The sequence below is a fragment of the Eleginops maclovinus genome, chromosome 10, assembly GCF_036324505.1.
Source record: "Eleginops maclovinus isolate JMC-PN-2008 ecotype Puerto Natales chromosome 10, JC_Emac_rtc_rv5, whole genome shotgun sequence".
Lineage (NCBI taxonomy): Eukaryota > Metazoa > Chordata > Actinopteri > Perciformes > Eleginopidae > Eleginops > Eleginops maclovinus.
This window is the reverse complement of record NC_086358.1, coordinates 6,691,801-6,761,018: the sequence shown is the minus strand read 5'-3', so window position 1 is coordinate 6,761,018 and position 69,218 is coordinate 6,691,801. Positions and strand designations below refer to the sequence as shown.

General features: G+C 40.3%; 8 protein-coding genes across 14 annotated transcripts in view; 3 read left to right on the top strand and 5 right to left on the bottom strand.

Annotated features, from left to right (window-relative positions):
• The window catches only part of LOC134870732 (potassium voltage-gated channel subfamily C member 1-like), a 50,491-nt gene extending 46,042 nt beyond the window's left edge, over positions 1-4,449 (top strand). The window contains exon 5 of the mRNA XM_063893111.1: positions 1-4,449. This exon is cut by the window's left edge and continues 550 nt beyond it. The gene's annotated coding sequence lies outside the window, so the exon portion shown is untranslated.
• A 2,751-nt stretch (positions 4,450-7,200) lies between these two features.
• Positions 7,201-12,262, top strand: LOC134870733 (potassium voltage-gated channel subfamily A member 7-like). 3 transcript variants are annotated; one of them, XM_063893114.1, is made up of 3 exons: positions 7,201-7,456; positions 7,787-8,516; positions 10,652-12,262. In XM_063893114.1, exons 2-3 carry the CDS (start codon positions 7,830-7,832, stop codon positions 11,555-11,557), a joined length of 1,593 nt encoding a protein of 530 aa, XP_063749184.1. In that variant the 5' UTR covers positions 7,201-7,456; positions 7,787-7,829; the 3' UTR covers positions 11,558-12,262. The 3 variants fall into 3 exon arrangements, with proteins under 3 accessions (XP_063749184.1, XP_063749183.1, XP_063749182.1); XM_063893113.1 differs by having other exon boundaries at positions 7,745-8,516; XM_063893112.1 differs by having other exon boundaries at positions 7,666-8,516.
• Positions 12,263-13,108: 846 nt separating this feature from the next.
• fgf21 (fibroblast growth factor 21) lies at positions 13,109-14,360 on the bottom strand. Its single transcript, XM_063893711.1, has 4 exons — positions 14,118-14,360; positions 13,936-14,013; positions 13,717-13,820; positions 13,109-13,636 (listed from the first exon to the last, which is right to left on the bottom strand). Exons 1-4 carry the CDS (start codon positions 14,263-14,265, stop codon positions 13,349-13,351), a joined length of 618 nt encoding a protein of 205 aa, XP_063749781.1. The 5' UTR covers positions 14,266-14,360; the 3' UTR covers positions 13,109-13,348.
• Positions 14,361-16,627: 2,267 nt separating this feature from the next.
• Positions 16,628-36,722, bottom strand: LOC134871138 (liprin-alpha-3-like). 3 transcript variants are annotated; one of them, XM_063893752.1, is made up of 32 exons: positions 36,493-36,722; positions 31,757-32,527; positions 29,670-29,771; positions 29,074-29,238; positions 28,733-28,807; positions 28,562-28,621; positions 28,216-28,344; positions 27,220-27,312; positions 26,839-26,891; positions 25,696-25,789; positions 25,451-25,585; positions 24,848-24,931; positions 24,600-24,731; positions 24,436-24,498; positions 24,145-24,221; positions 23,632-23,815; positions 23,347-23,537; positions 22,969-23,212; positions 22,729-22,868; positions 22,470-22,618; positions 22,193-22,289; positions 21,813-21,894; positions 21,413-21,613; positions 21,267-21,329; positions 20,685-20,711; positions 20,101-20,276; positions 19,529-19,626; positions 19,247-19,422; positions 19,012-19,080; positions 18,503-18,665; positions 17,913-17,975; positions 16,628-17,800 (listed from the first exon to the last, which is right to left on the bottom strand). In XM_063893752.1, the coding sequence occupies exons 2-31, from the start codon at positions 32,090-32,092 to the stop codon at positions 17,929-17,931; spliced, it is 3,705 nt and encodes a 1,234-aa protein (XP_063749822.1). In that variant the 5' UTR covers positions 32,093-32,527; positions 36,493-36,722; the 3' UTR covers positions 16,628-17,800; positions 17,913-17,928. The 3 variants fall into 3 exon arrangements, with proteins under 3 accessions (XP_063749822.1, XP_063749823.1, XP_063749824.1); XM_063893753.1 differs by having other exon boundaries at positions 17,913-17,972; XM_063893754.1 differs by lacking the exon at positions 28,562-28,621.
• A 1,173-nt stretch (positions 36,723-37,895) lies between these two features.
• Positions 37,896-49,778, bottom strand: si:ch211-234p6.5 (uncharacterized). 2 transcript variants are annotated; one of them, XM_063893750.1, is made up of 24 exons: positions 49,552-49,778; positions 46,996-47,065; positions 46,787-46,885; positions 46,623-46,695; positions 46,413-46,513; positions 46,070-46,188; positions 45,765-45,977; positions 45,373-45,658; positions 45,221-45,280; positions 44,941-45,093; positions 44,295-44,345; positions 44,118-44,198; positions 43,865-44,017; positions 43,665-43,763; positions 43,176-43,284; positions 42,918-42,991; positions 42,325-42,429; positions 42,156-42,246; positions 41,769-41,818; positions 41,177-41,296; positions 40,721-41,086; positions 39,957-40,078; positions 39,637-39,737; positions 37,896-39,517 (listed from the first exon to the last, which is right to left on the bottom strand). In XM_063893750.1, the coding sequence occupies exons 1-24, from the start codon at positions 49,590-49,592 to the stop codon at positions 38,361-38,363; spliced, it is 3,894 nt and encodes a 1,297-aa protein (XP_063749820.1). In that variant the 5' UTR covers positions 49,593-49,778; the 3' UTR covers positions 37,896-38,360. The 2 variants fall into 2 exon arrangements, with proteins under 2 accessions (XP_063749820.1, XP_063749821.1); XM_063893751.1 differs by lacking the exon at positions 49,552-49,778 and adding an exon at positions 47,529-47,734.
• Positions 49,779-57,924: 8,146 nt separating this feature from the next.
• Positions 57,925-59,754, bottom strand: LOC134871022 (tripartite motif-containing protein 16-like protein). Its single transcript, XM_063893606.1, has 5 exons — positions 59,565-59,754; positions 59,055-59,095; positions 58,909-58,971; positions 58,671-58,810; positions 57,925-58,582 (listed from the first exon to the last, which is right to left on the bottom strand). Exons 2-5 carry the CDS (start codon positions 59,086-59,088, stop codon positions 58,172-58,174), a joined length of 648 nt encoding a protein of 215 aa, XP_063749676.1. The 5' UTR covers positions 59,089-59,095; positions 59,565-59,754; the 3' UTR covers positions 57,925-58,171.
• Positions 59,755-60,130: 376 nt separating this feature from the next.
• On the bottom strand, positions 60,131-64,388 carry LOC134870486 (stonustoxin subunit beta-like). Its single transcript, XM_063892670.1, has 5 exons — positions 64,214-64,388; positions 62,155-62,187; positions 61,560-61,622; positions 61,320-61,462; positions 60,131-60,999 (listed from the first exon to the last, which is right to left on the bottom strand). The coding sequence occupies exons 1-5, from the start codon at positions 64,260-64,262 to the stop codon at positions 60,571-60,573; spliced, it is 717 nt and encodes a 238-aa protein (XP_063748740.1). The 5' UTR covers positions 64,263-64,388; the 3' UTR covers positions 60,131-60,570.
• Positions 64,389-66,585: 2,197 nt separating this feature from the next.
• Positions 66,586-68,301, top strand: LOC134871355 (stonustoxin subunit beta-like). Of its 2 annotated transcripts, XM_063894105.1 has the most exons (5): positions 66,586-66,913; positions 67,103-67,144; positions 67,253-67,315; positions 67,413-67,555; positions 67,634-68,301. In XM_063894105.1, the coding sequence occupies exons 1-5, from the start codon at positions 66,862-66,864 to the stop codon at positions 68,048-68,050; spliced, it is 717 nt and encodes a 238-aa protein (XP_063750175.1). In that variant the 5' UTR covers positions 66,586-66,861; the 3' UTR covers positions 68,051-68,301. The 2 variants fall into 2 exon arrangements, with proteins under 2 accessions (XP_063750175.1, XP_063750174.1); XM_063894104.1 differs by having other exon boundaries at positions 67,413-68,301.
• The last annotated feature ends 917 nt before the right edge of the window (positions 68,302-69,218 follow it).

Genomic DNA, 69,218 nt, shown 5'->3' with positions numbered 1-69,218 from the left:
ATTCAAGGGATCTTATAGATGTCATTTTCCTCTTGGGTTCCTTTACAGTGAAGATAAAAAACACTATAGTACATGAGAGACAAAAGATTGGTCTTGCTATAACTTAACATTCCAAAAAAAAAAGCACTAAATACTGACAGTGCATACGAAAATCAGTACTAACCAACACTCATACTATAATCCCTCGTTGAAGTTTAGCACTTGTATAGCTTGTTTGCCACTGAACCTATGTCTTCCATTCACTTCTATCAGACTGAAACACTGCCCTCTTCACAAGTACTGAAACAAAACGATGAAGTTGATCAAATGAAGCACATGTAGCATTAGCTCAAACTGGCCGTGTATGGCATTTACCTGAAGGATTCTCTATAAGAAAGTGGTGGAAAACGACTTCTCTTTATCTCTCATGTACTCACACGAGATTGCCCGAACATCTATATGGGAGACCAAAGGTCCTGTAGCAAGCACTTGCTGAATGACCTTGTGTAATGTATAGTAGATTAGGAGGAATATTCCATTGAGGATGAGCTTGTACTCGCCCTCACACTGCCCATTGCCTCTATTTATTACAAAAACATTCCTCTAAAAGTAAGTAAACTGCCACTAGCATCCCATTCCTATATGCACATTTCACTATTACAAGTGTGTCCCCATGTCTGACTGACACAGTGAGACAGGAGGAGCAAAAAGACTGACTCAAGGAGCCAGAAGTCTAAGAGACGATGGTCAGTCTTTTTTTGAATATCGAGGGATATTGCCCTGCCTAAATTTAAACGAAAAGGACACCCTTGCCACAAGGACACTTTTCACGTCACATAAAGCTGGACATTAGCTGGAAATTCTAATGAAAGGGACCAATCAGATACTCGCTTTTCCTTAAACAAAGGCCGACACTGCCAATAAAGGCACAAGAATCTAGAGTTTAATACTGCCCCATCTCTCTCTTGTCCCTCTTGCTGCCAACGACTGCCAAGTCGATGTCAAGATAAGGATGGCCCATCAAGGGAGCCCTTAAGCAAAGGGGAAAATGAGACGAAATGGACCAATAGTAGAGCACGTGTGGAAGTGTACAAAGAGAACAAATCTATATTTTGATAAACAAATCAACTATCCGTGGCTTCGGAGGAAGTTTCGGAGCAGAAAAGGTCCAGAATGGAAAAAAAATAATCAGATGCAAGTGTTGATAGAAAGTTTGGCATCATGAAATGGAGTCAAAGGCCTGGAAAAAAAGATGGGAAGTTAATATTTTGTTATGATGAGCGGGCAAAGTTATTTTCCCCACAAGCACCTGGAAAATGATTTTTTTTTTGAAAGACAATGAGCAACGACAGACTCTCGCCTATGAAGACATTGGGACGACAAAGGACGGACGCTGAGACAAACAAATGGAAAAAAAAGATAATGCATTTTTGTAACTTTGTTTACCAGCATGACTAGTTTGCATGACTGTCTTTTCTGCAAGCCCTTAGTTCAAGACAAGGGTGCTAGAGATACAAAAAAAGTATACATAAAATGAATTAAAAAAATGTTATATGCAATTAATGTTTTAAAAAAGATTATAATGAAAGAGAAGAGCTATATTTTGTTTTGAAAAGTAAAAAAAATGTGAATATTGAAAAATGTATGTTTGCAAAGTACACCCTGAACTATGTTTTGTTTGATGAAATCTCTCTGCTACTACTGCCCTACATTCCCCATTCCAGTGTTTTTAACTATAGTTTTACTTTGTTATGCATCGAGCAGTATATTTTCTAGACCATTCACTCAACAGTGATCATTGCAGACCTTGCCAAACTACAGTACAGCATTTGCGCACAGGTTGTTTGTTGTTAGTCTATGTGTTCCTCCTTGAATCATTTGCACAACTACCGTAGCAGCAGCAGCAACAGCAGCAGCAGTTGTAAAACAACCGCTTCCCCATACCGCAACTTTGGCTGCTTTATTAGTACTCATAGTTTGCTTTTTTTCTTTGGCAATAATACAAGAGTTGTCACATGATTGTAGCAGGGCAAACGGAGAACCTCGAGAGTATCTTCAACGCCTCAGTGTTAAAGAGATTCGTAAAGGCCCATGGCAGGATTTTTCTGGGATAGGCAGTTCTGTTCCACTAGCCCTAAGTAAAAAAAAAAAGGGAATACAAGTGCAGGTTATCCAATAAAGACCAATAACAGACTATAAAAGATGCTATACTGGCGAACAATCAAGAGAGATTTCAGGTTTGCATGGAACCAACTGCCATTCCAAAGTTTGTGTGTGGTTTAAAGGACTCAGGTGTGTCGGTGGTGTGTGTGGATGTAGGTGTTTTCTTTCTAACATAATAAATTCTAGTATATAGACAACGATAATGTGAACACCTCACCGTGATGTGTAAAAAAACGCATGCATTATGACTTGATTATCTCTCAAGGGGGGAACAGAGTCTTGACATAAACCCCTTAGCCTCCTGTCATTGTTTGTCCTGAATCCAGTCCTGATAACTATGAACACTGTGCCGTGTCGTAGAGCAGAAACGTCTTCCTTCGAGAGGCAACTGAAAACTACTCGCACTCACAGTGTCAGCATGAGTGTGTAGAGGTAGCTCGTCGTTGTTTTTTTTTTTAGATGGTCAGGTCTTTGCATTCGTCATTACCCGCGGAGTAAGCGTCATCCAGCTGGCTAGTCGGCAGCTCGTTACAGCACACAACACAGTTACGTGAGCACCAATCAAAGAGACCCAGAGCTTCCAAACTGATGTCAGTGAAGTACTTTAAGTGTTGCGATAAATAGAGGATGAGAGATACCAGTGTCCACAGAGAGGAGATTGATGTAAAAAAACAAAAAAAAAGCATCTCATCGTTGGTTTGGTATTGAAGTGAGTTTCAGGCCCTGCTGGTCCGGGGCTCAGCTCAGGCAGCTGAATGGTCCTCAATCCATTCCCAGTACATTAGAGTTGGAGGCTCACCAGGATATCGTGTGATGTAGACTTCATAGAGAGTTCAAGGTTTTACAGGAGCTTCTGTTTATTTGCAAATACGGTCCGTGGGATTTTGTTTTGGTCCCTTACCTTTTTAAAGTTCCCTCCCAGCAACTACGGCTTCGATGGTCACGAAGATGTTTATAATATTTCAGAGGTAAACTTCTAGCATTGGTGTGCACACTTGCAAAAACTTTGTGCTCCACCCACATGTGTTTTCATGGCCGAGTCTTTTTTGTTTTCCTTGTGTTTCGCTGTTACTTTCGCCATGTTTCTTCATTCTCTTCATTGTGACTGCTCTGCCAATGCCAGGCTGAAAAAGATGTCTTTCCTTTTTCTATTGCATAATACTGCCGTTTGATTTAGTCATGTTGAACAGAATGAGTTACAATGTTGAGAGTGCTAAGTCTGTTTTATTTTCTAAAGTTTCTGCGATCAATGTTCAAGATTTCCTGTGTAAACACTAACATAAACCAAAAGATCAAACATGCTTTACATGGTAAGTAGGTGCCACTGTAAACTTAACGACTACTTTGTGTTGTGACGATATAATGACATGTCCTCTCCAGGTGTTTGGAAGGTGTTATGTGGTCTTTGGTTGACACATCCTCTACGAAATCCGTTGACATTATTTTATATGTGCCTGTTTTCTGTTGAATATGTTTTTTGTTTTTTTAAATTGAGGACACTGTATGCAATCTGCACCACGAATGCCACTGATCGACACTTACTGTATGCTCCCTGAGACACAGATGTTCTGTCATCAGTTCAGATGATTGCAACCACATGTGTAGTGGCTTTATGGCTGTCCATAAAGTGACTTAGCAATCACAATAATCGAAAAAAAAAAATTATTTTACAAAGTGATAAGACCAGAGTTGTTTTAAAAGGGATGTTATCATACTAAATAGATTTTTGTAATATATTTATAATTTTAATTAGGAATAATGCGACGAACACCACAAAAGTCATACAGACATGCATACATCTAATATTACAAGCTAGCATCATGCATTCACGTAAGCATTCCAAAGATAAAAGATGTATGTTCATTTTACATGCCATCAAATTGTATAAAACAGACTTAGGTACTAGTCCATTGTACTGCGGTCTAAGTAGGAGAGTGAATGGGGAGAAGAGGTGGTCACTGGAGTATCTGGATGTGACTTATGCCGGATTTTATTTTTGAAATGTTGGGACACAAAGAACAACTCATCAAGAAACTGTATAAAGTATATTTCAATGGAATGTTCATGATCTATCTTTTTATATTTTGAAGAAAAAATAGAAACATATCAATAAAGTGTCATAATTGAACTAATTTCTACTAATGAGACTTAACATGTATGAATGTCAATGCGATCTAATGTGAGCCAATCTCCATAGCAGCTTGAATGATCAACTGATTAACAGTCATGGGATGCTTTTTCAAAGACATTAACATTGCTTAAAAATCATTGAAATGAACTTAAAATAAATGAAAACATTAACATCAATGGCGTGTCAGATTCCTAACTGATGAAATGTGTGCTCCTGTGCATACGGACTTCTGTAGTGACTGTCACAGTTATCGCTTTTCATCAGCCTGTCAGGAACAGGAAGCCACAAAGCAGTGATTGATTTAATCTTGCTTGAAGTGTGGACACAAAGAAAAAACAAAGTCTTTCAAGAAACTGAAAGATGACACATTAAATTAGTGCTTAGATGTTTTGGGGTATTGTGTTGTTGGATGCAACCAGTCAAAGTAATCTATCATTTTAAGGTCAGCTATAATTATGATAATGATATTCGAGAACGATTATGTTATTTGAGTTGAGGTTTCCTGGCTTGCTTCCACATTTCTGTAACTTCTAAAACCCTTAGGAAGGGGAGATCAACATGGCAAAATCAAATGAAATGTAATACTTCTTAATGTAAAAGAGTAATCTATTCTAGGACATGATAACAGAGATTGCAGGACTTTGTGAAAATAAGCGTATTAGAAGGTTTGCACAGGGCTTAATTTAAAATGTTAGAGCTGTAATCTTTTCTAAGTCATTAAAAAAACATTAGGTACATTCTGTACATGTAGGAGAGTCATCAACTAAAATACAAGGTAGCAGTGTAAGAAGTTAAAGTGGTCCCACAAATTCTTTTTGACATACCACAGACCCATAAATCATTGCAAATAAAAAGGGTGTGGCAATGAGTTGTTTAGGTAAATCAAAGTTTAAGAAAAGCGAACAATTAATAGGCAACCTGCAGAGTGGAGAGTGATCACCAAATAATCGTATGACTGCTGTTTCCGAGACGGCTTAGTCCTTTATAAAAGAACAGAATAATAAACCGGTGTAAGGACCTCATGGTAAGATAAGGCAATGTGATCTGATGAGTCATCTATTTTCTACTCATGGATCTCCATAATCTGCTTCATACTGCTCTCCGTGGTGATAAATCTGTGCTGGTATGTGCAGCCATCTCACAGGAGTCACAGGGTCTCATGGTTTCTCTGCAGAGTTGCATGACAGCTACAGAATTAAATGCCATTTTACAGAACCAGAAGCACCTACTTCTCTGTCACAGTATTCCCTTACCCAAGATTATGATGCACTGCGCTAAAAATAACATTTCTATGGGGTGTCACTCTGTGGTTCAAACCCACATTCTCTGCACCTCTATAAAATCTAGAAGAATGTCATACTACATGTTATTCATATAGTGTTGATTTATTATGTCAACACGGTTCATGCAGACATTCTCATGGTTATTGCTTCATGAGCACATTCATACAAAAGGTTGTCAGATACATGATCTGCAGTCTGAGTTATATCATTTGATGCCATCGAATGGGGGAGAAATGTGGCAATGCAGAGAGCAGTGTATCTTTTCTGTGACTGAAGGGAGCAATGAGGAAATGTCGGCAGAGGCCTCCTTCAGTCTTTTCTCCTTTGTGCCAAAACATCACCTCCCTCTGGTGGTAATACACCGTTATGTCTTTGTTTGGACGATTCAGGAGGATGAGTAATAACAGTGAATCTAATTGGTTGGTTGATTTATTTTTAACATGCATGATTATTATGTGTTATTGTTTTTAGCTTAAATCAACTTAATACGAGCACAAGCCTTAAATTATTATTAAAATATTATCTGTTATTATTATTCCATGCAATATGAAACAACCCCATATTTCGACTATAATTATTCCACAATTTATAAATTGATATATTCACATCATTTTCAATAAACTAGTACAATATGTTTAAAAGTAACTGTGGGGCAAATGTAAACCTTAACAACAACAGCTCCAATCATACAACTAATACTTTCATACTGTAATATACCTTAGCTACTTATTAATAGGCTAGGATTATAATTTACTGCACATATATTGGCCAAACAGTTTTACCAATGCTAACATTACAGCTATACTTGTGCAGCCTCTAGAAAAACACACAGTTGTACGTCATAGTTACATGTGGAAATGGTCACTACCATAACACATTGTGTTTCTTTCCAACAATTAAAACACAAAGAACAAATGAGTACTAATTCCAAATGTCAACACTCCCAAGCTAGCAACAAGGCTCTGTTGCTCTCTAGTACGAACACATATCCTTTAAAAAGTACAGTAAGTACATGGTGTTTTTTGCCATGATATTTTTTTTAATGAAACTACCAAATGAAGTTCCAAGATGAACTAAAAAACGCAGTCAAAGTAACTTTTTGTTTTTAGCAGCAAGCTTGCGATGCTATCTACATCAAAAATTGCTGATCGACACGTTGATCAGAACGTACCAAGGATCCAAATGAGGGTAAAGTTGCAAATTGTTTGTTATATTTATTTATATTAGACATTTTAGTGGATTCGATGGTAATGGTAAATGGTACGTTGATCATAAATAATCAAAACAATCTAAATGCTATGCACATTGCTGTTTAATTTTGCCACTACGAATTGAACTGCCAACTTGACTGTGTATTTTTTAAGATTATAACTACGGCACAATTTATTTTTAAGTAATGCATATTCTAATGAAATGCTTTTGAGTTAATGAGCAGCAATGAGGGACCTCTGTCAGTCAGAGTACCATGCTTGTTAGAGGCGATAACACCATGCAGTGCCTGGCAGAGGTGACATTTGATAGGAAGGTTGAAGGTTGTCTTGCCTCATAGCTAAAATGGAGGGAAAGGACGGGGAGGGGTCGGAGGGCTCTAGCAGATATTGAATTTCAACAGGACAGCATTCCCAAAAAATTTCAAGACGGACAACGTGAGGCAGCAAGGGACAGGATAAGATCGTGGATGTTCCCTTAGCAAACAACTGGAAGCACAGTTTGAGTTCAACCTGGTCAGAGAGTTTAGCTGCCAGAGGACTGAAAGTGGAAAGCTGTACAAGGACTTTGTGTGTATGACAGACGGACATGATGACAGACAGGAAGACATACAACCTGATGAGCCACAGGAGACGAACAATGTGATTTTTCATCCTGCCATTAGTCTCTGTCATCAGCTGTTTTATACTTAGTGAGTAAATGCTTTCATCTCGCTAGCTGGGTGCTAACATTGCCTGTTTGTAATTGTATGAGTCCACAGTGTGATTGTACATTCAGTTTTGTGCTTAATTAACATTTAAAAGGAAGTTTTGCAACTTTTTGAGAAATGTGTGTCTGTAAATATGATCAAATCTGTCCTGGAGAAAGTTGACTATTTTTACTATACTATCTCTCTTACAGCAATTTGCTTCTCATGCCATCTGTAATGCTATTCAATTGAAAACAAAATCGACTGATGGAACTATCGCTCTGGTTTCAGACAGGGTTTGCTTTTAAGTCCAGTTGTTCTACAAATTCTCAGGAGAGTGGTTTGTACAGTTCCCTGGCCTGGGACACACAGAGGAATGGACAGCAGTGACCCACAGGATGACGAAAGAGGAGGCAGAGGGAAAGAAAGCGATGAAGACAACGATAAACAGCTGAAGAACCAGCTCAACTGTGAGGAAAAAGGAGTGCAGGAAATCAAAGGGAACGAAAAGGAGAAGAAGAAAGAGAGCAGGCGTTCTGGGTCTCTGTGGAGGAGTGGATGGGCGCTGGGTGAAAGACTGGCTATCAATGTCTCAGGGATGCGTTATGAAACTCAGCTTCGCACCTTAGCCCAATTCCCAGACACCTTGCTCGGTGACCCCAGGCGCAGGTCACGATACTTTGACCCGCTTCGAAACGAGCTTTTCCTGGACAGAAACCGCGCCTGCTTTGATGCCATTCTGTACTTTTACCAGTCAGGTGGAAGGCTTCGAAGGCCAGCGAACATACCCCTGGACATCTTTATGGATGAGCTGATGTTCTATGAGCTGGGAGACGACATCATGAACCGCTTCAAGGAGGACGAAGGTTTTCCAAAAGATGAAGCGACCCCATTGCCGACCAACGAAATCCAGAAAAGACTGTGGATGCTGTTTGAGCACCCCGAATCCTCATCGGGCGCACGTATCATAGCCATCATCAGTGTCATGGTCATCGTGGTGTCCATCCTCATCTTCTGTCTGGAGACACTGCCCGACTTCAGGAATGAGAAGGAGTCACGGGAGGTAGGTAGTGCGATCAGTGTGTATGTTTGGGAGGAAGGATGGTATAAAGCGGTGTCAAAGAGGGAAGGTTGGGAAGTTTTTAGGGTTTAGGAAATTACTTTGTTTGGTAATGGCTTAATGAGTACGGACGGTCGTAAGTATCTTTCATTGAATAAATGATTTAGTTACCCTGAGATCATTTAAGTAGGGGACAGCTGCAGTTTAAAAAGAAATAGGAGTGTGTATTAAGAGAGGACACGGCCAATTAAATCAAATTAAATTGTAACATCTGACCTTAGATTGGAGTTGTCAACAATAAAGAGTTAGACATGAGAGAATATATTGTTGGTAGTCATTTAAAAAGACGCTCTCTCTACCATTCAAACGTTTTTAAACTGTGTTCTCATGGTTTTATAATCACCAATTATTTCATTGACACCTCCCAAAGGTGTAAAAGAAGAAGCCCAAATCAAACCACCTGGGATTATGTCTTGAATGGGAAGTGTGAACAGCTTGGGTCAGGCTGAAACATGATATCACAGGAAGTAGGTCTTTAGGTAAACACACACTTGTGAGTACTACAGTGTGCTAAGAGGAAAAATACTGACATGTGAAGAACTATTTTCTAATATGTCTGGACACAAACCAGAGAGAGAGAGAGAGAGAGGGTGAGTAAGGGAAGCTTATGTGTGATTATTTTAGACGGCTGTTAAATTTGATACACTCCGATTCAGGAAGCGCTAAAGGGTACAGGCAGTAACCCATGATGCATGGAGTACAAATAAAAGGAGGGAAAGAAAAGAGAGGGTGACTAGACTGTTAGGTGTGTTAATAAAAGGTCACACAAGTGACTGAGCACATGGGCAAAGGTGAGCCAAAGCCTTCTCGTGGCTTAGAACTGGAGACTAAAAGGTCTCACAGGCGGCGAGGCATACGTTGGGTCATGTTAACACATTCTTCCAGGACTGCGGTGCTAGGCCAGGTTGCCTTTGCACAAGAGCCTGCCAGGAAACTACTGTAACTTACTCCAGTCCAAGTCAGCTGCAGACCCACTGAACTGCGTTGGCAACGTTGCATGGCTGTGGAAGCCAGCGAGACAGGATAGCAACCAAGGTGGAGATGGGAGAGGAGAAGTTCTCATGTTTCTCTTCGGAGATCTCACGGGGTTATATTTAGTCTTAGGAGAGCCCTTTGAACAGATCAACACATAGATGTCCACCTTTAGTAATAAACACTACCACAGAAAGTCAAAAGGAATACTGTATGTTTATTCAAACAATGCTGAGATGTATTTACAGCCCATTACGGCATACTAAACTGATCCCCTTATATCCGTCTCATCCGCTTTCACACTTTTAACTTGATGTCAAGTGTAAGATTTTTTAGACAGCCACTCTCCAATGTTTGAATGTGATTCTAATAACAGACACGGATGACGGTAAGACAGGTGGACTGACAGAGATAAATGAAGCTATGGTTGAAATGTAAAGCCGCAGATGTCAGACGCTTTTATGATGGTGTCAAAAGTGAGAACCAATCAGATGTTGGACAACATACTGAACAGTCTATGTCATTTATTAGATTACCATGAAACACAAGGCCTTGCTGAGTAGCAGTTTGTAAAATGAAGAAATACTTTGACATGTCAGGCAATATGTTTCTTTTCTTTGGAGGACTTTTGGAACACGGATGGAACACGGATAAATTATAGAACTGGATACCCCTAAGATGGCACCCGTCTTGCCTAATGAGAATACTTGCCCAGCACATACGGGAACAATTCTTTCTAGCTTCCAGGTTACTTTTGGGGTTATGTTGCACACTGAATATTCCCAGTATTGTTAATCCCATCATTCCTCTGGCCTAAACGATATATAAACTAGCAAATACTGATTGTGGACATGGAAACACTTCATTTAAGAATTCTACGCTAACACACTTTATGTCAATAATGATACTTCTTTAGCGACTTCTCATCTTATTACTTATTCATGGACATTTTTCACAATTATTATTAAACGTATCCCTTAAGGGGTGTTAAAATTGCACTTGTTTGTGGACTAATGCCAATTGTGTATATTTAGTCTTGTAGAAGTGATCCTTCTGCTACGGTTTACAAGTATATTTTATGTCCTTCCTGTCTTCTTTTACTCCAGGAATATTTTTACAGGTACCACTCCCAGGCAAAGAATGTATCTGAGCACATGCCTCTTCCACAGAGTGTTTTCCAGGACCCCTTCTTCCTGGTGGAGACCATATGCATATGCTGGTTCTCCTTTGAGCTCCTCATGAGATTCACTTGCTCTCCCAGCAAGATGCACTTCTTCAAGGACGTCATGAACATCATTGATTTCAGTGCCATCCTGCCCTATTTTGTCACTCTGGGTACGGAGCTGGCCAAGGACAATGAAGCCTCTCCAGCCACATCTCTTGCCATCATCAGAGTCATCCGGTTGGTGAGGGTGTTCAGGATCTTCAAGTTGTCTCGTCACTCGAAGGGCCTTCAGATCCTCGGTCAGACACTGAGGGCTAGCATGCGAGAGCTGGGCCTGCTCATCTTCTTCCTGTTTATTGGCGTCATCATCTTCTCCAGCGCCATCTACTTTGCAGAGGCTGACCATAACAACACAGACTTTATTAGTATACCACATGCCTTCTGGTGGGCGGTTGTCACCATGACCACAGTGGGCTATGGTGACATGTACCCAACGACAGTTTGGGGTAAGCTGGTGGGCTCAATGTGCGCCATTGCCGGTGTGCTCACCATCTCGCTGCCAGTCCCCGTCATTGTCTCCAACTTTAGCTACTTCTACCACCGGGAGACTGAATGTGTGGATCAATCCGAGTACACCCACATCAATTCGAATCTGTGGGACGACGAGGGGCCAGAAGGGGAGGAAACAGATGACGGAGATGGAGATCCAGAGGGAGATTATTATGCCATTGAAGGCATCTGCAACCCTTTGAACGGGACTCTGCTGGCTGGACTGTGTGCAGGGCAGACCACGGAGTTCAGTGGAGGAAACACATATCTGAGGGAACCACTGGTTACTCAAGTTTAGTGATGGTGAGTGTTATTTTGTACTATTTGACAGTATGAAAAATGACAGATGAATGAAGAAGAAGAATGAAAAGCAATGAATGAAATTTGAAAAAAGGTTACTGGTAAGTTACACCATACAAATAAGACGCTTTTTATTGACTGTACTTTTCATTTACAGGTATTTATTACAGCACTAGCCAGCCAAATGCTGCTGAAAAGCAATTTTTGTATAATGTAGCTTTAAAAAAGCAAGAAACAGAGAGTGAGTTTTATCTTCTCAGGGTCTTGATACGCAAATAATATAAGCTGTTATTTATTTATGCTATCAGCTTGAGTTTTACAATGACTTTCTGAATGTCTGTTATGTGCCTTGAAACTATGATGTCTTAGCCCTGTCACTTTTTGGCTTAAAGTTTGAAGTGGAAGCAGTTAGATTATTGGCAATATAGATGTAACGTCTCATCAAAACTAAACCAAACGTCAGCAGAGCTGTCGCTGCAGACAGATTGAGATCTCTCGTAAAACCAAACCCACATTCTCAACATTCTTCTGTAAGAAATGATAGTGAACTTTATTAAAGTTCTGGTTTAGCTGACCTGTAGCGACCTTTATCATCTTGTAATACAACACTTCTGCATTACCCATAACGACAGAGTGTTACCTATTTGTGTTAAAGAGGAAGGTTTTGATTGCTATAAAACCTTCTGTGTTTAACTGCTTAACTATGCACTCAGTGTTTTTAATAAAGATTATATTTTATTAATTTTCTTAAAAGTGGCATTGTTATTAATTGTTGTCCGTTGTATTGAGTATTTATTTAGAGACATACTGGTGCATCATAATAATATCAGCCTTGTTGATTATAGCAGCAAACTAGACAATTACAATTAATACTTCACTCCTTAGTGTAATGCATCTAAGTATTTTAGTAACAGAGGTCTGCCAGATTCACTTTGCACATGCAACCTTTTCCACCACCTCTAAGCTGGTATAAGCAGTAGCTCCATTGTTCTCAGTGTCACTGGATCACATGACACTTTCCACAACATCTCATGGAAGGTATGTGCACTAATGCAACATGGCGAAGTGTAATCGTCTTCGCTTATGTGCTATATTTTACGTTACTTCCGTTAGTGTAACAAGACAAAGTGCTATTTTCCTCAACCAAAGCATCAGATTTGGATCCAACTAATGACCTAAATGTCTTATGTCTGTAACAAGTTCACAGTACTGTACATTGTAGGGAAATGTCATTATTTAAATGCATAATATGTCATTTGAGAAAGGGTTTTATAGATTCATGTATTGAAAACAAAGAGTTGGTTAAGTAGCCCCCTTTGCAGCATATTTGTCCAGCAGAGAGCGCTCCAGCTTTCAAAGTATTCAGCCCACCTCTTCTCCTGCACCATGAGAGCTGTGATCATCGGTCAAAATAAGTTCTTCCTCATTTTGTATATAGTTTCTTCCATGGTTTGTTTAAATGTTTCATTGAATTCCAGACGCATGTCAGACTCAGACAAACAATAGAAACTTGCATCATGTTTATTTTCATTCAGAATTTCTCTCTCAACTGATACATAGACATGCGTGGTACAAAAACAGAGAAATGTACTCAACATCCAAACAGTACAATCAGATAATTTATTATTAGGTCTTTAAATATATCAGAAATAAACCACACACACAATAAATAATAAATAAATTACATAATACTACCCTTAGAAACAGTTTGAGGAGCAAAAGCTACTCATTAAATAAATAAATTAAAGTCCCCGGTCAATAAATAACACATTTTAAGACTATAAAGCTATTAACGGTCCAATGAGAACTGAGGACTGACCATAGCATTCAGACCCATTCCAAAAAGATCCTCAGAGTCCACGTTGAAGTTCCTCTCATTGTCTGGTGTCTGTTCAGGCACACTCTCCCGTGCCAAAGTATTCCTAAGGGGTAGGAATCGAGTGAAGACTGTGCGACGATCTGGGGAATGTCTTGGTGCAAGAGACACAGGAAATCCATGGTGTGAGGAAATTAGACGAGTGTATCCATCAGCCAGCAGCAGTTCTCTGAAGCTGCAGTCATCCTCTGAGTAGAGCCCCTGAAACAGACAACAGATATTAACCATCATTCAACTACAAAAACCGTGGAGTTGTGGGGGGAAATAGTTTGTTTGCTTACCTGCCCCCTCAAATGACCTCCAATGTCCATGCAGAGAAACAGAGATGAGGACTGTCCCTTGATGACAACTTCACCTGTTTTAACTGATTTCAGCTCTAGCACACCTGAAACACAAAGACATAAATACACATGACTTTTCTGGACCTCAAACTATCCCATGAGGATGTAAATATCCTCCCTTAACATGCTCTCTTTCTGAGCTATCTCCCAAATACTTACTGTGAAGAGTCTGAGCATCACTTCCTGACACTCTCCCATCCGGGGTCATCTGCAGATACATCCCTCTTCTGTGATTATCTTCAACATGAAGGAGGAAGGAAGGAAGAAATTAGCATAATGGAGAATATAAGAGCAGCAATATTTCATCAATATGCTCATTAAATCCACTGTTGTATAAATACCTGTGTAGAGATGTACCTCTCTGACTTGATTATCGAAGGATAATATTGGGTTGGAGTCAGTGAGATAAAATGACAGAGAGAAGTGAAGTTGAACAATTAGGAGAAAAGAAGACAGGCAGGAGAAATACTTGTGTTGAAAGCAAAACATTTGGAAAAAGTTTCAGGAGGATAAATAAGGAATAAAAAATAAATAAATAGCTAAATAAAAATATGAAATAGCTTATAAATATATGGCGCTGCACAAGCAAGTACTTTTTGTTAAAAAGGAGCAAGGTTTGTGCCCTTTTATAGGAGTTTAAAGAAGGAGGTCCTACCCCCTGAATGTGTGAGTCAGACATTTCTACATAATGAAAGTGTGATTTAACGCTGAGAGGAAGACCTGTGTTTAAACTCTATGTATGGGCTTCTTCCTGCTTTTTACTGTAAGCCTGGCCTTTAAAGTTGGGTATTTGGAATTGGAAGTCAAGTGGGATTAAATTCCTCTGGGGCAACTATCACTTGAATCCAAAGATTTATGTATTTGATGTTTTAAAGTGTTTCCAGTAATTACACCCCCCCCCCCTTTTTTTTTAAGCATGTGTTTCAACATTAAAGGCCGAAAACTTGGATTCTCTGTCGCCACTGTTCGAAGGCCTTCTTTCAGATGTTCTTCAAGTGATTATAAATACTTTTATTTGTATTTTTGATCGTTGTGTTCCCACCTATTTTTCTACATCACTGCATAAGCATGATTGAATCCTGTTGTTTTTTATTATCTTTTAGCTACGACACATAGCCAGGTGATTATGGTGGGCTATTATGTTTCTAAGCATTTATTTTGAATGGTAAACAACATTGTTTATTAGGACACCTCTTCATTGGTAGATTAAAAAACTAAATTCCAAATCTTTAGTACATTCACAACCCTAATTTTGACCCTAATATCGGTTCACATTGACAAATATCAGTAAATGTGCCTTGTCATGTACAGATGAAACAGCTTACCATCACTCAGGGTTACTTTTCTTTTTAGAAATATGCACATTTTACAACTGCAAGAAGATGAAACACAAAAACATGTGTCTGCGTCATCTGCTCAATAAATTATAATAAACATGCAGGAGTGGAAGTGCCTGGATTTCACTGTGTTTATCTTATTTTGATGTGTGTGTGTTTGGGCGAGAGAATGTGGGGAAACAGTGGGTGAAACTTATTTACAAGCAGGAGACAAGTGTTTATGTGTCCGCAGCTGTGCAGTCACCAGAGAAGCTGTACGTCAGCGTGTAAAGTCACATATTAGGAAACACAGTGCATCACCAGAACATGCTACCTTCTCTCGAATAAGTGCATTGTCATTTCAATGGGATGCTACTTCCGGGGTCTGTTCATCTAAAGTGGTATCGTTTCTCAATAAAGCTCACAGAGTCTGGGAGCAACATTAACATCATATTACACTGCCAAAGCCTGCTTTTGTGTATATTCACTCAATATCTACAGTTTCTAAACAGTCCTACATCAGAGAAGGTGTAGTGGTACCTTTTAATACATGGATCATATGTGAGGGTCAAATAAAAACACACTGGCATTTGTGTTTCATGTGAAGCTTGCTCAGACATGTTTCCAGGTGTTGTAATATAAACTGAATAAACACCATGGCCAGGAGATGGTGCTAACCTGTTTACTCTCCAGCTTCCATATATGAGCACCTTCTCACAGGAAGTTACAGCACTGCCGCCATTATGTGTCCCATAACAATACAGGACATGTGATGTTAAGACGGGATACTGAGATTTGGAGGGACTGATAGGCCTCCTCGATGCATTACGTACATACAGGGGTTACATTTTAATGGGCCTTTTTTCATATGGCCTACACCTTCTCAAATATACCCTATCAATTACTTTGAAAGTGCCAGAAAAACATATTTGGATTTTTGTTGCATGTCAGGATTCATAACCCAGAATAAAGCAGACACCTACAAATAGACAGACGAGCTCATTGTTTCAGGAAGGGGTTGAGAGGTTTTCCCGACACAGCACTGAAGGCAGCCTACTCCGGAAGAAGAGGACAAAGAGCCACCTTCACCAAGTCCACTCTCAACAGCGGGATGCAAAGCATAACACTGGTGTCTCTTTTCCTTCAGCATATTTAACTATGACTAATTTCAACTTCTTCCATTAAAGGTAAATGTAAAAACCTGCCATATACTTTTCTTATGTAACATATCGTCCTGTCATATGCATATGTTACATTTGTAAGCCCAAATCTGCCAATACATATGATATTGTTGATCCCTTCCCTTTTCCATTATAAACTTTTTATTGAAGAGAAAAATACCTCCTAAAAAAGATCCTTGCTCTACCTGACATATTTCTGTTTAATCTTGATTTTTTTTCCCTGCTTAGTAATGTGTCCCAGCTGAAGTTGACAGTTCAATTAAGGATCTGCATTTAAATATTCACTTTGAAGGATGACTGAGAGCCGCCTATCTTCTCTCATTCCGGGGAAAAACTGCAAAAAACTCATCCAGCAGCATTTTACAGGTATGTTTTTTAATTACAGCTTTTACAATCATTATTATCATATTATATTCAATTATCATCACTACTCTCCAATAATATGAATGTAAATCATAACACAATTTGTTTTTTTTTTCTTCAAAATGTACACATACAAGTAGCATATCTTAAATGTCCATAATTTAAAACATATTTCCTTTTTCAACTTAAAATTAAGTTACAGTCAGTCTTAAAACTAAGTATGAAATGAACGTACAGTTTAACACACACACACACACACACACACACACACACACACACACACACACACACACACACACACACACACACACACACACACACACACATACAATAGCATTTATCATAAAAAATGATAAAAATAAAACACACACATTTTACAAAGTCCTGACCCAAGCTTTCACATCATTAGATGATTGATATCATGACGTTCACTCTAAAATGGTTGATTTTGGCATGCATATTAACACAAATGCTTAACTCTTTTTTTTCCCCCACTTTGAACAGGATTTTGTCATAAAGCACTTGGCTAATTGTCTCATTGTCTGTCATATTCACATTTGTGCATCTCATGTCTGTTATGGCTTAAGAACATACATTTAATTTCCCCTGTGTACGCTCACACTCTCCCTTTGAGCCTCCCTCTCCCCAGACTCTACTGTGTTACTATTCGTAATATGTTCTATTTTTTGTCTAAATCATATTGAGATCACCTGAAAGGATGTGTGAAGGGGTTCCTCTCTCCCAATATGAACTGGAATGCAGTTTTCCAATTTTTAAAATACAAAAAATCATTGTGTCAATATTGCCATCTCACACTCAAAAACAGGATATGTATTCACGATAGGCGATGGTCACTTTCTACAGGCCACTTTCTACAGAATCAAACAGCGTCATGCCACAACTATGGATCAAGATGGGGGGGAGAGAAAGAGAGGGACAGAGAGAGACAGAGGGAGGGAGGGAGAGAGAGAAACAGATGGATAAACAGACATTCACTCATTACTTTATCTTTTCAGAAATCATTCACTCAGTGTCTTTGATTCTTCGAGACATCTCGTGTAAATCTTGTTGGTCATCTTCTAGTGTCCATTTTTGATTTTGATCCTTTTCTTCTTCAAAAACGTGATTTTTTTTCCTTCCTCGGGTTAGGATAGAGGTGGGGCTCTAGACAATGGAGTAAAAAATCGTGAATGCTCCTGCTGAGATGAGATGTTTGATATGGTGTTCAAACAATTTATTTTTAGCTACAGATATAGCAAGGGTGGTTTTTTCTCACCTGGTGTGCTTATCTTTTAGCAGGAATATGTTCTCACGGACCCAGACTCTCCTCTCGGACCTACTGACAGAGAAAAGAAGGTAATCATTCATTAACCCTATTATTTTCTCCATGCTACATCTCATCATATCTTATTAAACTCAGTCTTTGTAACGCTTTTGGATTCAGGGATATTTAACCGATTAAATTACTGCTTAATCTCCATCTTTCACTGTCCATCTTAGTCACTATTTTTAACTCTGTGAAGTGAAAATAAATTAAGCTTCATTAACACTAAAATAACACCTTTCTGGTCTTTGCTTGTGTTTGCGAAAAACTGTTTCTATAGCCGAACAAAGAAATGAATAAGTACAGACGATAAAACTTAGAAAAGGAAACAAAAAAATGGACTGACGTCACGCAGACAACACTTCTCTGAGAACAAAAACACACTTGCAATTACTTCCTTTTTGCCATAGAGGCCTCTAAAGACAAAGGTCACTGATGTTGTCTCACAAATGTTTAAACACTGAGAACACAGTGTGTAATGCCAGATCCCAGCAGTTCTGCTTTATATCATAAATCAGCCGCTGTGAGCTGCGTCTGCTCACCTTCACTCTGGACTTTTCTCAGGGTGACGGAGGGGGTCGAGATGGCGGAGGCACGGAAGTTGGCAGGTAATGTCTCTGAGGAGTCGGACGTCACGCCGCGGAGGTCCTTCTCTCGGAACATTTTCCTCCATGACGGTGACCGCGTAAATGTTTTTGTGCCGTCCTGTAGAGTTGATATAACACCATTGATTTTAAAAACCAGGGTTTACCCTTCTTGATATCTATATCAGTGTGTTGTTCAGCAGCTTCACAGATCACAGTTACAGAGCATTTAGTCCTACAAGCGGTAACAGTCACATGCACAGATGACATAAAGGCTCTGCTTTTTTAACCACTGAAAGGAAATGATCCTGTCGTGACACACATTCAACTAAAATGGAAAAGTTTGGATCAAAGGCCCTTTGCCAAGTAAAGTAGTCTTGCCAGGGCTTTTACAATCAACACACATTCCCTCCTGGCAGTAGTGATTATCGTGATTGATTTTCTACTGTCATTCTGCTTTGTCGTACCTCATCTGGCCTCCTCTCTGTTCCCATGGTGATGAGACCGTTGTACTCCTTCTCCAGGAGCTGCCTCGCCTGCAAAAGACAGACCAACTGCGTTTTAAGATCATAATTAAGATCATTCAGATCAGGATTATCTTGACGGTAAACATACGGTGTGGCAAAGAGAACATCTGAAAACAGTTGTGAGATAAGCACTGTGTGTAGACAAGTTAACAGAAAGTGATTTGCTGGGGATTACCTGTGTGTTCTGATTGGGTATCTGGAGCAGGAGGGCCAAGTCAGTGTAGTCGAAGGTGTCATCTAGTGCCAGGAGGGCCCCGTGCACCCCGCTTTCTAATAGGTTGTCAGCAAACTCCTTCAGACCGATAGACTGCACCCAACACATCACTCGCTCATTGGACCACACCATGACATCTGTGGAGAAGGTCCCAGAGAGGCAGTTAGCAAAAAAGCATGTGCAAATACATGCTTTGATATAATGCCTGAAAGGAAAACGTGGTATTAAGAACAGAAGCATCACCTTGGTTGTGGTGTTGGCTTTCATCCCTCCTCCTCTCCAACTCCTTCCTGTCATAGTTTAAGCGCTTCAAGCACATGATGCCGTAGTGAAGACTCACCCTGTAAGTGAGAAGGACACATTGCTTTGATTTAGATCAAAGCTGGCAGGTTTATACATTGGAGGATTAAGAGACAGTTGCCCCCCCATGCTCACACATGTGAAAGACCACTTCCTCTCCTACTTTTGCATTGTTGTGTGTCCCAATTTAGTGATGTTGTGTCCCTCTCTTTAGAGTTATCTTTGTGTCATTTCCTGTCGGTATATAGTTATTGAGTTTTTCTTCATGGTCATTTTGTGTCTCTCTTCAGCTGTTCTGTTGTCTTTGTAGTCGTATGTGTTTCATTGAGATCCTTTGTGTGTCTTTCTTATTGTTTTATGTTTCTTAGTAGTCATGTCAGTGGTTGGTACTTGTCTGTTTAAAGCTAAAACCTTGTTGTTAAAGGGAAAGGGCATCATAAGCCTGTTCAGTTTTTCATCCATGGATATATGTACGCCAAAGAGAGACAATGTGTATAAACATCTGACGTTCAGACCTATGGAAACTGTCCACCATCTTCAGCTGGCCCCTCAGTTCCTTCTTGGTGAGGTGATCAAGCATACGGGCATCCACCAGAGACTCCATGAAGTATGAGCGGTACTGGGGCAGACCCAGGCTGGGCAGCCATTCGTTTCCAACCCACTCATGGTTCATGTCTCCATAGGCCAGGATCTGCAGGATGAATGGGAGGTTGGTGTGAGAAGGATCAAGAAAAAACACAAAGTCCCCTCAACTACATCTGTCTCTCCTTCCTGTGTATTTTATAAACACTGCAGTGCTGTATATACGCGCAATCATGCAACACATCCCCCAGTTGTGCCAGTTGATGCATCGCACGTAACAGGATACATGGGAATCGTACTTAAAACTTTCAGAGATTATGATGTCTATACTGTAAGCTGAGTAGGACTGGAAATAGTATTGAAATAATTGCACCACTTAACAACTCGGTACCACAACAAATTATTTCCAAATGCACTAGCTAAAAAGAGCACACTTTTCAACAGCATGGGCCTTAAGTCATTAACAATGTTTGTGTTTTTCATTGTAATATTCAGGATCAGTGGCCAATGAACGTACCTGATCCCAGCTGAACTCCTTTTGCTCCTTTTGTTTCAGGAAGAGAAGAAATGGAAGAGAAAAGGAACAGAGAGTTGCAAAGAGAGGGACACATCACCAGGGGAAGTGTGTGTGTGTGTGTGTGTGTGTGTGTGTGTGTGTGTGTGTGTGTGTGTGTGTGTGTGTGTGTGTGTGTGTGTGTGTGTGTGTGTGTGTGTGTGTGTGTGTGTGTGTGTGTGTGTGTGTGTGTGTGTGTGTGTGAGATTGATGGTGCATCAGAATCAGGAGAGAATGGAGAAGAAGAAAGGGAAGGAAGAGGGAGGAAAGTTTTGTTAGTGAGAGAGAATTAGTTGGAAAAAACACTACATCAAATATAGATTTGAGGGAATAGTAAGGGAAAGGAGTAGCCAAACAAGCCTAATCAGAGACAAAGAAAAAGAAAAACAGTGTATAAATGTGAGAGCTTTTGTCTTAAAGAGGCCATAGCTTAAACAATGATATATATTTCAATGTAAAAGTGTTTGTATCAGAACAGTTTCAGTTATTAAGTAAAACATCCATCAACATTAAGTTAAGCAATGCTCTTAATATTGAATTTCTTACTGGTTTGGTGGCAGCAGCGAGAGACTCCATCTCAGCGTGTGTCATCCAAATATTACTGGTCGACTGTAATGACAGTAAGCAGGTCATTTACACATTTATTTTGCTGATTTTCAAGAGTCATACAATGCTGTTTTACTGAGCCTTACAGAGCGAGTGCTCGCAGGTGCAGACGGACTGGTGAGGGAGACCATTTCCTGAATGGCCAGGCGGAGTTTGAGCCGGTGGAGAGGGTTGCTTATGCCGATCTCCCTTTGGATCTCTGTGTCCGACAGGTTAGCCATGATGGCGCCGCTCTTCACGTTTGCACGACACGCAGCCACATACCATGCCGGCATGCCTACCCACAGCTGGATGAACAGAGAGATGGTATGAATGGTCATACTTGACACAAAAAGCTATGTACAAGTATCCCTTTTGTATTTGGTGCATATGAATTGTGTAAAGCCGTTACTTGACGGTATTGTTAAACTTTATCGGACCCCTTAAATGTATCCCTGGAGAAGCTGGATATCTACAAAACCCTTTGGTTGAGGTATCAGGACTTACCTCAAGCCATGTGACAACAGTAGGGCCGTCCCATGAAGCAAAGGGCAGACCCTGACGACAGGCTTCCTCTAACAGGTCGTGTCTGTCAAGGAGAGAGAAGAACCTTTGTCAGAGATACATTTCTGCATATCTGACTTCACCACTGTCCTCTTTATGTCAGAAAAAATGTCATCGTAAAGTCAAAAAACAAACAAATGGTTGTAGGATAGTATGTCATAACAAAAGCTGGGCCCAGGAGTCAACGGGCACCGAACAACACAGACCTAGCTGACAAAACCCATATGCCTACCTTCCTTCAACAGTGTCAGACATTTTATACTTCAAATGACAAAAAGAGAATTGAAGATATTTGAAATGTGTGTAATGATGACTGATCTCACTTCTTTTTGCTGCGGCGGTCTTTCTCCACTGTTCCAGTCCCAAGTTTAGTCAGGCCTAACGGGTCAGCTGAACCCAGGTCATCAGAGGGTGTGGAGGCTGGAATGGTTAACAGTTAAAAAATAACAATTATTTTATGAATCAACGATTACTGTTGACATATATTTCAAGATTCAAGATTCAAGAAGCTTTATTTATCCCGAGGAAATTGAGAAATGGTTTCTCAGTTGGACAAAAAGTTTAGTCTAGTTAACGAGAAGTTTTTATCGGTTCACGGACCCAGTGAGGAGGATTCGCGACCAGGTGTACCGATCCTCCCTTTTTCCTTTTTGCCAAAGAGACGACCAATAGAGGACTTAATGCTTTTCTTTTTGCTGGCCTTGTGGAGGGAATCCTGGCTTGCAGTGGTGGAACCGTCAGCGGAGAGACTGAGGACAGAGACAGGAATAACAGGAAGTCAAATAAACACGTTGAGCGCATCTGAATGATGGTTTGTTGACCAAATAAACAATCTATAAAAAAACCTTCTTGAGAGTACCTGCGAAATTCACGGAGGTCGTCGAGTCCTGCCCCCGGGTGAGTGTGTGTCATTCTGTCCAATCGCAGGGCTCGAGGAACTGCAGGAGTGTTGGGGTCAATCAGGGCAAGTGCTCTGCATTCTTCACCATCTTTGCTATTCTGCAGGGTGGAACGAGAAGGGTGAATTCACACAGATTCTTTAAAAAAAATCATCATTTGAAACATTTTTGTAGGTTATATTACAACTTCCATACTGTACCTGTCTGTCATTCTCTCTGGCGGGGGAATGTGGCAGGCGGGGAGTTGAATGTCCAGAACTGGGAGGTGAGGGAGACGCCAACGTGGAGGAGGTGATGGAGGGAGTCATGTATCCCCTCCCGACGCTGTCCCGTCCTCCCAGTGAGGAAGGTGGAAGAGATGGGGCATCGAGGGCCACGCTACTGACCCGGCTCTCTATCTCTTCGGCCCTCAGCTCTGTGCTCTCCTTTTCCTCCTGAATCAGCCTGAGAGTAGATGGGTGGAGAAATTACTTTTACATTTCATGCTTAATTTTCAAGTTCACATCATTTGACTAAAACGTTGGTTACATAGATAGCCTTAGCATCTCAAATGAAACTGTAGTAGATGTAAAACTCACTTGATCTCCTTGTTGATGGCCTCCAGCTGCTCCTGCAGCATGATGGCCAGAGTCTGTACATCTGTCTGTCCGCTCGGAGATAGCAGCTCTGATCCGAACAGAGTCTCCCTGTCGTCCTCATCGTCAGAGCAGCCTCCGTCCCCGCCTTCATACCCGGGACCAAGCATGGAGCCGCTGTCCCACTCTCCATACTGGGAAGAGGGAGAAATCCATAAAATGATCATCCTAATACAAAGTGATACTATAATCATCATCATCATTGTTATCTCAGTGTAAAATGAGCACCTTGTTGCTATCATCCCTAGCCCCCCAAGGGCCTCGGTGTGTCCGCCTGACCACCATCCCACTAGAGGAGTTGGTGTAGCCGGATGGGAGCGAGCCTCCGCCCTGAGGGTACCGCAGCTCTGAGGCGCTCCCTGGAAGAGATCTTCGGAAAAGTGTAGAGGGAAGAGAGCTCACGCTGCCCGCCCTATGGTGAAATCCAGAATGAATAAGTGATGTTAGTACTTGAAGAAAACAATTTGCCCATTTCCTGGGACTAACCTCATGAAAGACCACACAAACAAAGGTTTTCCTAGAAATAAAAACAATTCAAAAGAGTATCCATATGAGTCAATTATTTGCACACTTGTTAGCCAGGGAAACACCCTCTGGGTATGGTCTGAATAATTACTTTTTAAAATAGAATTTAGTGGAAGCATATTAAAACTACACAGAGGAGAAAACCAACAGAAGGGGCAGAGTAAATGTAGTATCCCTTGAGAGAATACACTCCCTTAAAGGTTATTTGTGGCTAACCTGGAATAAGAGCCAGGCCTGCCTCTCAGCTGATCCAGCTCCAGTTGGATTCGCTCCAGCTCAGCAAGGAGTTGTTCCTAAAGCACAGAGAAAACAAGATTGTCACCTGCTTTGGTTCTGAGGAAGAAGGGACTTTTTAAACATTTAAAAGAAAAGGTCAACAATCTCAGCAAACATGTAGATGAGAGTATTAAGCAAAGTGTGATCAGGCACAAGATGGAAAAATTACCTTGTCGTCCACACAGAGAACATTTGAATACATTGATAACATAAAAGCTGAAAAGTGAGTACCTTATTAGCTATGAGATCATCTTGGATTTTCTTCATGTTAGACAGTTCCTCTGATAGAGCATTCTAGCAGAGCGGAGGAAAGAACATCCATGTTTCAACAACTTCTTCATTATTTTCGATTATATCACAAATTATTTTGGCGCACTAATCAGTCTCCTCGTTACCTTCTCCTCTAGTGCTGCCATCCTCTCTTTAAGGTGGAGCTGCAGCCTCTCATTGGACTCGGACAGAAGCTTGTCCACTGTATCTGAGAGGCGTTTGTTGTGTTCATCATTCATCTTCTCCCTCTGCCTCGCCTGAAATTACACGATCCCAAAAGAGGTGTTCAACATATGAACAACTCAAAGACAAACAAACTTCAATCTTGCTTTAAAACGGTAAATGTAGCCGAGAGAGAGAAATAATGTTTTACCCTCTGTAGCTCTTGGTTCTTCTCCTCGAGTTGAGCCTCCATTTGTCGTAGTCGCTCCTCAAAGTTTCCATGCCGTTCCTCGGCCTACATTAGAAGAAACAACATTACCGTATGCTCTTACAAACCTATCCTATGTCTTTTGTTCAAATACCGTGTTTTCCATTTCTTTGGTGCATATTACTGTTTTCAGTTCTGCTTGTACTGTACCTATGTGCATATGTTTGTATATGTGAGTGGGGGTGTATATAAACAGTATATGAACGTGGGTGGGTATGTAGTATCATTGTATATGTATAACATCCTCCCTCTGTTTTTTTGACCATGGTGAAGCATGAATTGCATGAACTGAAGCAGGAGATAGCCACTGGATGACATAATGAGTAAGTTCTTAGTCATTTCTGAATGTCACTGATCTATATCACCTTTAATTTAATTCAGAATATCATATAGATAAACAATAAATTAAAAAATATACAAAAAAAATGTATAAATCCAATTAATGGCTTGTAGACTTTTGTTTGAAAGAGGCACATTATCAGAACTGTAGTGGCATGTGTTTTGGATAGAAACGGACAGTCTGTCTTTTCCCTTCACTCGTAGTACCTTGTTGAGAGCAGCAACCCTTTGGGCAAGCTGGGCCTCGATCTCAGGCAGCGTCTCAGCCCTCTGCAGGGTCTGCTGGAGCTTCTGCTTGGCTTCATCCAGACGTTCCTGCAGCTGTCTGTTCTTCTCTTCACTCTGGACACACAAAACAAAAACAAATATTGTCCAGTATTCTGTTTGTGTGAATCAAATATAACAACTGATGACTATTTAATTTAGTATGTATTATTTGAGCCATCCCTAACCTGTCTGTGCAGTGATTCCTTGCTGGCCAGCTCATTTTCCAGCTTGTCTTTGATATCATGGAGAGAAGTCGCCTCCCTCTGGGCGCTGAGGTACCTGCATTCAACACCAAGCCACCATTGACTCATTACAGCTGCATTTCTCAGCCAGCATAACATGATAGATGTGATTATACACAAGGCTGTAATTTCCACTGGGAATAGATTCTCTGAAATATCACAAAACCGTGTCCTCTTACTGTCAAACTGCCAAAATCCAGATGGGAGGAAATATGAAGCGATCAAAAATGTTTAAATGCTGAATCTAAGTTGCCTTCAGATATTACTGTGGGCCCACACCACAGTATTGAGAGGAAAAAGCAGTCATTGTTTCCCCTCAAGCAGCAACAAGGTTTCAAGGTTTTATTTGTCATATGCACAGCAGATACAGCGTATATGTTGGCAATGAAAATCTTATGTCGCGTGCTCCTCCAACAACTCAACATACATGGTGCAAAAGATGAAGCTAATCTACCATTATGGGTGAAGGTTGTTGGGGCTGTATGAAGCTTGTAAACAAACCATAGACAAATACAGATCATTCTCCTAAAAAGACACTTTAACAGATCATTATTCAACATTATGCAGTTAAAAACCAGCTCTTTTTTGGTAAAGATGGCATTTATTTGTTAGATATTGATCTTAAAGGCTCATCGTTGACATTGGAAACACATTTCCGGCAATAACATTTCAAATGAATTAACTGGAAAAAAATACAATAAAACTACACTATACGTTTTGGTCTGAAATCCTAAATATGATGATTCTTTAACTCTAAATTAGTTGTCCATACTGTACATTTGATCGAAAGAGTATGATATCCAGTTACATTGAAACTTTCAAACAAATTGTGCAAAAATAACTCTTTGGATTTCACTCACAGCTTTATAAGGATAAAATTATGCAGTTATGTTAAACAGCCTAAGACTGAATAAAGAGGTGTCAGAACACCTTTGCAACACATTTCCATCCAACAGGTGGAACATATGGTCCTTCTGCTATTTTAATTGCAGCTTATGTATGAAATTCTGGATGCAAATGAAGAAAGAAAAGGTGTGAGCCCTCACTAAAGCTAAGAATAGATTCCTCAAACACAGCAAGGGTTACCTGCGTTCTAGTGTGGTAATCCTTTCCTCCATGTCCTCCCTTTGGCAAAGGGCCTAGAGGAATACAAAATGTATCATGAAACAAGACGATGTACAGGGCTTTTTAGAATATCAAAAAGGTAATTTTACACATTTATTTTATAAGTCATAGCTGAGTAAGAGTTATTCATCAGAAGGAAATGAATGTGTGGATTGCCTGAATGTTTGTATAAAATCTTCTTTTGTGAATCTGTAGTAACAACAATATTCCACGTCATAACTGTTTAATTGATCTTAATTTCCAAAATATTGCATATTAATACTTATGCCCATTGTGATCAAACATAAAATTGGAGCCCCAGGAATCGAAGGATCTCAGGGTCTTGGCCAGGAAGAGACAAACCTCTTTCACTTCCCTTTGGAGCTTCTGATTGGCCTCCTCCGACTTCGTCACCTCCCTCCTGGCGGCCGCAAGCTGTTCTTCTATTTCACCAACCTGACGTGAGACCACAAATGGACACAAGCTGACAAAGTTTGAACCTACGTGATTCAGAGTTAACTGCCACGGCACCAAGTGTAAAAAGACACTGCACGTGATTCATCACAATGTCTGTCTGGCCATTGCAGAGTTTAAAAAGAGTTTTAAAGAGCATCACTGACACAAGTGTAACATGCTGAGAGACTGACGCATCTTAGACGCAGCACTGGAGACAGAATGTTCTTCTTTCAGTTTTCTTTTGAATCCTTATATCCTCCGACCAGACTGTCAAACATTCTAGGGTAAGTACATTACCCTGAATATTTTTGACACATAACACGTCAATCACCGCTACATACAATATGTCTATGATTAAATATAAATGCCATTTCATTGTGCATCAGACAGTATATTTTTTTTAATTTAAAAGAAAAATAATTTATAGTTCAACAAGACTGAAAAGGGAGACTTGTACAAGTGCTGAGGATAGATCACCTTCTTCTTAGTGTTTGGAATACATCTTTTCAATTGAGGACATTAAAAGACATTATGATAATATCCAAATATCATTGAATGAAACAAAACAAAAAAAAGTTATAGTGTTACAGTAAAAAGTGCAGAGAATATCTATTTCTAGTCCTCAGTGCTTACAATGACTCACCTTTAAAGGATAGTATGACATTTTGGTAAATATTTTTATTTACTTCCTGAAAAAACTGTTAATAAGAGGAAAAAGCGGCAAAAATTGCCTGTACACAGATATACATTTACATTGACATTTCAGCTTGGATTTCACATTCAACCCTGGAATCACACTTTGAAATGACACCTTCAAAAAGGGATGTCCCCACTTCTCACAAATACAATATCAGTCGTCACAATGGTAGATAAACAGTAACACACACACACACACACACTCACCTGGCGACACATGAGGGCCAGCCTCTCCCTCAGCTGAGAGAGTTCAGATCTCTGCCGCTCTATCTCTCCTTCTCGCTGCCGCTCCAGATCGCTTTCCTCCAGGCCAGTGGAGGGCCCGTTCGGTAGTCTCTGGAATGATGACAAATATAGAAACAAATGAAAAGTGGATTGATGAAGGAGAACATCTAGTTAGAAATACTCGAGGTTGGAGGTGAAATACATGACATGTGGATGGCAGACTGACAAACGTGGTACCCATAGAGTACATCTACTTTCTACTGACATTCTAGATGCTAACACATACACATGAACAACTGGAACCAACATGCATAAAGCCCTCCCTTACATCTTTCCCGCCGTCCACCCCTTGTTGACGTCTTTTAATTTGGTCTCTTAAAGAGATTACCTGGAAAAGGGGAGACAAAATGGGCAGACAAACAATATAAATGAATGTTCTTTCTTAACACCAAGCGAGAACATCTGTGAGACACGGGAAATCATTCAGACTGGACATTACCTCTTGAGAAGATGTTGAAAGCTGGTCCTCTAGCAAGGACACCCTCTCTAGGGCCACACGGAGCCTCTCTCGGACCTGTGGGGAAGAACAATGACTGATACAGCGGCATATACAAATGATGTGTCAAGCTAAATTTGGATTTGCTCTCATTAGTCTCCCAAAGTAACTACATGTTCTTGACCTTCCTGATAAGCTTGAAGGAGCAAGTTATCAGGCGATAAAGCATATCAAACGGTACATAATTGGTTAAAACACTTACATCAATACATTCCTTGACCACATTTTTCTTTACATTTTAACTTTAGCAGTTTTAGGCCCTGCAGGAATGCATTTTGTCCCACCTTCTCATCCAGAGCCTTGTGGTGCTCAAACAGAGATTTGAGGGCCTTGAGGACTTCCACCTCACTGGAAACTCCCGCCGGGGACTGGGCTTGTCTTTTCACCACCGTCATCCTCAGACTGCGCTCATGGCGAGACACCAGACACTCCAGGTGCTCCAGCAACAACTACAGGAATGAGTGGGTCATAGAAGAAGGAGACGAAGAGGTGGCAGGACAATGCAAAGTGGTGAACAGAGGGGGGTGAGAAAGGGAGATTGAAGGATGGGGACACATGAAGAAGAAAGAGAATAAAAGACAGAATAAGAGACACATGGAGGTTAAGAGAAGATGCAGAGAAGGGAAGGGTTTTGAAAGACACAATGACGAAATATGGTGGAAAGATGAGCACCAGGTAGCATAGTGAGTGGAAGTAAAAGCAGAAAGGGACACAAAATGAGTGACGAAGAGGAAATGTGGAGGAGAAAGAGAAAGAGAAGCAGGGAAAAAACCCAGAATCAAATTAAACAGTGTGACACCCACACAACCACAATGAGTGAAGAACATAACACAGAGGCTGTTTAAGTGCTAATAAGCAAAATGGCCGCCAAACATCTTACACGTGTGTTGTTTCTCTCCGCCTTGAGCTCGGCAATCTCCTCCTCCCTCTCCAGAAGCTGCTCCCGGCAAACGTTCAGATCTTTAGTCAACACAGCAAACTCCTGTGGAACACACAAGCTGCGTTCAGGGGCAACCACAACAAACAGCTCTGTTTGATAGTTTAATGTGAGTGGTCTCCGCTTGAGCTGCAAGTTTAAAGGAACAAATAATAGTTCAGGCCAGAATAATGTAGTGACTCAGGGAATTCAATGGAATTGGCTGCTCTCAGCACATGGACACATAGCACTGCAAATATCACCAAAGCCCTCCAGAAAAATACTGCGAGGAACACCTGAGACCAGGAACATGGGGAGACGCACATGATGTAAACCTACATAACAATCATGTAAATCACTGACACACTTTCCACCACTCTCTCTCTTCATCACTTGCTCATCCTCCTCAGTGAACTCGCATTCATGGATGGATTACATCACACTGTTACACAATTGCTCTGCGCTGGAATAGAAGAGAGACCCCCCTCAAAAAAAAAAAAAACACAGCATCAATATGTCAGCCACAACACCGCTGGGAATACATTTGCAACTCCTGCATAATGCCTTAAACAGAGTGCAAACAGGAGGGCGTGTCTCACATGATTTTCTTAAGCAACGCTGGGACAATCCATGGTCAGTGATTTTTTTTATGTCTCCATAAAACACCTCTGAAGCCCTCAGCTAAGAGGCAATAGCTGTTTATGTGAATGACAATGATGTGCATATGTGCAGTTTTACAGTCAGGATTACCTGCTTTATGATTCAGAAATGGTTGAAGTAGACACATGAAATTGGTCTGTGTTTGCGTGCAGGAGGGAAGATGGAAAGAGATCTATACAGATGGTGACACAGTGGGTCCATTGGCTCTTGGCCTTATGGGATTGTTTCTTGTTTGGAAAGAGGTCAGCTTCTCAGTGTTTTTCCCTTGTACTCTTATTTCTATTTTATTTCATTTATCTCCATAGGCCTCCATTCATTTAAATGAGTTTGCAGACCCACTTTAAAATGTACAAGGCAATGAGTTGCATACAGTAAATGGGAAATACACATTTTAAATGCTTTTGATGGGCTGCAAATGAATGTAGATTTACAGGTTTAGTACACAATATCACAAACACCTATAAATATTGTTTTATTAAGCTATCGGTTATCATAATGATTTTGCCACGAGAAGCAGGTATTTACTGGTTGTCAGTATCATCGTCAGAAATACATTCATATTGTCCATCCTTAAACTAAATTGGATTGTATTTTATGAAATAGCTTTTCATGCTAGTTTGTCATTTTTCTGTAACAAGCAAAGCATTCAGACATGTTATGACAACGAGAGCAGCTCTAACGACTCACTTTGTTGCATGTTGAGTGCTAGATTGAAAGGTTTTATTTATTTTTCTTTCTCCTTTCAGACGCCAAAATTAGGTCTTAAAACGTTTAAAACAATACCTTTCTGACTTCCAATACTGACCATGACGACATGTCTTGACATTGGCTTTATAAACACAATGTAAAGGAAAAAGTTTAGGAAAGAAAAACAAAAGAAGAGAAAGCTGCTCTTGTGATAAAAAAAAAAAATCCTTAAATTCCAATTATGCTATTAAGCAATTTCATCCCATAAACTACAGAGAATTCCTTAAAACAAGTGTTCATTTAGTTAAGCTGAAACCATTACCATATTAGCTTCCAGCGTCATTAATCATCCACTAACAACATGGTCAACAAACACAATAAAACCTGATTACACATCAAGAGGAAAATTGCGGATGCAACTTCGACTAAATAGCCAGAAGATGAAAGGAACATAAACCCTCTGCATTACTAAAATCAACATTAGTGAGGAAAACCCTGAAGATGCAGAGGGGGAAGTATTTAACATATACTGTTGCTCTGCATGAACTGTCACGGCGAAGGCTTACTGTCTCATGAGCTAAATTCACAACGACACACACGAAGAAACTGGTACATAACTAGACACTGATATCACTGAGGAAGACACACACAGACTTCCACTTTCAATCAGGCTGATTCCTCCACACACATACAAACAGCTGTACCTGTGGCAGGGCGATAGAAAGCTGCCTCTGAAGGGACTCCTTTTCGTGGCCGAGCTCTCGCAGGCGGAGCTGAGCGGTTCCCAGGCAGTCCTGTGTCTCCCTCAGGTTATCCAGCAGCCTCTCCCTCTCTGTCAGCATGTTAACCATTAAGGATTCCAGGTTCCCTGTGCTTCCTCCTTCATCTCCTCCGGACCTGGCCTCTCTCCCACTGAAGCCTCCTGCTCCAATCGCACCTCCAGGGCCCCCGACGCCTGTCCCGGGAGGTGAGGTAGTACCCCCGCCTGTCCCACTTCGCCCATCCTCAGAAATGGTGGGCATTACCTCGCACATCATCATGAGACCGTGGTGTGTGTGTCAGGTTAGTAAAGAAAAGTAAATGGGGATTGTGCGTGCAAAATGTTTGTAGTCGTGCCTTGGGTTTTTTATTATTTAAAAGTTGAATGTACAAAATATGAATCTTTACATCTTCAGTTTACCAAAAATATCTGCATATCTTCCTCTGTCTATTGCTTTAACTGCGTTTTGTTCCAACACTATGTATGCCTTTGCTTACTTGTCTGCCTTCACAAAGTCCCAATGTGCACCGTATATGACCAGAATACTTATGTGTTCCTGTGTTATGCAAGAGGAAGGGGAAGCCGTTCTGTGGGAGGCTGGGATTGGCGGAGGGTGAGGAAGGGAAGGGGTTATGGGGAAGGAAGGGATAAAACAGGACGATGCTCCTAAATCGTGTCCACGAGGCAGAGCTCCTCACAACACCAGGAGTGAGAGCTAGAAAGAGAGAAAAGACATTGCATTAGCTCCTTCTTAATTCACCTCACTGTGCATTTATTAATGAGAATGGACATTGCTAGAGAAAGATTGAAGTCTATGAAGATGTGACGGTAAACAATGTGATAACGCCAATTTCAACTTAATCTCAGGTTATATTAAATGTATGAATTATAGCAGACATACATACATACATAGTCATGCAAAATAAGTATTGTCTTGAAGACACAAGAAGAAAACTATTACTGTTTAACTAAGCTTCTCACAAAGACTGGAAACAGTTGAACCAGCTAGCCTGGCTCCCTATGCCCCTACATTGTTACGTGCAAATCTACTAATGTGATGCCCAAAGTTTAAGCTCTCTGAGCAGAGAGTAGAAAGAGAGTATGGGACAGTCTCTGATTGGTAACATTAATGAGTGTTAGAGGGCTAATGTTAGCGAGCATTTGAATAAAATGTAAAGCTCTATTATTACAAGTTGAGCCATTTGGTAGGAAATGCTTATATTAACACCAGCAGAGATGTGTTTCAACATAAAGAGGTCACACTAAATAAAAACATATTAAACGTGTTCTTATTCTTATGTGATTGGATCTCTCAGATTATCGTTTTTAACAGGTTCTGCCTCATGCTGCAAACGTGGACCAACATGGTATGGATTCAGGCAATCAGCATTATTATAGCGCCTCATGTGCCTCTCTTCTCCTCACCATATTCTTCACTGTCTAGTCTACAATACTCAGGGGCTTGCACTGGCCTTTATACTTTTAAGTGGTTTGGTCTGATTTAGTGCCTTGCGCAGGCTTTTGTACATCGGTGAGACTGGGCAGTGCAATAAAGAATTTCTTTGTCCAACCAAAACCATCCATTTTCTGAATCAAACATACAGTATTTAGCACACAGGCCTCAGCAACAGTGGAAACAAGTCTCGCCATTGGTCTTATCACTGTACTATTACATGGACATCCACAACCATAGATGGGGACTGCATGCTGGTAATTGGAGGCCTGGTGTAGCTCTAAATTAGCTCCTCATGCTGGTGAGCTGGCTAGGGCACTTGGCAACCTCACTGTATGCCCCACTGAAAAACTACTTCCTCTCTTCTCCACTCTACTGATGGATAATCACTGATGCGAGACTGAATTGACATTTCCTTAAAATACATTTTATTGTAAAAGTTCAAACGAAATCCAATTCATAAATGTTTCAAGCTTATCTCCTACACTCACAACCGCATCTACAGTAGTAAAGCAGGTCATGATAACACTGTACTGTGTACACAAACAAAGGATAATCCTAAAAACAACCAAATATTTTATAAGAAGCTTTAACCCAGATGCAGCATGAGTATTAGCAATAACCTTCCAATACTTTTACAAAGACCAAAGATACATATCAGGATTAATATTTATATTTGTGGATGGAAACATTTGGCCCCACATGGTTGCTTTGAACATGTCACTTGTTTGTTGATAAAACTATGACTGACAGCACCTGCAAACTAAAGACAGTCTCCTACTGCTACTTTGTGATACCGACTATAAAAAATGTCCTTCTTAAATTAATTTGACTTGGCTCAGGACCTTGAAACACCTGTAATACTCTTGCTAAGGAACAGGGTGGCCTGTAAGAAAAACTCCTCCTGGGATAATTACTCATTGTCATTACTGGCAGCTCTTCATAAGCTCAGCAGGGGCAACAGAAAACAAGGTAATGTAATTACTGCAGACTATATTGAACAGTAATAGTTCACTGTATTCCGTGTCACAAGATTGCTGCAAAAACAAAAGCATTCATTGCCGGAGTCCTGATTCAGTGCAGGCAAAACATAACTGTGCAGCCTGCAGTTTTGACTGACCAGTCAGCTGTGAGGTCACTGGCTTAAAGTGTGTGTGTTTAGGAGTGTGTGTGTGTGTGTGTGTGTGTGTGTGTGTGTGTGTGTGTGTGTGTGTGTGTGTGTGTGTGTGTGTGTGTGTGTGTGTGTGTGTGTGTGTGTGTGTGTGTGTGTGTGTGTGTGTGTGTGTGTGTGTGTGTGTGTGTGTACGTTAGAGAGAGATGACTCGAAAACAAGAAGCATAATGGTGTCTCCAAATTGACACTGTAGACTAGTTATCGTGCCATAACATTACAGCTTCATGAGCATCATCGGGACCTTTTCGTTGAATAGTTGCCACTCTGGCTGCCATAGACATGAAGGAAAAATAATAATAGGAATGGCAGAGAGGCAGTTTGAAAACAATGATAACATGTTTCTATAAATGAGCTAGCTTCATTGGTGTATTAGTTGAGCTCATGTAAAGGTCTCACCACAATGACATTGATTGAGCAAGCATGTGGGGGTTCTCATACTATGATTACCCATATAATCATCATCATCATGGCCACACTGAATCCTTCTTGAAGCCGCCTACCCAAGAGTGGACTAGCTGGCTTTACAGTATCTGGTTGCTATATGACCAATTAGGACAAGGCTTCCAATCAGGCCATGTATCATGTTACAAAATATTTCATGCCTTCGAAAAATAGGCAAAGGGAAAATGCCATATAGCCCTGTGTGTGTTTGTGTGAGAGAGAGGAAGAGGGAGCAGTAAAAACAGCTCTCCTCCACCAGACACTGGGGCGGGGAGAGGGTTTTGCAGGCTTCCACATCCGCCGACAATAAGAGCTGAAGAAAGGAGAGGGGTCTCTCTGTGCTCGGTTTTTACATCCTGGTACATGTTAAATCGCCTTGCCAGCGAAAGAATGCTCGCACGACGGCTGCACTCTTTGCATTTCATTAAAAGCAGAGCATATAGCGACTAATAATGACCACCCCCTTCCTCCTCCTCCCCCAAACCTAATACCATGAAACAGTATCCCCCTGGCCGAGAAAGCGATCATTGGAATCGATAAGTGATTGTCGGCAGCTGGGCAGAGGGAATAAAAGCACCGAGATCTGCGCTTTTTATTGAACTGCGCTGGCATCCTGGCTGCATACTGGGCTAATGTGGAAATGACGAGGCTGACAGGTCTGTGGCTACCTCCATTTCTAGATGTATGGAGGAAAGACCACTCGATGATAGGCGCGCGAGCATGCACGAGCACGCACGCGCGTTTCTACATCCTTATAGTAAAAAGAAAGAAAAAGCAAGCAGTGTACTGGAGGGGATCTAGAAATTGGCTCCTCCGGTATTAAAATTGCACTTAGGTAGACGGGAGGGAGATAGATCTCTTCTTCAGAGATCGACTGTGAAAAGCATCACGTCAGGAGAATGGCCCAGAAATGCACATCGCACATTTTCAGTAATGGGCCTGCCTTTCTCCAGACATTATGGAATTATAAGAGGCTCCATATAGCCCAGTGACAGCAGGGAGACGAGTTGGGAGGTTTGACTACAAAGCTCCCAACGGCAAAGGGCTTAGTTACAGCCATGATTAATTACAAGCAACACATAGTAGGCCAATATACAGTGGCATCGTATCATCTGCCTCTCTCTCTCTCTTCCTCTCTCTCACCTCACCTAACTGTATGCAAACGGGAGCGAGCAAGCGCGCCCTAAATAAATCGTGCTGTGTGCTGCCAACACACCTGTCAATGCCTGAAACTGACATAGGCACCGAACATTGCATAGTCTCTAGCTTTGCCTCTATTCAAATAGTACCCCCCCCCCCCCCCACACACACACACACCTCCCTTTTCACACACACACACACACACACACACACACACACACACACACACACACACACACACACACACACACACACACACACACACACACACACACACACACACACACACACATACACCCCCCCCCCCAATCCTTCACAACACAATACTTGTTATCACACACATGCAAGCACACAAATGCATTTATCATTATATTATTGCATGCATATTTCTCCTCCGCGTCCCCCGATGGATGTTATTTTCCTCCTAAATGGAAACTAGGTTGCGATGGGGCGGTGTGAAGTTGCATCCTTACCACAGTCATCGCGGGGAGCCTGTAGTGTCCATGTTTGATGTTAAATATTCCTTAGGTCCATCACCGCGGATCGCGCCTCGGTGCCCCTCACCCGAAACCGGAATAAAGCTTACTGTGTGTGTTTTATTTTTTCCCTTTTCTTTCTGTCTCTCCTTTTTCCACATGTAAACGGCGAGGAGGGGGGACGCGGAGAGAGACGATACGCCACCTTACCACAGACTCCCCCTCTGTCGGATTGGAAGGTAATGGGTCTTAAAGAAACATTCTCTCAGCATTCTCCGCATCTCCGTGATTTACGCGCGCGCCCCAGCACTCACGCGCACTCGAAGGCCAATCAAACACCTGATTAATTATACAGAGTATATAAATATATATATATTAGTGATTAACTAACCGGTGGACATTGTATTGCAAATAGTCCATATTGCATTTTAAGGTGCAGCTTAAGCCAAAATTCACCCACTCAATACAAATACAGCATGATAAACAACAAGCATGCAAATGATACTATATCTGCAGTGAGCACCTGCAAAAGAAAAGCAATATGTGTGTAAAGATGCTCTATAGGCCCAATTTCAGACCATAAAAATATCAGCTCAATTGGGTATTAGCAGCATAATGGCATGCACTATTCTGATCCATTCTGATCAAAAATATGTCAATAATAACTCAAACTTTAAAAATAAACAATTGTATGTAAGTAATTTCCATAAATTGTCTTTGGATCATATGTTCCTGATTCTCCTGCATGTAGTTTGAGATATGAATACTCTTTGTCAAAAAAAGACACAAGCTTTTATTAACTATGTAATCATGTTGCCTTTACTGTAGCATGCAAATTATATTCAATAATGTCTGCAGTATGTTTAAAAGTAATGTCTTGGTATCCAAATGCCAACTTGTAGCTTTTTTAATCGCCCACATCTATGGGCTTTGTCCTGAATTAATATGCATGTTGATATTGATATCACATTTGTAAACAGATAAGCGGGTCTTTCTCTCTCTCTCTCTCTCTCTCTCTCTCTCTCTCTCTCTCTCTCTCTCTCTCTCTCTCTCTCTCTCTCTGTGTGTGTATGTGTGCATGTGTGTGCAGCCCTGTAAACATAAGGTGGTGCTGTCTTTAAGAGAGAGAGCCTGGGAAGGGGTGATGTAATGTGTTCTCAGACAATGATGTCATCGACTGAGACACGGCAAGGATTTAAAGTGACAAAGGCATTTTCACTGGCTCTGTGTAATTCTGCATCAGGGCAGCACCTCAGCACCAGAGGGGGACTTTCATTGAGCAAAAACAAAAGGGACGTGTGCATCAGCAAACATAAGCTTGTTTCTAGCACATGTATATAAAGCAGGAGTTGGCAACGTGATGTAGTCAATCACATGTTTATTAATCAGGATATCTGAGATACAAATCACATTTTGTTATGGTGACAATAACACGGTTATGTTGCCATCCACCAGCAGCAATCATGCGTACTCCAGTGTTATGTTAAAAGCATGTTTCGAGAGGAATGAAAGAGTTAACCAATACTTGCCATGTATTCCACTATACATTTGATGTGCTCCATTAACTGAAACAACAACACTGTATTTGCAAACATTGTTTTCATTAAATATTCGTAAGACTTTCTTTTATATGTTCATCCATTTCAAACCATATATTATGTTTAAGGGCTATGTTCTAATTTACCAACAACTATTTCTAAATGTTCCCATTTTACCGTTTCTACTGAAATGTTAGGTCCAAATTCTTTCAACCACTTCAAGTCCTTCTCCTCATTCTTTTTTATTTACCATTCATCACTCAACTGCGTCCTTGTCCTTTCCAAGTTCGTTCATTTAAGCCCCTTAAGCCTTTGCCGTTCTTGCATCTACAAACTTGTCCTTAACACAGTAACTCTTGCCTTCCCAAAAGAGGCGCTCCGCATCACCCTTTGGCCCTCATACACAGAGCCTGATGGAGTGATGGAGTTGCCTCCATCTGGGACTGTTTCTTTGACCTCACTTAAACTTTGACATTTCTTCCGCTCTTTAGCTCTTTCTTGGTCCACCTTCCTGTCTTCTGACTCTTTCGTCCCACTCTGTTCTTCTCTCATCTTTACAGATTCATCCAGGGCCGGATCAGAACTGGTTTCTTGAACAGGATCTCCATGGACAGTTTCTTCAACTTCCAACTGGCTGTCTTGCCTTGAGGTGTCTTCATTTTTTTCTAAACTGGCTGAGGTATTTGACACTGCTTTGTCCTGGGTGGAATCTTGGAGTTCATCCTTAATTGAGCGACTATTTTCATTTACATCTGATTGCAAATGTAGTCTTGATTCCTGAAGGCTCTCTTGTTTGAAAGATCTCCCAACGCTATGGAGCACCTCGTCCAACAAAGATTCAGTGATCAGCAGTTCTTCTTCTTCTCCTGGCCTCGATGGTGTTTGGCCATTGCCATCAGCCTTTGTAATGTCTGTGTCTGAAATACAGATATCACATGCAATCTTATAGAAGAGTGAGTGGTTTTCTTTCATTTTTTCCAAGCTTTCACTGACTGACAATGACATCGCATTGGAATCAGTCAGGTTTTCAGTGCATGCCGGCTGGTTCTCAACGTCTGATACCCCCTCATTGCACGAGTCCATCGGCAAAGGTAACCCTTTCCATTTGTTGGTGGAGAGGAACCACTTGGCTCTGAGATCAGAGGATGAAAAATCACTTTCACGATCATCTGCGCCAGGTTCTTCAAACTTTTGCTCCTCTCCATCCTTGCAACTCGTGAACCCCTTGCCTCCATCTTTCTGGTAGAAAGTCATGGATGAGATGTGATAGGGTGAAGCTGGGCGTCTGGTTTTAGTTTTGGCAACCCCGTTTCTTCCACTATGATCTTTGTCTTGTGTGTTGTTTCCATGTTTGACTTGACTTTTAGAATTTTTCACATGTCCTTCTCTTTCCTCTTCATGGTGAGATGTTCCACCAGAAAGCTGAAGTTCTGCAGAACCTCGGATATGATCACAGCTTCCATAGCCATCATAGGATCTCTGGCCTGAAAACAGACCAAGATTTACTTAATGCATTGGTAGTATGATCTTAGCTATTTATCTAAATAACAATATATCTATGTGTAAAGTTTCAGTTATTGGTAATATGTTGGGAAATTCGTACCTGATTTCATCCTTTGTTTTCTAGCTTTGTCAGGGGGAACTTCCTGCACCTCCCCCCTGATTGGTAGTTGATTGTGTGAAGTTGCACTCTGTCTGACTGCGCTGATAGATAGATAGATAGATAGATAGATAGATAGATAGATAGATAGATAGATAGATAGATAGATAGATAGATAGATAGATAGATAGATAGATAGATAGATAGATAGATAGATAGATAGATAGATAGATAGATAGATAGAACAACACATCAATGGACCCTTAATATTCCTAAAGTATACATATATATGCATTCATACAATTATATTTAAAAAATCCCACCTTTTTATGACTCTCTCCCTTATCCGTTCCACACGACGAAGTTTGGCCTCTCGCTGCTCAGGGGTCAGACAGAGGTCGGGGCTCAGGTCAGGGGTCAGGAGGGCAGAGCGCCGTTCATCCGTCTGTTCAAGCATTGACACATTAGACAGTCTTTAACAGCTCAAATTCAAATTACAACAGAAAGAAGTGAGTTATGGCAGGAACTATTTGCCAAAGGCTTTCCTATATCCTATTTAGAGCATCAGTTTAGAAACCACTTGCAACATCTCTTCTGTTGGCAATCAGAGACTACAGGTTTAAAACATGCTTCTAAATCCAAAATAAGTCTATTTGAATTAATCTATTTTATGTTAACTTGAAGTAGTAGGCTAATAAAAGGCCTATAAAGGAGTTTGACCTCTCTGGGCTCTCGTTGACCCCGACTACTGTAAGTCTCTTAAGTATTTTGGGTAACACAGCGTACATTTTGTTGTCTATGAATTATAATTGGCAAACACAAACAATATGTGTATCTGTTCACTTTCTCTGCAAGCTTGGTTTATTCCCTGGGGAAGGGTTTCCACTTCAATACGTTTCTACATATCAGATTTCAATACATGTTTACACAGACTTACACCTACAGTATGTGTGTGTTCCTAAACAATGAGAAAGCAAGGCCAATGACAACAAAATCAATGGTTTGTTGAACTATAATTCTAAGACAATATTAATTATGACTTTGAATATGCTTTTATCATGTGGATCATTATTTTATTATCCCTTACCCTTGTGTCTAAGCTCTCACTTCCATTTCCGGAACCTGCTTGGTCTTGAACTTGATTCCTGGAGGTCTTGTCTGACCGTGACTCCCTCTTGGGGGACCTCAACCCTCCCTGATGCTGCTGCCTGTTTGCCTTTTTAACAGCCTGATCATGGTGCATCCCTGCCGAGCAACGCTTCTGATCCGGACCCTCCGGCAGCAGACGCCTGGATGGCTTAGTCAACATTTTCTCCTGCATCTCAGGGGGGATCTGCTCGGGCAGTGGGTTGTCGAGCTCAGGCGGGGGATCCTCAACAGAAACCCGCCTGGCCACAAGGGACGAAGGCAGTACAGCTGTAACAACTCGTGTCACCCTTAGAGGAAAGGGAGCCTGAGGAAACACATTGATGGATCAGTAAACATATATGAGTATACCATGTATGTCTGTAAGTCAGTTATACTGATTAATCATTTGTCAGACCTCCTCTCTTGTCTCTGAACTTTCACCAGAACCATGTATGGGGGGTTTCTTCCTATTCGTCAACCTCTCCTGATTCCTCTTTATCCGTTCAATCTGCTCTTCTTCACTCATCTTCATCTTCTAGAAAAAACAATGTTCAGAATATGAGTCATTCATGAACCCTGCACCCCAGCAATATGCGTATAGAGAAGGTAAAGCAAGGACCAGAATGTATTTGCATATGAAAAACACTATGACTGCAGCTGTGTGTTTCTGACGAGCTGTACGTGTGCACACAGCTGCATCTGTATTTTCCCATATATGTATGTATGTGTGTTTGAGCATGTGAGAAGGGGGGTTGGGTGGCAAATGTGACAAGACTGAGCTACTGCATTGAGACGCGCGCCTCTGCCTCCCCCTCTCGACTACAAGAGGCACTGCAACATGCCCTAATTGCAAGAAAGATGAGAGAATCAAAGATTTTGAAATTGGCTGTGAGTGCAGGGAAGAAAAATCTGCTTTGACTGCTTCTATATTTGGAGCATTTTGGACCACATTTCAGAACTCATGATTTAGTTATAACCAGCAAAGAGGAAATTGTGAGGTATCAAACCTTGGTTGATTGGTTTGTTGCATCTGGTGGGATCCACATTGAACCAGATTCTGAAAATGAAAACGGGGAAAGAGGAGGAGAAGTATAAGAAGGGGTGAGTGAGGATGGGTGGGAGGAGAAAGTGACAGGAAGAAGGAGAAGTTAGGAAGACAAGACAAAGGAAATAAACAGCTCTGCATAAAACACACATTGAAGCTCTTCTATATGAAATACTCTGACAGGCCATTGCAGTAATATCCCTTCTTCTACAATGGACTTTTTTAATGCTATTTTATTTCTATTGAGATGTTTACATTTTGAATTGTTTATTTCTAGTCTTTTAATTTGACTGTGTACAATGCCTTGTCTTTTTATCTATCTAACTATTGATACTGAATCTGCACCAACCACATGAGTCTTTCTGTGCTTTCACATTTAGGAGGTCAGGCTGGCTGTTTCCTCCTCTCTGTGTGGGGTCGACAGTATGGCTGTAGATCGCCTGAAACACAAGCAGAGACATATTTGATTATATTCTATCTTGCACATGCTGGTCATTGATATTGTTTTTATTTCACACCTCATATGGTGACTCTGTCCAGCCATGGCCCTGAACCCTGTTCTGGTAGCTTTCCTGCAGCTCCTCGGGTAACGGTGGACGGAGTGGTGGCTCTTCCTCCATATCCTGCAGAGATCATTGTCACAAGGGGTTTGATAGAAGATGTAATATCCATACCGTCTAGATTAGAAGTTTCACAATTTACAGGTTTTTAAAATGATGACAGACAAAACATTATGGTACAGACAACTGTGGCTTGCAAATCCTGCTGATATAATGTTTTACTGATCACTATCGTAATCTTTTTATAAATGAGTTGCCTATTACTAACATTGAAACAAGGAGAGGAGGACATATAAACCCATGGCATCACAAATAAATCAGCAGTCAATAGATCTATATGTAATATAATTGCAGGCCTGTTCAGAGTCTACCCACTCTCCCGTTTCTGCATAAAAAGAACTACAGCCATCCTGTAAGAAAACACCTGTAGGACTCAAAGATCTAGTCAGCAGATGCTCACAGACCATTCAGCATTGAGTGTACTTCATTTACCCAGCATTAACAGAGAGCTAATATCAAGGTGAAGAACAAACAATGGACAGGAGTCGTACCATTGGCAGTCCACTCTGCAGCCTCTCTGTGGGAGAGCCCGGGGATCCTGGATGTGGAGATGACTGCTGGAACACTGAGGGGGGGAGACAGAAAAGGTCACAGTATTGACATCTATTGTCAGGTCTCAGTCGCACAATCAGGATGAACCAGGTTACTTTACGCAATGGCGACACCAGCTGGAAGCAAGAAGTAATTGAACTTTTGGGACATCTATACTATCCACAGCCTCTCAGCGTGACAGTAACAGAGATTCTTACTGTGGTGCCTCTGTAGACCCAGCAGGAAGCGAAAGTGATCCCTGTTGATCTTTAGTCCCGCCAGAATGTCCTCCATCATCCACAGCTCTCTCTGGGCCTGAGACTGGTCCTGAAAACAAGAAACAAATGATGTTAATGGTTTAGAGGGGACATATTATACTCGTTTTCAGGTTTATAATGGTTGGCATGCTTTCGTCTTCAGAAAATACAATATTGTTCTCATACTTCGTGTTTAAATAAAGCTACTGTATATTTGACCTCTGTGTTTGTACTGTCTTTTAAAACCTCCATCACAATTCTTTTTTATGATTGGCTTGTGAGAAAAAAGCTATTTTTTAAGCAGTTGGTAGAATTACTCAGATGGGCTGGCGGTATACTCTAATGAGACTGCATGTGATATATTAGAAATTGTTATATGAACCAGGTCAACAGCTAAAACTTATGAACACATACACATCAGGAACCATGCAGCTTGTACATTTCAAATACCTGTGGCACTCCAAAGTTACAGATGTGCTGCAGGTGTGAACGTATAACCCACAGTTCACTCTCCATTCTTTCATATTGACTCCACACCCTTTCCATTTCCTGAATAAAAATAGTATATTTGTGATTTTTCTTTTTTTTTAAAACCACCGGAGAATCTACTGTACAGTTGATTTCATTATCAGTCTGATTTTGTTACACACCAATGATACGTCACACATTTTGGCCCTGATCGTGACCAGCTCTTCCTGGAGCAAAGCCTTCTGGATCAGCGCCTCTTCCTGTGCCCTCGGCCCCTGACTTTTCCACTCCTCCAGCTGCAGTCTGGATACCTCCAATGCACACTGGACGCTATCCTGCAACATCGAATACAAGTATGTATTATCTGTACTCTTAAAACAGTCACAACATGCTTTAAATGGTTTATATTGTTATTATATTATAGTTATTACTCACTTTATCCATTTGCAGCTGGGCCAGTTCTACAGACAGAGACTGGAGCAGCTTGTCACACCCACACAACCTCGTCAACACAACCTGAAGAGGCAAAATAAAACAAACATCCAATAAGATAAATAATGGCAACATATGCTGAGGCCAGCAAGTGCCATATGCAATGTTGTGAATACTCACGTCTGCATCACTTTCAAGAGGCCTGATTGGAGGGGTTTCAGGCTTTGGAGGCTGAAATGCACCAAGGTTATCATTTTGTTAAACAGTTCTATTTAAAATCCGTGTTATTGTTGATATTTCTTCTTCCTGTTCACCAGCTTTAACAAATATGTGATTGTCAATATTTATGTTGTGAATTTTTAGTTAATATGTTTTGTATCCTTTGTGTTGACTACAGTTGGTCAATGTATGTTGATGCATGTAAAGACGGAGCTGGAGTCTTTCAAAAGAACATGGCAGAAGCAACAGAGGCCAAGGTCATGAATTAGGAAGAAAAATACCTGCTTTACTATATGTAACACTAATGTCATGAAGCATGCATATGGCAGAACTCATAGATTTAGCCATAATTAATCACAATATATGATTAATTGGTCACAAATTAAACTGATATAACAAGCATTAGTGACAATATTACATTGATATAAACATAAAACAAGTCAGTGACACATACATATCACAAATTCTACAAAAAAAACAAGGTTAGTGAAATACTTAAAATGAGTCTGAACTGTTCAAGACAATACCACAACACAAAATGTTTTTGGGAGGAGACATTTGTACCACATAAGACACCAGAGGAACACAGAGGGCAGACAGGCTGTACCATAGCTTGCGGTAGCACACAAACAGACATATTGCTGCGGTGATGGTGATGATGGTGGTGGTGATGGTGGTGTGGGTGCTGGGGAGCATGTGGGGCCCTTGATGAGGGGGGCAAAGGGGGCAGTAAGTCTGCATTTGCCCCTGTAGAGTAGCTCTGAAAGAAGAGACAGTATATAGATAGAGAACACATAGCATTATATACAAAACATACAATGCTACAGTGCACTGCTGCTCATCAGCCTGGATGTTTACATTAAATGCGTTGGTCACACTATAGTCACCTTTCCTAACGGTCGTCTCCCACTCTGGATATGGTGGACAGACCCATAGGTGGGTATAGGCTGTAAAATATGAAAAGAAAAGGTGTGTCATAGTCATTCTTAAACCAATACTATTTAGATTGTATGTTTAAGATGCGTTCAGTAATCCTGACCCTGCTTATGCTTTGCCACCTTTCCGTGACTGGAGTGGTCGGAGTGGATTTGAACTCCAGCTGAGGTGAGGCAGGTGCGTAGTACAGAGTATGCGGCCCCATGGCGGAGTCATCGTTAGGTCGAATGTCAACCCTTCCCACCGGTGTATGAGGTCGCGACCCCAGCTGACCTCTTGAGCTCATCATTTCTGTCTGCATGGGTGGCGTGATTTGACCAGGAAGAGAGTCTTCCTCTTGGTGTGGACCACAAGCTCTTCTTCTGCTAAATTCACGAGGGCTGGGTGTTCTGTTTGAAGAGCGAAACAGAACAGAAATGACACATTTGGGATGCTACTCTGAGGATTTTACCTCGAAGTACACCACCGGGATTTAAATGTGTGCTTTTTGACAACCTGCTGTTTCTCTGACGCACACTCCGCCTCCCCCTCAGCTCTGAGCACGACGTCCCCATCCTCCCACCAGCGAGGTGGCTCGGTTCGCTCAGAGTCCTGCTGACGTTCCTGTGTCTTTGGGAGGGATCCTCTCCATCAGAGGGGTTTTTTGGGAAATCCACTGATTCAGTGCTGCCACCTATCTGTGTGAAATCCTGGTAGCTTGAGCAGCGCCTGAAAGGATCAGAGACACAGGAAAACATAAGCTCAATCTTGACATTTCTTTAGTATTTTCACTCTCAAGCACAAAGTGATTAGTGTTTTACCTGTTAAGGGAGCTGTTCGACTCCATTGCAGCAGACTGGCTGAGGGCTCGGACCCAACCCAACATGTCCTCCTGAGTGTCAGCGCTGAAGAAGTAGGAGCGCATTCCCTGGTGCACCACCTATGTTTAAAGAAAACATTCACAATGTTACACTGTTGAATATTCTCCTATACTTGCTTTAATTTGGCTTGGTGTAGAACATAAAACCACTGGTGTGTTCAGTGGAAGTATAATTCCTGAATAAAAGTGTATTTATGAGATCAACAACAGTTTTAAAGTGTGTGACTGAAAGTCAAACGTTAACAACATATTTCTAGTTTGCACGAGTAACCTCATGATGATACCTTGAACGTGAACTTTCTGTTCTTGCATTCCCTCGGTGTGCAGAACAGGATTTTGTAGCTCGGGAGTGGGATGCTGCCCAGCACAGACTCTTCTCTACTGTCTGGCAGGGGACAGAAAATAAAAGTGAACAAAAGAGATGCATTGGTGGACAATCAGAGCACATGAAATGGTTTCATTTCATCCAAAGTGCAGTGTTATAAGATGTGTACCTTTATAGTAAAACAGACAGAAGTTGGAGAGGACAAACCACCTTCTCTTCCATAGCTTCAAACCAGAGCTGTCCTGCAAAAGAGAGATTCATTAGGGGCTGCTGTTTGCTTAAATAAGTCACTCTTTTACATGCAATAATGAATTGTTAAGCAGAGGAAATTACTTTTTTGTTCAGCCATCCTCTGATGACCACAGAGCAGTTGGGATCTCTCTTGGCAGACTGACATCTTTTCCCAAATGTTTGCACCCTTCCATCACTTTCCTGTTAGCCAAGGATGAAAATAATAAATATTCATGCATTCAAAGCGTCTTATTCAGCGGTTCACATGAGCACATAATGACAAGCTAGAAAAACGCTGACTTTTAACAAACCTGCATGACGGGAAAGTAGGAAATGGTTGCCCGGCTGGATGTTTGGCTTACTCTGTCCTGATCATCCATTCTGCATTGAAAACATTAAAATAACACATAATAAGCAGTTAGAACCAACCAATGGAAGCCCAAAACAATAAAAGGAAGATGAGTTAACTAGAGGACCAACCAGTCACAAACTCCTGTCAGAAATGTAGGTTTTAGCACCCAAACTAAGGCCTGGAGTGGACTTTAACCAGGTTCTTTCATATACATGTGTGTTCAAAAGAAAGAGTTTCTTCCTTCAAGAGGATACAGTATGTATCCACAAACACACAATATACCCAGAAGAGGTTTTTTTTTAAATGCAACACCAACAAAGTAATGAAATCACATGAAATGGGATCAACAGTTGATAGTTTACCACAATCTCTGAGCAAACACTTTTCAGTTTCCATAATAAAAGATAAACTATAAATACACACATCAAGTGCAAGCCTGAACAACAATTCTCAGTAAAACTCTGCGGACACATCTGAATGAACTGGCCTTACCAATACAATCTGTTTCCCCCTGTAGCAGCAGTCAGTCACTCCCATGAACACTGCCATGTAACCTCCAAAGACACATTTGCCACATTCCCATATAGTTCAGATTTTTGTTCCCCGTCAACTGTTCATCCTCTCTGGGACTCGGTGTTGTGCTCTCACACTTCCAGCTTAAAACTCTCCCACATTTCTATTCTGAGCTACAACAGGCCAGTGCGGTCCCCACCACCAAACTGACAGGTGACAGCTGCATCGCCATGGTAGCAGGGAGGGGCCCCGGGACCGTGTGAAAACCAATCTATAGCAGCAGGGACGGGCTGGTATGAGAGACGAGATTTGGAATGCGTCCCAAACTGCAGGGTTGACTGCTGAGGACAGGAAACCAAAATAAAAGGAGCCAGGGAAGTAAAGTGGCCGGTGGAAGAGAAATGAATAAGAGGGGGGGGTTTAATGTGTCACGCTGTCTGTTTAAGCCAAGGCCACAAAGTTAATCAGCAGATTTGGTTTTGTACTTCAGGTCACATGACAGCGTGTTCCTTACACCTACTGTTCAACCCAGGATTCATTTCCTTACTCCTTTCTTCTGTTATTGCTGTATGTTTGCTCTGTTCTTCAGTTTCATGTCACACGTTTGCCATTTCATTTCAAATTAATGCTGCCCAGATACTTTGCTAATTTTTCAATTTGCCCTGTATATTTTATTTGTGTTTTTTTATATCCATTCTAGGCCCTTATAATGACATACAAATATAAAATTGGATCATATTTTATTTTGTAGCATTTTACTTTAAAGTAAATATCTATTTCTAGAGCTACATTCTCGCTGTATTTCAGTATGAATGTTTAAAGGTGATTATTTCTACAATTTATATATATTTTTTTAATTTCCAAACTTACTGTTGTATATATATATATCTCATTAAATGTGAATGTGTATGTTTTAGAACAAAACTTACTGTGTGGTATGTATTTGCTGCAGTTAATGTATGTATTTATGTACATAAATATGTATAACGTACTAATGTAATCATTTCATTTTCAATCGTCTAATAAAAACTATTCTTACATGATTTTAAACCTGATTTATTGTCTTTATTTGACAACTTATCTAAACTGTGTATTGTTTGGTGACCCCGGTGAAACAGCATCCCAGATGAACTTGAAGATAAAATCCATGAGAAGCATCTCACACGGAGCCTCCGCACGCACTCGTGGGTGAACCAGAGGTTCCGCGTGGTTTGTCTACCGCAATATTCGCTGATATCAAACACAATCCTGTACAAGTGAGACACGCAATAAACAAAGAAAACAATCAAGTCTTTGTAGGGGATGATAGCGGAGACTAACAACCTCATAGCCACTGGGGGGGGTTACGTGGGTGTTGTGAAATATTTGGAAAATCTCCTTCTTAATCAGCGGGGGTGACTTGCTCGGGGAGGGGAAGACTTAAAATGCTAAAGAGGGATGGAGGGGAGGACAAACGGTGGGTCTGTGTACCACACAGAGTGCGCTTTGTGGTGCTCTGTAGCATCATGTGAAGTTGGACACAGAACATGTTGAATAAAATATCCCACCCTCTCCATCTACAAAAAACATTTGCATGTCTCCTACATTGTCATGTCTTTCAATGTCAGGGAAATAATCACAAAACGTTTGACCCTCATAAATGAAGTAATGACGTAAGGCGTTTTATACATTTGACTGCCTTAGGAGTTATCTCATACTGGATTATTGTATGCAACATATTTCTTGTGGCTTTACAAACTTTTAAAATGGGTATTTATAATTGAAAAGGGTAAATACACTATGGGTGAAGCTTAGAAAAAGTCAGATAAGACATTACATGGTTGCTTTACAGCACTTTCAACATTTAGCTACCGCAGTCAAAGTGGAAAATGACTAGAAATGTTATAAAATGAATGGAAATACAGGATTAACAAAGCCTTAAAAAAAGTAGTTTTTCACTGTTCAGATACTTCTCAGAATAGCACGGGACACAAATGATAATAAAGATGCCATATTGCTGTACCTGACTAGCTGTGCTCGCCTGCTGGGTGCTTCAAGCTCCATCACTTGGCACTTTTCCTCACAGCATCTCCTCAGGCTCGGCTGCCCTCTTCCTGGCTAACAAACGCTCCTGTTGCCCAAACACAGTCACAACACTCTCCAGCTAATCTCCTCTTCTCTCTTCACAAGTTTGAACCTTCCTGTCCGTTTCTCACTCTCCGTTCTGACTTGTGGCTGCTCCGGTGATCTACCTACGCTGGCTGTTAACACTCTTCTGTCCTCTAACAGTGCACTCTCTGTGAGACCCCTTCTCTCCCCGCTTCTCCCTCTTCAGTGTCCCTCCCTCTCACCCTGCCTTTGACAGCCTCTCTGTCTGTTGAGTGTGGGTTTGTGACTTAGGAATTTACAAAAAAAACAGCTGTTCTCCCATTCTTTCTTCTCTGCCCCTTTGCATAAGTTGAATTCATTTCTCAGCTGTTTGGATCCGGCTTCATGATGATGAAAGATTTAGTTGCCAGTATTAAATCATCAGTCTTGAGGAAGAATAACACACATAATCTGTACTAAATTATCTTTGTTGAACTTATCGACTGTAAAATTGTCTCTTTTTTGTATTATTGTTACAGGATATTGTTACAGGAATACGCTTGAATATCATTTTGTAATTTACAATCTCTTTCCATCGTTGGATTTCCTGTTTCACATGGTAGGAATTCACTGTATCAACACCCAGACCACCTCCACCACCTTCTACCCCACCAAGAGCCAAGATAAAGAGGACCAGCCCCAGCTCGACCATCACAGAGGACATTGTTATCAAGTTATTCTTCTCCTCTGTACTGGCGGGTTTGGGAAACTCCTCACACACACAGGAAGCTGTCACCACCTCTACCATCTTTGTTTCTGGGCAAAGAGGCAAAATCAAGAATCAAGATAATCAACAAGTTATTCTAAAAGGGTAAAGGTGTTTCAATTGTTACATGAAATGTAGTATACTCTAAACTATTTATCTTCTGAATGGTACAATGCTAGAAATGTCTAACTTTCAAATATTTCTTAAAAACATTAACAATACAATCATTTGTTGTATGTAAAGTAATAAAATCATAACATCAGAATCTGAAATCCTTTATCCACAGAGTGGAAATGTATAGTGTTACAGCAAAAGCTGAATAGCAGGTGAAAAAAAAGACATTACAGTAAATAATCAAAAAGTAAAGCAGACATTAGGAATACATTCAAATTAAAGAAAAATAAGTAAACATTGGCCAAAAATGAGCAGTAACTCCAATAAACTAAGTGATATAGATGGTATTGAAGTATTGTGACCTTCAAATAATATGAGTTGGGACATAAAATGAGTATTTTCTACATTAAAGTGATTATAGCGGCGTACACATTGCAGATATTTATAACTTTATTATAACGATATACAATTGTAATTACTTTCTGGCTATAATACGTTGATTACCTCCTTGCAGAAATTCTAAACTTAATTAAAGAATCGTTGACACATTTTGATCTGTGTAAAATACACATATAAAATCTTAATGTCAAGATAATAACGGAGTATTTTATCATAGGACATTATCACTCAGTCCTCAAATAAGTCAGTCTAGACTTTAAAGGTTTCCTGAATATGTAAAAGCATTTTCTCACATAGTAGGCCCCTTTTCAAGTTCTCTGCTGCACTGAGTCAGCGTCTTGTGGAGTTCTTTGATGCTTCACTAATCTGACCGCAAGAAAACAGGTTTACGATGCTTTAAGATGCATTTTGTAGTCATGAATGATATCAAAAAACCCCGACAGAGAGGAAAGCTCTCAAATGAAAAGTGAAAAAACGGGTGCTCAGTCAGCAGCAGGGCACTACAGATGCCTCTGGAGAGCTGGCATTAAAGCTCGACAAGAGGAAGCTATGAAAGGCATTTTAAGGCTCATGATAAGAACAAAAAGATAGGACGAAAGTCAACTCTAAATATAGTTTCAGCAAGCTAAAGGCCTGTCTGGTATGTATGCTATTGTACAACCACGACACGTACTCACTACAGCATTAATGTACATAACGATTGCTCAACACTGAAATAGTAATCATGCCAATTTATAATAAGTATCTCACGTGTTCAGGCCATTTGGTTTCAACAAGAAGGTTGTGACCTCAGATGCCAGGATTTCCAAGTCAGGGGGGGGGGGGTTTGGGGGGTTCAGTCTGCCTCCACATATTTACAAGCCGTCCCATTTAGCATACTACAGCATCAGCCCTGTTGACTGACAGCTGCATGGCTAAATACCCTCTCCGGTTACACACTGAACAACCTGTGGGGCGCTCTCAGTGGTTTCAAGGCTCATGGGAAATGCAGTTTTTGACAAAGGACAGTTAGCTTAGAGTCCACATTAAGTGTTCGACCATCAATAAGTAAAGATTCTAAAATAAATACTGAAATGAATAAATAAATAACTCTTTCAAACTCAAATGATAATGCTATTTGGTAACTTTTCAGTCTCTCATTTTGCAATCTATAGAAGATAACACAATGCAATGGAGTATATAAGTACATCTTTATATTGCATATTCAATTTATCACAGTGTGTGTCTGCACCCTGAAGTTTATTATGTACAGTTGGTACAATTAGTTTTGCATGCAGCCAGTCTCTAGCTAAACAGCTCATGTTTTTGACTTCTGTGGTGTATAAAGCACAACCATCCAGCAGATAGAGCTGTTTGATCATTTTCCACCTCACTGCTAATGACATGTTTTTAAAAAAACAATTGATTTATATATTTATGTACATATAAAACACTGAAACTTTTTAATAAATATTTGATAATCATATAAAACTCCTACAGTATGGTCGGTAATATATAATGTTTTTTTGGGGTGAAATCGTTTCAATCACTTACCACTTACTTGTAAAGATGCTGTGTAGTTCAATCTAGAATTACGCATACTAATATACAAAGTGAACTCAGTACTGGGTTAGAGTTTTATGCAAAGTCAATTAGATTTTGTAGAGAAAATATTCAGGAACATGAAACCATTGACACTATCCAGTAGGTTTGACCGCGGGCCAGCAGCAGCATGACAGTAACTCTGCTGGGACCAATAGTGTCAGTGTAAATGAGTGCTGCATATTATCGATGTGCTAGTTATTGTTGGACCAGGTGGGGGTCACATTTAGTGAAACTCATTTAGAAACAGCTGCTAAACGCAACTAAATAAGCCTGTATTAGTATAACAAAAGCGTCATGGAGTATTAAGAAAGTTAGGACACTGACATACTGTGTTCATTATTGCTTTTTAATGCTATTAATGGATTCACACTTTTTTTCTCAGGTAAATGTGGAAGCATCATACATACCTGAAACTGCTTTCTATTGTTGTAAAACATCTAAGCTGAATTGCAAGTTTTACTTTATGGAGGTTAAAGGTCCCCTATTATGCTCTTTTTCAAAAACATATCATAGGTGTCAGATACACAAAACATGTCTCTGAAGTGTTTGGCTCCAAATACAAAACAGATCATTGTAGCATGCCATAAACCCCCTCTGTTTCAACCCTGTTTAAAAAGTTCTGATTCTGTGTCTGTAGCTTGGTTGGTTGATTGGTTTTTTTAAAAAGTGGGGTTTTTTTGTTGTTTTTTTCAAATGGTGTTCTAGGAGGATAACCAGGTGATAACGTGGGCAGGTGTTACCTCGTTGGATATTGGCTAAATGTTGCGCAACAGAAAAAAACATTGTGACATCACAAAGTGGCAAAAATCCAATCAGCTCATTTTACACAGGATTTCATACAAATGGATCCGGACAAAAAGAGAGAGAATATTTTTTCCTGAAACTTTCTGAATCTCTTAACACAGAGGGGACAAATATTTATGTAAAAGAGACATGGTCTTTTATACTGGGACAATAAAACATATTGGACGAGAGAATGGGTCAGCAATAATAGTCACAATAAGAGGAATACTAATATAATAAGACAAAAATGACAATAATATTTACAATGAGATGGAATAGAGAATAGAAATGATGTTCACGTGAGAAAAAGGGATATGTGTAAAAGTAAGTATCGGACATACAGTGGGGCAAAAAAGTATTTAGTCAGCCATCAATTGTGCAAGTTCTCCCATTTAAAAAGATGAGAGAGGCCTGTAATTTTCATCATAGGTATACCTCAACTATGAGAGACACAATGAGAAAAAGAAATCCAGAAAATCACATTGTAGGATTTTTAAAGAATTAATTTCAAATGATTGTGGAAAATAAGTATTTGGTCAATAACAAAAGTTCATCTCAATACTTTGTTATATACCTTTGTTGGCAATGACAGAGGTCAAACGTTTTCTGTAAGTCTTCACAAGGTTTCCACACACTGTTGCTGGTATTTTGGCCCATTCCTCCATGCAGATCTCCTCTAAAGCAGTGATGTTTTGGGGCTGTCGCTGGGCAACACGGACTTTCAACTCCCTCCAAAGATTTTCTATGGGGTTGAGATCTGGAGACTGGCTAGGCCACTCCAGGACCTTGAAATGCTTCTTACGAAGCCACTCCTTCGTTGCCCTGGCGGTGTGTTTGGGATCATTGTCATGCTGAAAGACCCAGCCACGCTTCATCTTCAGTGCCCTTGCTGATGGAAGGAGGTTTTCACTCAAAATCTCACGATACATGGCCCCATTCATTCTTTCCTTTACACGGATCAGTCGTCCTGGTCCCTTCGCAGAAAAACAGCCCCAAAGCATGATGTTTCCACCCCCATGCTTCACAGTAGGTATGGTGTTCTTTGGAAGCAACTCTGCATTCTTTCTCCTCCAAACACGACGAGTTGAGTTTTTACCAAAAAGTTCTATTTTGGTTTCATCTGACCATATGACATTCTCCCAATCCTCTTCTGGATCATCCAAATGCCCTCTAGCAAACTTCAGACGGGCCTGGACATGTACTGGCTTAAGCAGGGGGACACGTCTGGAACTGCAGGATTTAAGTCCCTGGCGGCGTAGTGTGTTACTGATGGTAGCCTCTGTTACTTTGGTCCCAGCTCTCTGCAGGTCATTCACTAGGTCCCCCCGTGTGGTTCTGGGATTTTTGCTCACCGTTCTTGTGATCATTTTGACCCCACGGGGTGAGATCTTGCGTGGAGCCCCAGATCGAGGGAGATTAGCAGTGGTCTTGTATGTCTTCCATTTTCTAATAATTGCTCCCACAGTTGATTTCTTCACACCAAGCTGCTTACCTATTGCAGATTCAGTTTTCCCAGCCTGGTGCAGGTCTACAATTTTGTCTCTGGTCTCCTTTGACAGCTCTTTGGTCTTGGCCATAGTGGAGTTTGGAGTATGACTGTTTGAGGTTGTGGACAGGTGTCTTTTATACTGATAACGAGTTCAAAAAGGTGCCATTAATACAGGTAACGAGTGGAGGACAGAGGAGCCTCTTAAAGAAGAACTTACAGGTCTGTGAGAGCCAGAAATCTTGCTTGTTTGTAGGTGACCAAATACTTATTTTACCGAGGAATTTACCAATTAATTCATTAAAAATCCTACAATGTGATTTCCTGGATTTTTTTTTCTCATTTTGTCTCTCATAGTTGAGGTATACCTATGATAAAAATTACAGGCCTCTCTCATCTTTTTAAATGGGAGAACTTGCACAATTGGTGGCTGACTAAATACTTTTTTGCCCCACTGTATGTACCACATGAATAGATATATAAAAATAAAGCACAGTAAAGACTTTATTCCAGTGTGTTTTACTGCATGATTGCACCTACGATAGCAGTTCAGGTTCAAAAGCAGCAGACACAACTTTATTTAGCTGCAAACCATCAAAACTATTAAACATGTATTCATAAGTATTCTGCATCTTCTGGGTTGTATCAGCATGAAATGTGGGTCACTCTCCCCTCCAAACTGTATGTCATGCTATATGTGTCACTTATACTGTTTTGTTAATGTCACAAGCTTAGAGTTACAACTCACTCACATGCCGTTCATAGCTTATCCAGACACAAACTTGTACTCAGGCCCTCTGGGTGTGATTATTCTTAGATCATGGGATCAGTTGGGTTTTCTTTCGGTCGATGATGGATGCTTGTACCCGACTTATAGGTTTGAGTCTCATGGTAACCGGCCGTAAATTCTAACTTGTGCTCATCAAGGAGCCAGTGTGTAAATCAGACTTGATCACAGGTGCGCATGTATGCACACACTTGTGTAATACTATCTTTGTTTATTTTACAGTTTGTAAGTGAAACAAATACTTGTTCATACATCATTTTTTGATTTATGATGTGTGTATAGAACTATTTATAAGATGTGAAAGCCTTAATATACAGTGTAAACAAATGTTTTAACTGTCAAATTGTTACGTCTCGTCAAATCTGTTAGTTATGTTTATTTATGATGTCTGTCATTTCATGTTTAATCTACTATTTATGTCATACCAAGTGAAGTGTTCATGTATTCACGTCATGTCATGTCTAGTCAAGCCCCTGTGTTTCATGTTGTGTCTCGTTTTCCATTTCCTGTTTTATTTTGTACTTGCCTTGTTTCTCATTGCAGGCCCTGTTACTTTCTGTCTTTGTGTGTTTTCCCGCCATTGTCAGCGTCTGCCCCGAACCTGATTGTTGTCACCTGTTGCCCTCATGTTTCTGCCTCCCCTCCCCAGCTGTGGCTTGTGTGTGATTAGTGTCTTTGTATTTAGTCCTGCTTTCCCTGTGTTCTCTGTCAGTTCGTTGTCGTCTTTCATGTGTTCAAGTCAAGTGTTTTTCATGTTCTGGATTTTTCCCAACTTCGTATTTTTGTAAAACAGCTTTTGGAATAAAGCTCGCCTTTCGTTTGTACCCATACCTGCCTCCCTTTGTTGCTGCACTTGGGTCCTATTTCCCCAAACCCTGACACAAATGGTATTATTAGATTCACAGTACCTCCTATACATGGTTACAGTTTACTCTATCAAAACAAAATAACACAAGCTTGTATTTTTTAGTGTTAATCCATTTAAATATGCAAATCACCCTTTTTACTTCAAAGGACATTTAAATTGTTGTAATTCATCCTTATTTAAATACTGGGGGCAAATATTGACTAAGGTGTGTAGTATTTAAAAGTACTTTAATCCATTTTCAACTAAGTTTGACATTTTATGTTTTGCGTTTAATGGTTGTCCCTTGGGAAAACGTGTTCACCTAAACAGACTAAAACTTACAAACTGAAATAAACATTCAAACCGTTTCTCTAGGTAGCTCAGTTGGCTAGCTTGAGAGACTGTGGACCTTTGCTGTTGGCTCCTTATTCGCAAGTTGAAAACGATGACATTTTAAAGTTTTTAGTTTTTTTTTTTTGAACTGATGCATTCGAGTATTGTTTTAGGAAATTGAGTTGAGTTTGTTATTTATGATTAGCATAGACCCATGACATCACACACACCATTCACATTCACTCTTGTGTGGCATACCTTATTCAAGTTTTGAACCCCAGTCTCTTGGAGATTACCACCTTCACCACGGGACCATCTTCGACGCTGATCAACCTTCAGAACCAGAGAGATCAAGAACATGAGACTCTTTACCTCCGTCAAACTGTAGTAAACCTAGCTTGCTTGGTGAGCATGAGAAACTACATTTGAAAAGACGTGTGGAAGATCTACCAAAAACCTTTGTGGGCAAGGCAAAATACTTTCAAACTGAAAGCAGAAAAACATCAGTATTATGTGTTCACTAAAACAATCTGTAAGATGCACAGTATTCCAGAAAGCTCAGTTGGTAGAGACGATAACATGAGGTCTTTAGGTTGTGGGTTCAAATCCCGTGTTTGACATCTTTTGTTTATTCTTCCAGTGCTCAAAGGGGTGTTTTATGAATGTCTTTGTAAATGAGCAGAACAGCTGTTTCATTTTACTTATTGAAAAAACAACATTTTTTAATTTAACATGCTGTTGCTCCACATTAGTGCGGCTTCAGGACAATTGAATCTACGGTTATGTGATATATTAATATAAATGTATAACAATATATTCAAGGGTTTGATTTGTTATTTGTTTGTTTTCTTAAATCCCTTAAAAAACAATATTATTCTGGTTCAGTCTTTCATTTTAAGGGGATTTTAAAGGATTATCTCCACAGTTTCTTTTTAGCTTCAGTGAGTAAACTTTGTTTCTCTGCAGACGCAGGAAGATGAAGTTTTTTCTTTCTCGTTCTGGTTCTTTGTGTGCATCGTGCAGATTTAGGTCCAATATTACATTTCATACAGTAAACTTGCCTTAAAAAGGCCTCTGATGACTTGCTACTACAATTTGATTTCCACCTTAAAGAGCTTTTGATTAATTTAATTGTCTGATGTACATTGAAGTCTGATATGAAAACGGGGAAATAAAGTGGAAAACAAACACACTTTGGCTGAGAAATCATTCATTTATGGTACCACATTTATTTTAGATTACAGAAAGTCACAAGGCACTCAACACTCATGAATAAGAATCAGTACATAACTATCCAATCAGATGCTACAGTAACATATCAACCAATTAGAGCTGAAGGATGCGTGACATAAAAAAAGAGAGAGAGATTTACAGGAATATGTGCAACAGTTGACACTTATAGGAGTCAAAACCCTTGTGATAATTAACAGATTTGATCAGATTTAGCTTTAGCAATTCATTCTGGTCTCTTCACTAATGTGCATGAGGACTGAATTCCCATCCAGAAACCTGGAAGAATATTTTCCTTAAGAGTGCTGTTAATTCTTTGCAAAAGCTTGACCTCCTTTTCTTCCCCCTCACCGGTCACCACATAAAAGCTGATGATCCCAGCAGGCTGGTCCACGTAAACTCCAATGGTGGAGCTGTGCGGGATATCTAATATGTCTTCGTTTACACCGTTGAACCAGATCTGGTATCGTGTTCCTGACCAACACAGACCCCAGGACTCTTCATTTTCCCCCAGGCCGCTCGGCCCGGCGTTCACCCTCCTTCCTGCTCCTTCATAGGTGGCTCCAATCGCCACCCAACCAGTGTAATCCACCTCAAAATAAGCCCTCGTGTTCCAAATAGGCTCTTTACACACCACCTTTTAAGAAATAACGAAAATAAATAAGAATTCCACAAAAACTATGTGTTTCTTTACAAACCTGTCACTGTATTTATTTCTGACTCACCTGTGGAGAGTACTCATATCTCTCTGATCTATCCAGGACGGGACAAAGCTCCTCAGTTCTTCGAAACACTTTTGACCCATTGTCACCAATCCACAAATGTTTGTTGGCAGTCTTGTCATCTAAAGAAAAATTCTTCCAGTCTGAAGGAACAAAATTAAGCGAATGCAGTTTTTTTTCATTAAATCCTGGACAGCAGTGCTAGACGTTAAATTATTTGAGAAAATAAATCTGCTCTTACACTTCAAGAGCCCGGCTCTGCATGTTGGTTCTGGAATGTCCGGCTCATAAACAGGAACTTTTTCTGTGCAGAAAGAAAAATATGTTGAAGATACAAACTAACACTCACATCATAAAGAGTACGAAAGCATTCATCAAGACAATTACCTTCAATTATCTTCTTTTTCCTGTTGGAATTCATTTTTTGCCTAAGAAGGTTAAGACCAAAGGTTAAACACTCAAAAATAGAACTCTGTATTAAGGTGTCATCGTTAAGAAAGTATAAATCTAAGTCGTTATTAAATATCAAGACCAATTGTCACAAATCATGAGTTCATGGAGTTTGAAAATTGTAGTTTACAATTGGGATCTTATTCTGAAAAGGTTACCCCATCAACTCCCATTTATTAATATCACTGCAACAGGTGAAGTTATAATCCCCCCTTTGTCTATTTCTTTGATACTTGATTTAATTCAAATACCAATCTCTTGCTTACAGTACACTATGGATGATGTAATACATACAGTACTGTGCATGCCTTAAGTTTAAACACTCACACTTGGTTAACCAAAAGCAAAATACAGTGTTTGACAAGGCAGCTACGAAAGTCAGTGGTTAAAAGAGCTTATACATGTTCTTAATAATGAAAATGCATACAAGCTAAAAACGTGGTGTACCTGGTTTGCCGCTCTCTGAAATGATTATAGCAGACTTGGGTGTAGAGGGCATCTTAAGCTTGGTGCTAATAATCCATTTCGATCTGCTAACAGAAAAGTAAGAGTGCAAGTCTTCCGCTTGACTTTTATACCCTCAGTAAATACGATTCAGGGGGGCTTGAGGAGTGTCGGAAGGAGTATTTAAGGTTAGTGGAACAGTTTTTGGCAGGCGCCAAACTTGGTTGTGACATATAGATTTATGTGAGGCTAAAAAAAACAGACACTGGACACTTTAGAAAGAGTAGAAGTCTGTTTGTAAAAAGAGTATCGTGTGTACGGACACTGTGTTACCAAGAGCGTCATCACTGATTTGTTTTCGTCATTCAGAATATGACCTCAGCTATGTAGGTAGTGTATGCTAAGAGCCCACCTGGAAATGAAAACGTTAGTGTTGACATCCCAAGAATCCTATTATAAGTATATGGTTTAACTTATCTAATAAATACATTCAGTCACTGCTTGCACCACCTGCTTGGTTTTTTTGTTTTTGTTCATTTGTGCCATTCGTTAGCATTTGAAATAACCAAACAAGACAGATTGTGTCCCACTGAGCGTTTTATTATTTTGTTAAACTTTACATTTTGCATACATTCAAACCAGGTAACTCTACATATTATTTGCAAACATTAACAGTGGAGGAATAAAAACACATATATATTCATCAGTATAAACCTTGGGTGGTCCAGTGGTGTCAGGGAAGTCCAAGATGGCGGTAGGTCAAAGGTGAACCCCACGTACCTGATTGCACTTTGTTGCCTTTAATGAAATGTACAATAACAATAACTATATATCTAACCAAGAGATGCTGTATATAAGGAATATATCTCATGTGAACTAATGTCTTTACTCTAATGTAATTGTGTGTTTGAAGCTGCAATAACTGTAGCTTTATTATTAAAAGGTAGATTCACTTCTCTCTCCTAATCACTGACATCCAGATATGATGTTGTAATGTTGATTCTGACATTTATTCCTCCTTCTTTTTGATAGAACAGTGTGACTGCGGCCCTACCCAGAAACCTGGTATCATTTTCTGCTCAAAGGGTGTCCTGATCTGTTGCAAAATGTAAACCTCCTTTTCTCCTGTGTTTTCCTCTCCCTCCTTCACCTCATCCACGCCATAGAAATTTAGGATACCTGCAGGCTGGTCAAGGTAAACACCAATTGTTGTGTACTTGGGAACATCCAAGATCTCTACAAAGGAGCCGTTGTGCCAGGCGCTGTAGCTGGAACCGCTCCAGCCGAGAGCCCACGACTCCTCGTTCTCTCCCAGGCCACAGGATCCGTCGCGGTTCCTCCTTCCTGCTCGTTCGTACGCCACCCCGACCACGACCCACCCCGAGTACTCGATTTCCCAGTAGCCTCGGAAACCCAGGATGCCCTCTTTGCAAAGAACCTTTTGAAACGTGGAATGGAATGAATGTGACTTTGAGGCAATCCAACATCACGTGTGATTTATTACAGCTGCCACGGAGAATTCAGAGTACTCTGACTTGCAATGCCAAATGAGTGACCTCAGGATTTAAATAAACACTCGGGACAGCCCTCTAGTAGAGTCCCGTTGCCTGCGGTTTTACAATCACATCAAACATCAATGACTTTGGCAGGGTGATGACAGTATTATGTAACCCTTATCTCATTTCACACCATATCGAACATCAAGAGGAAATAAATTGCATATTTTCAGACAAAAATAACTGCATCTTCACAAAGTACCTGTGGAGAATACTCATATCGCTCTGGTCTATCCAAGACGGGACAGGTGAGGTCATCGGTCATACGGGCCACCTTAGCACCATGCTCTCCGATCCACAGCATCTTATTGGCTGTCTTGTCATCCAGGGAAAGGTTGAACCAGTCTGGAAAAAAACATCAGATTCAAAGGAAAAATGAATACTTCTATGACCACGTTTGGAGCAAATTGTGAAAGAATAAAAGCTTGAGTAAGAATATTACATTTGATAAGATCAGCTCTGCATTTAGGCTCAGGGATGTTTGGCTCGTAGAAGGGGACATTCTCTGAGGAGCGGGTGACAGAACAACAAGGTCAGCGAAACTGGAGACGGATGGCATTTGTAATCTGCATTTACAAAATAATTAAAAAGCACAAGTCTGTAATAAGGTGTCTCATTTGGAATTATACTAAATGTCTCATGTTATGTCTCTTAGGCTGTTGATTAATGGTTGAAAATTAGCTCATAGCTAATTGAAAACGATTTGAAAATATTATCCATTGAAACCATTTAAAAAGTAATAATAATAAAAAAATGTAACAATAATAAAGAAAATAATAATAAATAATATCAGTTTATTAATAATAATAATAACAAATTATTAATAATAATAATACACTAAAATAATAATAAAAACATTTTATAATAATAATAATACATAATATTTGATTATTAGGAGTACTAATAATACACATTAATACTAATAACACAGCCAAATAATAATAAAACATTGTATAATACAGACAAATAATAATACATATTTTATTAATAACACTACTTCTAATATTAATAACACAAAATAATCATAATAATAATACCTGTAGGTGAGTTCCCATTTTTCACTTTTTTTGCTGCAAAAAGAAAATAAAAACTATTTGAGACAGTGCAACCTACTGTGTACTGGCTGTTATAAATGATATAGGAAAGAGAGCATGTCAGGTGTGTCCCAACATCTGATGAAGTGCCAAACAGTGTATACTTAGAAACCATCTGCTTCCATCAGCTCATCACATCAGCAACTTCCTGGAGCCAGTGGCTGATTCATACCAGACCATTAGGATTAACAAGACACCTCAAATGTTGGAGGGGGGTAAGCCTCAGTCACATTGGAGCACAGCATGAAGCTCTGAGCAGTTTATCAGATGAGAAGGGATATGATCAGCTCGCACAAATCTGATAAGTTGGGGATGTAGATCCAGAATTTGTTTATTGAGGTAAACAACTAGGAGACTTGAGTAAACGCTTCAAAAAAAAAGTGACAAATTCCATTTCAATTCTGGCCTAAATGAAAAACAGCTGTTTTGCAATAGAGTTGATGTGAGGATAATAGCTTGTACCACATGCTTTATTCTTAAATGTGATAATACAGGAGGATATTTTTTAATAAAGGGAGCTTAACATGCAGACAGAAGATAATTAAGTCTGCTAGCATTTCGATTTCAAATCAGGGTCGATTACAGGCGGCGTATTGTGTAGCAACTTTCCTTGAACAAATAGTTGATGGATAACGATTGCATTTCAGGCTCGGATCTGATGCCAATTTTGTAAGGAACACTTGTACAAGCATTCAGCGTCCCGTTTGTTGTTGCGGGCGGAGTTCAATATGAGGAGACACTTAATCCCGGCAGCATTAAGATGTCAGCGTCAACTAACATAAGTAATGCGTTTTTATTTATATCAACACGTCTCCAATACAAACTATCCTTTCATTCACACATTGGCAACCCATCAGAACACGAGTCAAGTTTGTCTAGGCAAGCAGAGGAAAATAACAAAGGATTGAGGTTCCAAAAATGAAGCTAAGTTCGGAGTATTTCTGGTTGTTGTCATAATTTGCCTTTTCAAATGTAACAGTTACTTTACAGTCACTTTTGACTTGGATATGAGCTGATATTATCTCTCTGTTGACAGAAGGCTGATGGGCCATGAGAGAATGTTAGGCCACCTGTCTGAATATAGCACAAGGTGATGAAAATAACTGCTTTTGTCTGGCCTCATTACAACATGACACCATACAAAACATGTAAGCTCTAAAGCAGCTTTGAACTCCCTCTGAGGCCGTCGGGGCTTGTTAGGCAAGTGACAGGATTTGAATGAATGTTTTGTTTTAAATGATGAGGCTCTGTCTGCTTTTAGGTGTTAGGGGAAATACATGTTTTATTAGGACTACATTGTTGTGTTTAATAAGCAGAAGGCTGGATTTGTATGGCTAAAAAGCTGACAATTCTACCATTTTAAACAGTAAATGCAAACTAGATACTCTATTCCTCTGAAAGTTATGCTACAGGTTCATATGAGATTTCTTTCCTATGTTCTGATGATAAAAACAGTCTGTAAGCTGACATTAATGAGCTACAATCCTGCTGAATGTCACCCATTTTCAAGACGGGTATTATACTACACATACAGCATTTGAATACCCGTCAAATCTTTTTTTAATGCAGATGATGTTGACACTTACAGACCCTTGGTCCCAGACAGTAAAACCATTATAGGCCCCTGATAACGACAAGCATGAAATCGGCCTGTGAAATATTGCGCTATCCCTACAGACATTAACTCTAGTGACCCATTCACTCGGGATATGCCTCGGAGGATAATAAAATAAACTGCTGCAGTCACAGTAAGGCTGGGGTACTTGAATTAGTACATTGAAAGCATTGCTGATCATAATTGCTGAATTAGCACCAACTAAAATATGCTGCAATATTACTTAAAGGCTTAATTTACCTGAAAAGAAGATTACCATTGAATTTTTCAGATGAATTTAGCATGGGTTCACAAATGATTGACATTTAGCAGGAAAATATTACACATTTTAATTAACCGTACTCAAACCAATGATTAAAAATGGTAAAATGTAGGAAAATATGTCACCTTTATCGGTCATCCGGCTGTCAGAAATGATTCTGTTGGTGGCTGGCATTCTTGATGAAAGGGTTTTAAAGCTGCTGTGGTGAGCCTGTCTCAAGCCCGATGTCACCGGTCTCTCTGAGTTTGATGAGTCTCTTTTGGCTCCACTGTGTGACAACTTAATGCCACTCTTATATACCTTTAATGCAGGACAGAGGTGGAGGAGTGAGAGCCGGTGGCGTGGACGTGAGCGTGAGATTAAATGTTCCAATAGAAAAGGAGGGGGAGGATGGAAGCTTGTAATTGGAGCCGCGTTTGTATGTTTTTCCTTAAAAAGGTTGCATGGTTGTTTCGATGTCTGAAGAACACCCCCTGGTACCAAGTAAACCACGCCTCCTCCCACTGCATCGCAACCACTGATCTCTCCACATTGCACAGTGACAGCATTGATGCATTGATGGTGGAGAGGGTTATTGGTCTATGCAAACACACACACACACACCGACATACAGACATGAACCCTAGCGCGCACACATACACACACGCACACACACAAATCCTGAGTATAAGCCTGCAAAGATATGTTTGGTTCCTGGTGAAGCTGTGTGGGGTCTAATAGGTGCAACAGTGTGTTTGTTCTCTATTAAAGTCATTTACTTTAAATGTGATGCAATGGGGTATGTGCCTCTCTATGGACATTTTGGAATCATTTTGGCTGTGTAAATGCACAGGCAACATTTAGGTGTTGTTTTCACAGCTTTGTTTTCTTACTTTGGAGTTGAAACCTCAGCTTAAAAGGTCTATAATAAACTGTGTTCAAAAAATGCAGACACTAACCGTAACCCTAACGCTTAAATCTAAAAAGATATACCCATTGAATTCTCTTAAAACCACTGGTTTGTGCCATTACAGCTGAAAGTCATGCATCCTATTCCATCAGGATTTTTACTTAGAGTCCTGACTGACTTTGAACATTTTAGTTTTTATTGCTTTCTACTAGATTGAGTTTTTAAAAAAGTCATGTCAACAAACTCTTCATTCACAGGGTTACAACTCTGAAAATTATAAAATATCTGGGTGTCAACATCATATATCAACATATCATTTTATGTCAGATTTTTGACAAAGACAGTTTGTCCTGTAAGTGTAGATGAGTATAACAATACAACAACAATATATAAAAATGATATACAATATACAGTTTATATATATATATATGTTGTATCCTATTATATATTCTAGGCATAAAACATCTGCCATAACCATGTATTCGAATATACATTTAGAATATACTATACTTAGAACAAGCAGTGCAGACGTATACATGCTGTGTATAAATAAACTAACCTAAATACTACTGGATAACTGATTTACCCTCTTTGCCTTGAAGCACCTTAGGTCGTCATACCCTCCATAGCTATGGACTTGACATGCATTATCGCATCAACCATAAACTATTACAAGTGCCTTTATTCCCGGGTCAAAAGAAAAAGCATGTCGCGGGTCATTAACCCCTTTCCTGTGATACGTTCCCCACTGTGAGCTCGGAGCTCAGGTGTTTACGGCCCCGGCACACGGCCAACCCTAGTCAAGGCTGCTCCAACCTTCTAGTTTTCCTGCCTGCCCAAGCAGATGACTGGCCTTCCAGGGATACACAGAAAATAAATGAGAGGGGGAGTGTCGATCACGGGTTTGCGTGAGAGTGTCTGAATTCCTCTAATCTTCTCTCGTTGATAAGAAACCGGGGGCCCAGGTTACTTCAAACCAAAGCTGTGACCCCTCACTTGGCGGCTCTGCACAGTCAAGGGCATGACTTCAGTTTTAGAACCGCCCCCGAGAGTCTATTGGTCTGCCGTCAAAGGAGAATGAAAAGTAAATCTCTTATGATTTCACCGTTAAATCTCCCAAAAAAAAGGTTGTTTTCACTGTAAAAAAAAAACAGAACAATGAACCATCATTTTAAAATAGTCTAGAACTTTTTCTCCCATTACAATACAATAAAATTAGTAATAGACAGCTAGTACGGATGTTACCAATCAATACACATTCACAGACTTATTATAAACATTACCAAAGCCAGGGAATCTCTATAGAACAGTGTATACATTACTTTGTCAAAGGAGAAAAGAAGCATTTTACTTAGTGCCTTAAAATAATTATAAGACATAGCAGAGGAAATCAGGAGAATTATAAAACATGTAAATCATTATCTTAAAGTTATCTCCTAAAAAGTGAATTAAGAGACGATGACCTCTCTGTCGCACCAGCTTTCACTTCCTTCATCCAAAGATCTCAAAGTGTCTTTCGGCTGTTCTTCCAGTCTTGCGTGACCCCTCTCAACTTCCAAGATGTGATAATGATGACAAAGCGATGACAGAACAATTGTAGCAACAAATTCAGAATGACAGAGATAAATACGGGTCAGCTGGTCATGTGTTGGCGCTGATCTGGATATCCTGGTTTGGCAGGCTCAGCAGCTCACCTATTATTGAGCTCATTATCTCCGCATACCTTACCAACATTTCTCTGAGGGATCCCCAGGGGGCCTCCAAAAACTTTAATACCCTCTTTCCTGTGGGTATATAGAGAAGCTATTTGCTTCACTGCAGCAGCACGCCGCTGACAGACACTAACATTAAGGGGAACCTCAACATAGAAAGAAGCGCTCAGAGATGCCAACCAGTGCTCCCAGTAAGAGAATCATGCCGGGAAATGGAAAATCTGGTGAGTAAACTCCTTTTCTAGTTCTCAGCAGATAATGTCTGTTTCAACTGCCAGAAAACGAATCTATTGTTGAGCAAAAGTGCATACGCAAGGGAAAAAACGTGTCTTTTCAGATTGCAGAGTTTTAGAGATGAGAGCAGTGTTGTCAAAAGTTTGAAATGTTTAAGATTGAATGTTTTATAATTACAGGGGCAAAACCTGAAGTAAGAAAAGATTCAGCCTCTCCAACAGGTATGATGTTAAAGCAAACCATGAATAATATATATCTCTAATGTGAACTCACAAATGGCATATCTTCTTTGTTGAATATATTTCTAAGGCAATACCTCTGCTTCCTAGAAAAAATCCCAGACTATGAGCCCAACATCCCTGAGCCCACATGCAGAGCTGACCTTCTGAAACGTACGAACAACCGTTTAAAAGCGTCTCTCCTCGCTCTCATGATTTATACAGTTTCTCTTTCTGACTGTCATTGATGCACATTTTCCAAATCCCACAGACTGGGTCGACCTTTCCCTGGATGACAAGACAGCCAATAAGATGCTGTGGATCACACAGGGTGGATCCAAGGTGTCCCGCATGACTGATGATGTCACCTGTCCTGTCCTGGATGGACCAGAGAGATATGAGCATACCCCCCAGGTAGGTTTTTTAAGTGTTAATCCAGATGTGCTTTTTTCCTGCACTCAAGTAATTTCATCCTGTCCTTTTCTCTTAAAGGTTCTCTGCAAAGAGAGAATCTTTGGCTTCCGAGCTTATTGGGAGATGAAATATTCAGGCTGGGTGGTCGCCGGAGTCGCCTACGAAGGGGCAGGGAGGAGGGGCAGCGACGGACAATGTGGGTTTGGAGAGAACGATCAGTCCTGGGGTCTTGGGTGGGGTGGATGCCGCTACCAGGTGTGGTTCAATGGCAATAACTCAGAAATCTGGGACATACCCGAGTGCACCACAATCGGGGTGTACCTAGACCAGCCAGCCGGGGTCATGAGTTTTTATGCCGTAGAAGAAGCAAAGGAGGGAGAGGAGGGCGAAGTGAGGCTGCTGCACCGGATCAAGAGCTCCTTCAAGGGGAGGATGTTGCCTGGCTTCTGGGTGGGACAAAAGTCCTCATGTTTCCTAGTGAAACACGGGGAATAAAAGGAGTCCATATCTGTTTCATTTCCAACTTACACATCCGAAACATAAAATATGTCTCACTGCAACACAAGTTGATGCAAGACAAACTATTCTAAAACAAAAATGTGTGTACAAAGAAACACGTCTTAGTAAAGAAGGTGCTATTTGTATAAGAGTTGATGTGTTATTTTGTTCAAACTGAATGTTTAGTATGTCTAAGTGGTGTCATATGTTCATATATGTGTATATCTGATGTCTATTGTATATTCGGGTGCCATCTTTAAGAATATTTTATTTCATGTGACTTTAAAACAATAAACAAATTGAAACCCATCATGCATGTTTGTATCCTTATAACAGTGAAGTTCATGTTAAGGGAAATTAGATTAAGTAAACTTCCTTACTGTCATACTATTTCGAGCATAGCAATAAATTCAACCGAACTTTGATGAATTATCTTTCAATTTAAACTGATTTCATGTACAACAAATAAGCGTTAAGACAAATAAGTATGCATCCGAATAAGCACATCCGACTATAAATCCAGGATAGCTCCACATCTGCAAACTCTTCGTGCTTTCAGCGGCGCTAATAAGCTCGGGAATGGTCATTTCAATATCCCAAAAATATCAACCCACCGTACTTGCATGAAAATATCGTCCATTCTGTAACCGAAAGAAACAAAATAACATAATTCAAAGCCAGTCCAGTTGTCAGGCTAAAGAAGTATCTTTTGCAATGCTATAGTTCCCAAGTAATAAATCATGATTTATAAATACAAACAGAGGAAAATGAATCCATCACTGTCACGCAAAGCATTCAATCTCGACCATACCTTCAGCTGCTGTGGATTTTTCATTCTTCACCTATCCCTATTAGCGCTGAGCAGGGGGGCCAGAGGATTAGGCTGGTGACATGAAAGCAGATCCTGTGAAGCGATAAACAAGATAATATCTGAACACACATAAGGCCGGTGCGGATGCATGGCAAGAGGAGAGTCGCTGAAATGTAAGAGGGCAGACGCAGGACTCAACTCAATGCCAAGTTCATTCATATTAGAGCAAAGAGAACAGCTAGGAACAGAAGAAATAGTGAGTAAAATGCAAGAGGTTTTTTGCACATTATGTATGATGGAAATCTCAACGAGTGGAAACATATTGTCACCACTTGAAGCACTTCTCTGGGATGT

Coding starts and splice junctions, on each gene's coding strand:
- LOC134870733 (XM_063893114.1), top strand. CDS start 7,830: ATGGACAGCAGTGACCCACAGGATGACGAAAGAGGAGGCAGAGGGAAA. Junction 8,517..10,651: donor ATGAGAAGGAGTCACGGGAG/GTAGGTAGTGCG, acceptor CTTTTACTCCAG/GAATATTTTTACAGGTACCA.
- fgf21 (XM_063893711.1), bottom strand. CDS start 14,265: ATGTTTTGCTTTCAACACAAGTATTTCTCCTGCCTGTCTTCTTTTCTC. Junction 14,014..14,117: donor AGAGGTACATCTCTACACAG/GTATTTATACAA, acceptor TTCATGTTGAAG/ATAATCACAGAAGAGGGATG. Junction 13,821..13,935: donor TGATGCTCAGACTCTTCACA/GTAAGTATTTGG, acceptor TTTGTGTTTCAG/GTGTGCTAGAGCTGAAATCA.
- LOC134871138 (XM_063893752.1), bottom strand. CDS start 32,092: ATGATGATGTGCGAGGTAATGCCCACCATTTCTGAGGATGGGCGAAGT. Junction 29,239..29,669: donor CGGAGAGAAACAACACACGT/GTAAGATGTTTG, acceptor TCATTCCTGTAG/TTGTTGCTGGAGCACCTGGA. Junction 22,869..22,968: donor CCAGAGAGAATGACAGACAG/GTACAGTATGGA, acceptor TCCACCCTGCAG/AATAGCAAAGATGGTGAAGA.
- si:ch211-234p6.5 (XM_063893750.1), bottom strand. CDS start 49,592: ATGGAGCTTGAAGCACCCAGCAGGCGAGCACAGCTAGTCAG. Junction 44,346..44,940: donor GTGTGCTACCGCAAGCTATG/GTACAGCCTGTC, acceptor GGTGCATTTCAG/CCTCCAAAGCCTGAAACCCC. Junction 43,764..43,864: donor AAATGTGTGACGTATCATTG/GTGTGTAACAAA, acceptor ATTTTTATTCAG/GAAATGGAAAGGGTGTGGAG.
- LOC134871022 (XM_063893606.1), bottom strand. CDS start 59,088: ATGAATTCCAACAGGAAAAAGAAGATAATTGAAG. Junction 58,972..59,054: donor GAAAAAGAAGATAATTGAAG/GTAATTGTCTTG, acceptor CTTTCTGCACAG/AAAAAGTTCCTGTTTATGAG. Junction 58,583..58,670: donor GATATGAGTACTCTCCACAG/GTGAGTCAGAAA, acceptor ATTTCTTAAAAG/GTGGTGTGTAAAGAGCCTAT.
- LOC134870486 (XM_063892670.1), bottom strand. CDS start 64,262: ATGCCAGCCACCAACAGAATCATTTCTGACAGCCGGATGACCGATAAA. Junction 62,188..64,213: donor CAGCCGGATGACCGATAAAG/GTGACATATTTT, acceptor TTCTTTTTGCAG/CAAAAAAAGTGAAAAATGGG. Junction 61,000..61,319: donor GATATGAGTATTCTCCACAG/GTACTTTGTGAA, acceptor ACGTTTCAAAAG/GTTCTTTGCAAAGAGGGCAT.
- LOC134871355 (XM_063894104.1), top strand. CDS start 66,862: ATGCCAACCAGTGCTCCCAGTAAGAGAATCATGCCGGGAAATGGAAAA. Junction 66,914..67,102: donor GCCGGGAAATGGAAAATCTG/GTGAGTAAACTC, acceptor TTATAATTACAG/GGGCAAAACCTGAAGTAAGA. Junction 67,316..67,412: donor CAGAGCTGACCTTCTGAAAC/GTACGAACAACC, acceptor CAAATCCCACAG/ACTGGGTCGACCTTTCCCTG.